The sequence below is a fragment of the Neodiprion fabricii genome, chromosome 1, assembly GCF_021155785.1.
Source record: "Neodiprion fabricii isolate iyNeoFabr1 chromosome 1, iyNeoFabr1.1, whole genome shotgun sequence".
Classification (NCBI taxonomy): Eukaryota; Metazoa; Arthropoda; class Insecta; order Hymenoptera; family Diprionidae; genus Neodiprion; species Neodiprion fabricii.
Window position 1 is genome coordinate 16,181,026 of NC_060239.1, and position 72,089 is coordinate 16,253,114.

The 72,089-nt window shown below is 34.9% G+C and overlaps 3 protein-coding genes and 1 pseudogene across 3 annotated transcripts in view; 2 read left to right on the top strand and 2 right to left on the bottom strand.

The window, feature by feature from the left end:
• Positions 1-5,751, bottom strand: part of LOC124178696 (cytochrome b-like) — a 6,138-nt gene extending 387 nt beyond the window's left edge. The window contains 2 exon segments of the mRNA XM_046562258.1: positions 1-65; positions 5,040-5,751. The exon segment at positions 1-65 is cut by the window's left edge and continues 387 nt beyond it. Of these exon segments, the coding sequence (XP_046418214.1) occupies positions 1-65; positions 5,040-5,735 (761 nt within the window). The 5' untranslated portion in view covers positions 5,736-5,751.
• Positions 5,752-13,285: 7,534 nt separating this feature from the next.
• LOC124178706 lies at positions 13,286-14,822 on the top strand (annotated as a pseudogene).
• Positions 14,823-17,584: 2,762 nt separating this feature from the next.
• On the bottom strand, positions 17,585-19,163 carry LOC124178715 (cytochrome c oxidase subunit 1-like; the record flags this gene model as incomplete). Its single annotated transcript, XM_046562279.1, is given in 1 exon segment — positions 17,585-19,163. A coding segment is annotated over 1 exon segment (867 nt), but the record flags the coding sequence as incomplete, so codon positions are not given.
• A 36,506-nt stretch (positions 19,164-55,669) lies between these two features.
• On the top strand, positions 55,670-56,536 carry LOC124182678. Its single transcript, XM_046570233.1, has one exon. The coding sequence runs from the start codon at positions 55,670-55,672 to the stop codon at positions 56,534-56,536; it is 867 nt and encodes a 288-aa protein (XP_046426189.1).
• Positions 56,537-72,089: the final 15,553 nt, after the last annotated feature.

Here is a 72,089-nt window from a genome sequence, read left to right on the forward strand (position 1 = left end):
TCTGGGTCTCTTAATATATTAGGATTTATTAAAATAATATAAATTAAGATAAAGTATATTAAAATTGTTGGTTTCCGGGTTATGCGTAAGTGAAAAGCACAGTTGAAAAAACAATCTGACTAGTTTAATTTATAGGTAATTGAAGTGTGAAACAGTACAAGGTATATATGTTATGTGTTTACGCGTCAGCGGTCACGACAAGTGTAAAGAGATATTCAAAAATACAAAGGTATCTAGCACGTGAGGCGTGCAATGTATATAGGTTTCAATAGATGTCAGCACGTCATCGATTTGGCTGGAAGATAGAGTGTCGTTCTATTCTCAACACTTCCCCTCAATCGATCGACCAGCTTTCTGAACGATTTGCTTTACCCCATGTTCATAAGCTCACGACATCTTCGATGTTTCACCCCGTTCAGTCCCTTTGTCATGATGTCGGCAGTCATCTCCTCCGTCGGCAGGTACTTCAATTCAATAACTTGGTCCCTGACTGCTCTTCGGACATAGTGTTGTCGAATTTCTATATGTTTACTTCTGGAATGAAATACAGGATTAGCAGCTAAATTTTTAGCTCCCTGATTATCGTTGAAAATAACGGTTGGTGATTTTTGAACTTCATCCAGTTCTCTCAAAAATCCTCTAAGGTACGAGGCTTCCTTTGCTGCTTCAGTGAGCCCCATATACTCTGCCTCAGTAGATGATAAAGCAACAGTTCGCTGCTTTCTCGCCTCCCAGGTGATCGGTCCATTCCCCAGTACAAAAATTATGCCCGTGTATGATCGTCGATCAATCGGACACGACCCCCAATCAGCATCGACGTACCCCTCGAGTGTTCTCTGATCTTTTCGGAAGACAATTCCAAGGTCAGTAGTTCCTCTAAGGTATCGAAGCACCCTTTTTGCTCCTTTCCAGTGTTCTGCTGAGTACCCCGTATTGAACTGGCTAAGCCAGTTTACAGTAAAAGCTATGTCCGGTCTCGTGCTCACGGCCAAGTACATCAGGCAGCCGATCAGCTCTCTATACGGGTACAAGTCTAGCTTCTCTTTTGGGCATTCTTCGATCTTCTCTAATTTGGTGTTAGGTTCCATCGGCGATCCGACTGACTTGCAGTCCTTCATCTTAAACCTTTCCAAAATCTCTTCGCAATATGCTCGTTGAGAAATTTTTATCCTCCCACTCTGATCAGTGAATTGCAAGCCTAGACATTGTCTTACTTCTCCAAGATCCTTGATCTCGAACCTCTTCTTAAGTCCTTGCTTGATGTCCTGCATCCCGTTCAAGTCCTTCGATGCCATCAATATGTCGTCAACATAAACCAGCATGATCATACAGTCCGTTCCTCGCTTTGCAAAGTATACGCAGTTGTCAGCCTGTAAAGACTGCATTCCAAGTTTATTCAAAACTGTGTTAAGTTCTTTATTCCACTGATGACCTGCTTGCTTTAGTCCGTACGGGGCTTTCTCTAGCTTGCAGACCTTTTCTCCACGACTGATTTCCTTGATCATCTTTGTCATGGCATCTTTGTCGTAACTTTTTCCCTGCTTTTTCTCCATTCTTGCAGCTATTTCAGGCAGTGATTCAACAAATAATTTCGGTATTTCCATGAAAACGGTTTCTTCCAATTTTGCGTTCAAGAAGGCAGTAGCGACGTCGAGATGATGAATTTTCATTCCTTTCATCATGGCTGTTGCTACAAGTATTCGTACAGACGACATTCGTGCCACGGGTGCGAAGGTTTCTCTGAAGTCTATTCCAGGGCGTTGATTGTAGCCCTTAGCTACCAATCGAGCTTTCCTTCTCACCGGCAATCCATCGGTTCCATACTTATTGCAGAGTACCAGTCTGCATCCAATGGTGCTTCGATCCTGCGGTCGGTCCACCAGCTTCCAAGTGTTGTTTTCCAGTAATGCCACGAATTCATCAACTATGGCATTTCTCCACTCGTGTGCCTCATTACTAGCTAAAGCGTCTTTGATAGATACTTCGGCCAGGCTTGCTTGTGGGTCGTCTGCTTGATCCTTTTCGGTTTGTGTCTGCGTCGGAATCATGTTATATATCTTCTTTCTTCTTCCCCTAGAGCCAGTGCTCACTAGTTTTGGCCTACCAGGTCCTCTTCTAAGTTCTTCCGGCTGTGGTTCCTCGAAAAATCGGTCCTCTCTTGTCAGGTTGTCTTGTAGGTTGGACTGGTCTCCCAGTGCGTCGATACTTTCTTCGAATACACTGTCTCCAGATGAACTATTATTTTCTGAAGAGTCAGTACTGTCATCGACAATTGCTTCAGCTTCCTCATAATCACTTTTCTCCGATGTTGGTCGGTTTTCAGTTGAAGTTGTGCTTGCAGGTGTCAGTTCAAACTTTATAACCCCTCTTTCATATGTACCTCCTTCTGAGGGCCTACTGGTATCTTGTTCTAGAGGTATTTTTCGTGCAGCAGCTTTCATGTTTTTCATTGACAAACTGGACGATTCCAGAAATTTCACGTCTCGAGTTGATATAATCTTCCTTTCATTCAACATCCAAACTCTGTAAGCCTTACATTCTTTCGAATATCCTATGAAGATACATTCCTTTCCACGAGGGTCAAACTTACCCTTGCCAGGAGTTTTATCAAGCATAAAGGCTCTGCATCCAAACGTCTTCAGATACGAGAGGTTTGGCTTTCTCCCAGTCCATTTTTCAAAAGGCGTTGCACCTTTCAGTATACTCGAGGGACATCTATTGCGAAGGTAGTTCGCGGTGGCTACTGCTTCCGCCCAGAAAGATCCAGTCAGCTGAGACTCGATGAGCATGCAGCGTGCCATATCGTTGAGTGTACGATTTTTCCGTTCCGCCACCCCATTCTGCTCAGGTGTGTAGGGCACAGTGAGCCTCCTTTCAATCCCGTTTTTCTGTAAATATTCGTCAAAGTCAGTATTACAGTATTCCCTTCCATTGTCTGACTGTAAGCATTTTATCATTCTGCCCGACTGTTTTTCAACTGTGGCTTTATAATTTTTAAAAACTTCGAAAACATCGCTCTTCTTTTTCAAAAAATATACTTCGCACCACCTGGTGCTGTCCTCAATGAACGTTACATAGTACCATGCGCCTCCATGTGATTGTTTACGCATCGGTCCACTTACATCAGAATGCACCAATTCGAGCAATTCTGTTTCTCTTGAGGATTCTTTCGGAAAAGGAGCACGAGTAAATTTACCCTGCATGCAGATTTTGCAAGGAGGTAGCTTCTCATCCTTCCTCATTTCTATTCCCAGGATGTTTCCTTTACTGACCGCCTCGACCAGGTCCTTCTCGTTCAAATGTCCTAGTCTTGTATGCCACTTTTCCAGCATCGACTTTTCCTCACAATCAGTACCATCGGCGCTCCATGCGTTCTGGGACTCTTCTCGCAGATAGTACAGGCCATTCACTCGTTCTGCGATCATCGTAATATTTCCATCCTGATCTCGCACTAGGGCGTCGTGTTTCCTGAAAGTGACTTCGTGATGTTTGTTAGTAATTTTCCCAACAGAGATCAAATTTGTCCTCAGATCAGGGACATATAGGGTCGTTTCCAAGTTGAGCACAGTCTTATTAATTCCATTATCAGCTACAACTTTTACAGTTCCCTCCCCTTTGATTTCTGTACATGAGTTACTTGCAAGATTCAGTGATTTGTGTTCAGACTTACTCATATCGATGAATTTGTCAACATCCCCACACAAGTGTGAGGTGCACCCACTGTCGAGGCACCAAGTACCCTGTGGTTTAATTGGGTCAACCTTTAGTGCGGCTTCCTGCGTTGGAATTGCAATGTAGCTCATTTCAGCGTTGGCGCTCATGGGCTGCGTGTCCTTCCTCCTTCCGCAATCTGCTGCTTTATGTCCAACTTTTCCGCATCTATGACATCTAAATTTAAACGACGACGTACCTTCGGATGTGTCCTCCTTCCCCTTGTTCGCATGTGGTTTCCCTTGCCATTTTTTCTTAAAACGACCGCTTTTGTTCGCCAACATGGCGTTTGGTACAGCTTCCGGCGTTCTTCCCTTTCTCGCGTCGCATTCTTCTAGAATCTTCACCTTCAATATTTCTGGTTCGGGCAAAACGTCTCTCGTTTCGATCGCACAGCGAAAATTCTCAAAAGCTTCCGGTAAACTATACAGTAACATAATCGTCAGTTGATCTTTATTGATTACTACATCCATTTCCTGCAATTTACCTACAATGTCGAAAAATTTTCGCACATGATCACGTACATCGTCACTTTCGGCCATTTTGTGTAGGGTCAGCTGCTTAAGCAGCGCTGCCTTTTTGGCAGGCCCGCTTGACTGGTACACTGATTCTAATTTTGTCCAAACTTCACGTGACGTTTTGCAACCTTTTATTTGTTGTAATTCTGTGGGGCTAATCGCGAGTATAATGTCCGAACGCGCTTTTCTGTCCATATCGTCCCACTCTGCCGCAGCTGTACTCGCTGATACATCTCCCGGTTTCACATCGGGTCGGGCCTTTTCACCGCTCACATATTTCCACGTTTCATTTTTAATTAGGATAGCTTCTGCCTGAATTCTCCACGTATCATAATTATCTCTATGCAGTGGTTCGATACGCACTATATTACCGGCACTCATGGCTGTTTTTCGCGAAATTTCCGATTTCTTCGAAACGCGCTTAGCGGATCGAACACGTGATCGCACAGTCACGATCGCAGATTGTTCTCCTTTTATTTTTACACTGAGCTAAACCCTTTTTCACTTATGTTTTATTTTATAAACAATACTGGGCCCATAACCTGTTGGTTTCCGGGTTATGCGTAAGTGAAAAGCACAGTTGAAAAAACAATCTGACTAGTTTAATTTATAGGTAATTGAAGTGTGAAACAGTACAAGGTATATATGTTATGTGTTTACGCGTCAGCGGTCACGACAAGTGTAAAGAGATATTCAAAAATACAAAGGTATCTAGCACGTGAGGCGTGCAATGTATATAGGTTTCAATAGATGTCAGCACGTCATCGATTTGGCTGGAAGATAGAGTGTCGTTCTATTCTCAACAAAAATAAATCCTACAATGTCTTTGAATAAAAAATAAGGTTGAAATGACATTTTATCAATATCACTATTAGTTCCTAAAGGGTTTCTTGATCCTGTGTTATGTAGAAATATTAAATGAATAATTGTTATTATAATAATAATAAAGGGAATAATAAAATGAAGAGTAAAAAATCGTGTTAGTGTAGCATTATTAATAGAAAATCCTCCTCATAATCATTGTACTAAGAATTCTCCTAAATATGGAATTGCTGAGAGAAGGTTAGTAATTACAGTAGCTCCTCAAAAAGATATTTGTCCTCAAGGTAATACGTATCCTAAAAATGCGGCTGCTATAGTTAATAATAATATTGTTGTTCCTGTAATTCAAGTTGGTTTAAGGTTGAATGATCCAAAAAATATTCCTCGTCCAATATGTAAGTATATACAGATAAAAAATATTGAAGCACCATTTGCATGTAAATTTTTGATTATTCAACCATTATTAATATTTCGGTAAATATGGATAATTCTATCAAATGCTATTTGAATATTAGGTGTGTAATGTATAGCTAAAAAAATACCTGTAATTAGTTGGGTTATTAAACATAATCCTAATAATGAACCAAAATTTCATATTGTTGTAATATTTGATGGTGTTGGTAAATCTACTAATGATCCATTTATAATTTTTAATAAACTATTTTTTAAACGTAAAGGTAGCATTATAAAGTTTTCCGTAAAGATCCTAAATTGATATTAGAAATTTTTACAACAATAATTAATGTAATAAATAAATAATTTATTATTATGAATGAAATAATATAATTTGGTTTATTAAATAATTTGTTTAATGATATTTTAGTTAATATATTTCTATTTAATTCAATATAAGATAATTTTATTGTATCTTCAAACGTAAAATTTCTTTTATTATAATTAATTTTTTTTTTTTTTTTTTTTTTTTTTTTTTTTTTTTTTTTTCCGAGGAGTTGCGGAATCCAAGTTACGGATTCACGCCAGTCATACGGGCTAGCGCGGATGTGGGACTCCAGGGTGGCCTACCCACTAAACCGCCACCTCCTGTGCAACGCTCCCAGCCAGGAACTATGGTGATATTACTTCTAGCTGGGAGCTCTGTCGGTGTGTGTCTCGTCAGTCTGTCCGTCCGTCCGTCCCGTGTCGGCAGTCCGTCAGTTGCGTTACGTCAGGCAGCCGTCCGCGTTCTTACGTCGTAGGATTGTCTCTGTGTAGGTGGCAACAAGTTGCCACCTTTCTGTACTATGGAGCATCACCCCGACAACGTTGTCGGGAGTGATGCCTCCCACGACCGTCTCCAGTCTATGTCTCAGTTCTGTCCAGCGGTCACATTCAAAGAACGTGTGTTCCGCGTCGTCTCGTTCGTGTCCGCAGTACGTACAGTTGGGCGTCCGTACTCGGTTCAAGTTGTATAAGTACCGTCTGAAATAACCGTGGCCCGTCAGAAGCTGGGTGACGTAAAAATTCACATCCCCAAACCCCCTCTGGATCCACGGTCGCAGGTCCTTAATAAGTCGTCTCGTCCAGTTTCCCGTTGTTTCTTCCGTCCACCGTTCCTGCCACGTCTGTATCGTCGCGTCTCTTTCCGTCGTTGCCGCGTCCCGTCGGGTCACGTCCGCGTCTCTTCCGTAGACCCTCTTGCGCTCAAACGCGAGAAGGTCTATGGGAATCACGCCTGCCACCACCAGAACGGCCTGTGCTGAGACCGTCCGATAGGAACAAGCGATCCTCAACGCGCTTCGTCTCTGTACCGTCGTCATTGCGTGACAGTATTTCTCAGTCTTCAGGGAGTCTGCCCAGATCTCCGCACCGTAGAGGAGGATCGAGTTCACCGTCGACATCAGTAGTCTCCGTTTCCCTGGTCTCGGTCCGTTCGTGTTTGCCATCAGGCGGCTTAGGGATGCTATCCTTTCAGCCGCCTTCTGAGCCGTTCGTCGTATGTGAGGCCAGAAGGTCATCTTCGTATCCAGGGTCACCCCCAGGTACTTGACTTCCCCTCTGGTCTCGATCTCGTCCGTCCCGACCGTCATGCGTAATATCGTCGGTATTCGTCTCCTGGTGAGAAGCACCAGTTCTGTCTTTTCCGTCGCGAGTTGCAGTCCGTGGTCAGTCATCCACCGTCCGACTCGTCTCATCGTCTGGTTCAGTGCGTATTGTGCCAGATCTGGAGTTCGCTCGACTATCACTGCCGCCACGTCGTCAGCGTAAGCGACCAGGCGAACGCCGAGTGGGAGCTCCAGTCTGAGCAGGCCGTCGTACATCCCGTTCCAAAAGTCGGGTCCTAGTATGGAACCTTGAGCGACCCCCGCGGTAATCTGTCGTGTCACTTGGCCTTCGGTCGTTTCGTACGTCAGTCGTCTGTTCCGAAGGTAGTCTTCAACAACTCGGAGCAAGTAAGGCGGGACCCCGAAGTCGCCTCTCAGCGACCCTAGGATATCCACCCACCTGGCCGAGTTGAAGGCGTTCTTAACGTCCAGTGTCACCAGCAGCGCGACGGGTCGCACAGCGTGGCAATGTCTGTCTGTCGACCGGAAGGAGTCAACCACCTCTTGGATCGCTCCAATCGTTGATCGACCCCTCCGGAAGCCGAACTGCTGGTCAGAGAGGCCTCCGCCGTCCCGTATCGCGTCCGTAAGTCGTGGTCGCAGAAGCTGTTCGTACAGTTTCCCTGTCGTGTCCAGTAAGCTCAGCGGCCGGTAGGCCGACGGCGTGCTGGGGTCACCCTTACCCTTTGGGATAAGGACTAACCTCGCCACCTTCCACCGGTCGCTGAATGTCCCTGTCGTAAGGCACGTATTGTAGAGGTCGAGAAGTATCTCCGGCCTCAGGCTCGCCATCAGCCGAAGAACCTCCGCCGGTACCCCGTCCGGTCCTGGGGCCTTACCCCTCTTCATCGCTTTGGTCGCTCCGACGAGCTCCTCGGCGGTGAAGACGGGGGGCGCCGCCGTCTCGTCGTCGTTCGTCGCGTCCGTACGCGTCGGGTGCGTCGGGAACAGTCCGTCGACGATCCGTCGTGCGGTTTCAGCATCCTTGAGTTCTGGCGGGATCCGGTCCCCCAGCCTACCGGTCACAATCTTGTAACCGGCACCCCAGGGGTCGCGGTCCACCTCCTCGCAGAGCTTCTTCCAGCATCGCGTCTTGCTGTCTCTGATGGCGTACGTCAGTCGTTTTCGTTCAGTCTTGTACTCGGCCTGAAGGGTTTCCCTTTCGGGTCTCCCTCCAGCCCTCGTAACCCGTCGTCGTTTTGCCAGGCAACTCTTCCGCAGCTCGGCTATCTCGTCCGTCCACCAGTATTGTGGTGGTCTGTTACGTCCGTACCGTCGTTTTGGCATTGTGCTATCGCACAGCCGCGTCGTCAGTTTGGCCGTCTCGTCCGCTAGTCTTTCCGCCCTTTGCCGGCCAGTCAGCTCCGGGGGGACGTCGGTAGTTGGGGCCGGCGCTGCCGCCAGCTCCGCCGAGAACTTCAGTATGTCGAGTTTGTCTACGTTCCACCGCGGGGGGTGCCGGGTCCTCGTCCGTGTCGTCCTTGTCTCTCCTGCCACTTCGAAGGCGATGTACTGATGATCGCTGGCCGTGTAGCCCTCGAGCACCCGCCACCGCCCTATCCGTGGCAGAGTTCTGTCCGTCGTCATCGTTACGTCCGGGATGGAGTCTCCAAATCCCGGCCGTCTGTACGTTGGTACGTCTCCTGTATTTGCCACCACTAGGTCCAGCCTTGCGGCCATCTCCAGCAGCAGCCGTCCGCGTCTGTTCGTTGCCGTCATGCCCCACTCGACCGCCCTCGCGTTGAGGTCCCCCGCGACCACGAGGTCCCCGGGCAGGTCCCTGAGTCCGTCTTCGAGGAGCGCAACCTTCGCCCGGAACTCCGCCGCAGCGCAGTTTGGGGTCAGGTAGACGCTGACGTAAGTGACAGCGCCCACCCTAGCCCAGACGTAGTCGTCCCCGACGCCACGAGCGGTTATCCGGGCTCGGGCAGCGCCCCTCACCCAGATAGCCGCTGTCTTGGTCTCGTTCGTAATCCAATCCTGTGTTTGTCGCACCCTGTACGGCTCGCACAGGATCAGAATGTCGGCGTCGTGTTCGTCTGCTATCTGTGGTAGTAGCATGTCTGCTGTCCTACTACGGTTCAGGTTGCCCTGAACTATCCTGTCCGTCTTCCGGCCTGCTTCTTGCACTCCTCCAGCGCAACCCGGTACACCGCGCACCTCCCGGAGCCCGCGACATGCGCCGCATCGCCGTGTCCCGCCTCGGCGCACAGTGGGCAGGCCGGTCTGTTTTTGCAGTCCGTGGCGTAATGTCCTGTCTCGCCACATTTCCTGCAGCACTTCGTCCGGTCTGTATTTTTGCATTTTGCCTTCGTGTGCCCGTATCCCAGGCACTTGTGGCATTTCGTCACCGTCAGTCGTGGTCGGACGCGGCAAGCTACCCATCCAATCCCGATCCGTCCCCGGCCGAGCAGCGCTCTGGCTTCTTGCGACTCTAGGTCGCATACGGCCATAAACTGCTCCGCCCGGTTCGGACCGAAGATATGGACCCCAAAGTCCGCGTCTCGTCCCGTCTCTCGTCGCAGTGCCTGTATCACGTCGTGTCTAGTCGTGACACAGTCAAGATCCATGATCTCCAGTTGAACCCTGGAGGTCCCGGTCCTGACGTTGCCTGCGTCGCCGACCGCGTCCTGCAGGACGCGTCGGAAGTCGTCTCGTCCGTTGGCGTCAGTCTTTATCTTCAGGAGACACAGACCATTCTTCGTCTTCCTGAGAGTCGTCACTTTAACGTGACTCTTCGCAGGGTCGACCGTGGTCCGTATCTTCCTGACAATGTCAGAGTACGTCGTGTCGTTCCCGGGTTTGACGAGCACCGCCGTCCCCCAGTGTTTGGGAGCCGCTCTGCGCCCCTCAGCCCCGGCCGTCGTGTCCGTTGTCGCGTTCGTCTCGTCCGTCCGCGTCTTCCGTTTCTTTTTTTCCTTGTTTTTCCTTGTGACTGTCTGCCAGTCAGCGACCGGTTCCACAACCGTTGCCCTCTTCTGAGAGGATTCCGGAGTGGTTCCAGTCGCCTCCCGTTTCCGTTTCGTCCGCGGAGTGTTTTGTGTCCGTTGGTCAGTCTCAACGTCCGTCTCCGTCGTCTCGTTGTCCGTCTTGTGGTCTTTCGGGGCTGCTTTAGCGCGCCTGTTAAGCGCAACGTCGGCAGCCTCGAGAATGGTCTTTATGCCCAGTTTGACGGACATACTCATGTTTTTTTGGATGGCCGCTGCCTCGGCCATCCTTGTCGCCGTACTGTGGATCAGTGACAATAAGTCCGTCAGGTCCATATCGTCCGTGATCCGTGTTTTCGTGCCGATCGTGGATACAGCGGAGGCGCAACTCGCTCCGCTGCCCGTGCTCGACACGCTGTCCGTCCTGTCTCGTCGTTGGTGTCCCAGTATCGTTCTGTCCGCTGTTCCAGTTTTCGTGTCCGCTGTCTTTGTTGCCGTCTTTGTCACCTGGTCTTTGCACAATTTGCGGCCCTCAGAATCCATGCCGCTGCCATGAGCCACCGGGGCTTTCACCCGATCGGAACTCAGGGTGGATTTCCCCTGTGCTGGGGCTACCACCTGAGGTATATCCTTGTTTCCCTTGTGCATCTCCATAAAGTTCCTACGTGCTACGGGTCTCTCGGGGGCGCGACTCCCCGTACCGCGCCGGAACATAGCACGGCCCCTGAGGTCGCCTCGGGGGCCTTCCGTCGGACTTGTGCCGACTTCCGTCCCCTCCGACTTACTAGAAAACCCCGGGGTCGTCACTTCCCGAGCGGACCAGGTTTTTACGCCCAATCCGCCTCCTGAGGCCGCCTCGGGGGCCATCCATTGGGCCTGTGCCAACTTCAGTCCCCCTTGACTTACTCGATGTACGCGGGGTCGTCACCTCCCGAACGAGGGGTTTAACCCCCTCGCCACCTGCGGTATTATTATAATTAATTACTAATATTAATATTAAAATAATTATGATAATGTTTATTATTATTCATTTATTAAAAAGAAATTTTACGTTTGAGATTAATCTTGATACATAAATAAAAATAATTAATAATCTTCCTAAAAAAATTAAAAAAATTATATATGAGTATCAAAATCTTATATTTAATATTCCTGATGTTACAGAAATTGAAGATGTTTGGATTAGTAAAATTAATCCTATTGTAAATGGGGTTTTTGTTAAATATATTATTATAGTATTAATTAATATAAGTAGTATGAAAATTTTTATAATTAATCAATTAAAATAAATTTATATTAATTAGTTTTAAAAAAAAATTTTTTCTTTGATTTACAAAATCAATATTTTAAATAAACTATTAAAACTTATATTTAATATTAAAATTCCAAAAAATAGTTTGATAAAATATTAATTTTGGAGATTATTGATAGGAAAGTTTCTCTTTTTTTTTGAAATTATATATATAAATATATATATATATATATATATATATATATATATATAGTTTATTATTTTAATAGATTTTTATTATTTTGTTTATTTTATATTTTTAATTAGATTTTTAAGTTTAAGATTAAATCGTTTTCATTTATTGATAGTTTTATTAAGAATTGAATTTATTATTTTAATGTTATATTTAATATTAATTTTATTTTTAAATATATATATTAGAGATGTATTTTATTATAATTTTTTTAATTTTTAGAGTTTGTGAAGGGGTTTTGGGTTTATCTGTTTTGATTTATATAATTCGTTTACATGGTAATGATTATTTTCAAGTTTTAAATATTTTTTAATGATAAAGTTTTATTTTTATTTATTGTTTTTAATTATAGTTTCTAAAAATAATTTTTGATTTTTTCAGTTTAATTTATTTTCTTTAAGATTTCTTTTTATATTTTCTGGAAATTATAGATTTGAATTTAAGAGTATAAATATTTTTTTGGGGTGTGATAATTTATCTTTTGGTTTAGTTTTATTAACTTTATGAATTGGAGCATTAATAATTATATCAAGATATTTTATTTATGAATTAAAAATTTTTTTAAATTATTTTATTTTATTGATATTTTTTTTAATTTTATTTTTATTTTTGACGTTTACTGTAAATAATTTATTTTTATTTTATCTTTTTTTTGAATGTAGATTAATCCCTACTTTTTGTTTAATTTTAGGTTGAGGTAATCAATTGGATCGGGTTCAAGCAGGCATTCATTTATTATTTTATACTTTATTTGCTTCTTTACCTTTATTATTAAGAATTATTTATTTATTTTTTGAATTTAAAAATTTAAATTATATTTTGTCTGTAGAAAATTTATTTCAAGTTTATTCTTTTTATTTATTTGTATTTTTGATTTTTGCTTTTTTAGTAAAGTTACCAATTTTTTTTATACATTTATGATTTCCTAAAGCTCATGTTTGCCCCTGTTTGTGGGTCAATAATTTTAGCTGCTATTATATTGAAGTTAGGGGGATATGGTTTATTACGAGTTTATATATATTTAATTAATATAGGTATTTTTTTAAATGTTTATTTGATTGTTTTGAGAATAATAGGAGGAATTTATATTAGTTTAATTAGAATATTTCAAGTTGATTTAAAATCTTTAATTGCTTATTCTTCAATTGCTCATATAATAATAATATTATCTGGTTTATTAACTTTAATAAGATGGGGAATTTATGGTTCTTATTTGTTAATAATTTCTCATGGTTTATGTTCTTCAGGTTTATTTTGTGTAGTAAATATTATTTATGAACGTTTAAGAAGTCGGAGATTATTTATTAATAAAGGTTTAATAAATTATATGCCTAGAATATGTTTATGATGATTTTTATTATGTTCTTCAAATATAGCAGCTCCTCCTTCTTTAAATTTAATAGGTGAAATTATATTAATCAATAGATTAATTATATGAAGTAAAATAATTTTTTTATTAATCATTTTTTTATCTTTTTTTAGAGCTTGTTACACACTATATTTATATTCTTTTACTCAACATGGTAAAATAAATTATTTTTTTTATTCATTTTCTCAAGGTAATGTTCGTGAGTATATTTTATTAATATTACATTGAATTCCTTTAAATTTAATTATTTTAAATAGAGAATTTTTTATTGTTTGAATATAAATTAATTTTAATAGTTTATTTAAAATATTGATTTGTGGTATCAAAGAAAATTAAATTTAGTTTTTAAATTATTTTTGTATTAAATATTTGTTTATTTAGCTTTATTAAAATTTTTTTTATTAGATTATTTTTATTTATATTAAGTATTTATTTTTTATTATATGATTTAGTTTATTTTGTTGAGTATAATTTAATTGAAATTAATTCTTCTTGTGTAGTAATAACATTTTTATTTGATTGGATATCATTAATCTTTATAAGAACAGTTTTATTTATTTTTTCTTTGGTAATTTTATATAGAAATTCTTATATAATAAATGATTTAAATTTGAATCGATTTATTATATTGGTAATTTTATTTGTTGTATCAATGATATTAATAATTGTTAGTCCAAATTTAATTAGTATTTTATTAGGTTGAGATGGGTTAGGTTTGATTTCTTATTGTTTAGTAATCTATTATCAAAATTTTAAGTCTTTTAATGCTGGGATATTAACTGTTATTTCTAATCGTATTGGTGATATTTTTTTATTATTATCAATTTCTTGAATAATAAATTTTGGGGGTTGAAATTTTTATTTTTATATAGATGTTTTAAAATATAATTCTTTTATAATAGTAATTACTTTAATAATTTTGATTGCTTCATTTACTAAAAGTGCTCAAATTCCTTTTTCTTCTTGACTCCCTGCAGCAATAGCCGCTCCTACTCCTGTATCTTCATTAGTTCATTCTTCTACCTTAGTAACGGCTGGGGTTTATTTATTAATTCGATTTGAAAATTTATTTAATAGAGAGAATTTTATTATTATATTTTTATTATTATCTAGATTAACTATATTTATATCTGGATTAAACGCAAATTTTGAATTTGATTTAAAAAAAATTATTGCTTTATCAACTTCAAGTCAATTAGGTTTAATAATAAGAATTTTATTTTTAGGATTTAAGTTTTTAGCTTTTTTCCATCTTTTAATACATGCATTTTTTAAAGCAGTATTATTTATATGTTCAGGAGTTTTTATTCATGGATTGAATAATTTTCAAGATATCCGTTTATTAGGTTCAATATTTAATCAAATACCCTTTACTTCTATTTGTTTTCATTTTTCTAATTTATCTTTATGTGGATTTCCTTTTTTAGCTGGATTTTATTCTAAGGATATAATTTTAGAAATAGTTTTAATATTAAATTATAACATATTTATTATATTTATTTCTTTTATTTCAACTTTTTTAACTGTTTCTTATACTTTTCGTTTGATTTATTTTTCTATATTAGGTTGATATAATATAATTAGATTAAATTATTTAAATGATTATGATGTTTATATAAATAATTCAATATATTTTATGATATTGATAGTAATTTTAGGGGGTTCTATATTTAGTTGATTAATTTTTCCTTATAGATATGTCATTATTTTGCCTTTTTATATAAAAATTTTACCAATTTTAATTATTTTTTTAGGTATATTATTTGGATTTTTTGTTTATTATTTAAATGTTAAAATGTTTAAGTTAAAGTTTTATTTTTTAAAGTTATTTTTTAGAATAATATGGTTTTTACCTGTTATTTCTACTTATGGTTTAATTAAAAATATTATATTTATAAACAAAGAATTAACATTAAATTTTAATTAAAATTGATTAGAATTTTATGAAAGAAGAATAATTATAATTTTTATAAATAATTTTTATATATTTATAGATTTATTAATTTTTTATTTTAATAATGTTTTAAATTTATTTTTATTATTTGCTTTTTTATTTTTTTATTATTTCTTTATATTATAAATGTTTAAATAGCTTAAAATTTAAAGTATATTATTGAAGATAATATGATGATTTATTTAAATCTTTAAACATTTAATTTATAAAATTAAATAATTTATTTTTACAATGAAAATGTAATGTTTTTATAAACTATATAAATTGGAAATATCAATGAATTTTAATCATTTAATGAAAAGTTAGAAGCTTTTTTATTTTATATTTCTATTTAATTGGAATTTTTATTCATTTTTATTATTAACAATAATAAGCCTCTTTTTGGCTTCAATTAATTTAATATAAATTATTTAAGGTAAATTAATTGACATTAATAATTTTTCAATGCAGATCAAATGTTATATTTAACTATTGCCCTATAAAGTAGAGTTATTAATAAATAACTATAATTTCAGGCCGAAACTGAATATAAATTTTATTTCAACTTTGTAGGTTTAAATTCAGTTTAGTGCTCCAAATTTTCATTCATAATATAATCCTAATAATAAAATTAAAATAAAGTATGACACTATAAGTAGTCAAATTTTTATATTTGAAATTGTTAATGTTATAATTATTGGTAATATTAATGTTACTTCTACATCGAAAATTAAAAAAATAACTGCAATTAAAAAAAAACGAGTAGAAAATGATATACGTGGGTATCCTTTTGGATCAAATCCACACTCAAATGGTGAATTTTTTTCTAATTCGTAAAATGTTTTTTTTGATAAGATTATTGAAATAGTTAATATAATAATAGTAATTATTATGATTATTATTAAGGTATTAAATATTAATTTAATTATTTATACTAAATTTTGTTAGACTTATTGATTGGAAATCAATTATACTTAAGTTACATTATATAAATATATTAGTATGTTCTTCACCAGTAAATAGAAATATAAAGGAAAAGTCAAATTACATCTACAAAATGTCAGTATCATGCTGCTGCTTCAAACCCAAAGTGATGAAAATTAGAATAATGATTTAAATATATTCGAAAAAAGTTAATTATAATAAATGTTGTGCCAATTAATACATGAATTCCATGGAATCCTGTAGCAATAAAGAAAGTTGATCCATAAACTGAATCTGCTATTGTGAATGGTGCTTCTAAATATTCATATCATTGTAATATTGAGAAAGTAATGCCTAGAATGATTGTTAATAATATTCTTTTTAGTGTTTCTTTTTTTATATTATTTATTAGTCTATGGTGGGCTCGTGTAATTGTAACTCCTGAAGAAACTAAAATAATTGTATTTAATAAAGGAATATCATAAGGGTTAAATGGTGTAATATTTTTAGGAGGTCATATTCTCTCAATTTCAATTGAAGGTGATAGAGATCTATGAAAAAAAGCTCAAAAAAAAGATAAAAAGAAAAATATTTCTGAAACAATGAATAAAATTATTCCTAATTTTATTCCTATTATTACATTTGATGTATGTAATCCTTGATAGGTTCTTTCTCGAATGATGTCTCGTCATCATTGAATTATAATTAAAATGGTGATTAGAATTCCTAACATTAATATATTTTTTAATTTTAAATTGAATCATTTAATAGAACCTAAAAGTATAATTATTACAGCTAATGATCCTAATAAAGGTCATGGCCGGTAGTTAACCAAATGAAATGGGTGTTGAGGAAAAGGTATATTTTTATTTGACATTATTAGTTTACTTCTCTAGAGTATAGAGTGATTAGTACTATAAAAACATAAGCTTGAATAATTGAAACAGCGAATTCTAAAATTAGTAAATAAATTTGTCTAACTACTAAAAGAGATGATGATAATATATTAATTTTTGTTCCGATTCTTCTTAATAAGGTTATTAGTAAATGGCCTGCAATAATATTTGCCGTTAATCGTACCGCAAGTGTTAATGGACGAATTAAATTTCTGATTGATTCAATTAATACTATAAAAGGTATTAATGCATTTGGTGTGTTTTGAGGAACAAGATGAGTAAATATATGATTTATATTTTTAAATCATCCAAATAGTATGAGTCTTAATCATAAAGATAATGATAATGTAATTCTATTTGATAAATGTCTAGTTCTAGTAAAAATATAAGGAAAAAGACCTATAAAATTATTAAATAAAATAAATAAAAATAAAGATGAAAAAATTAATGTTCTGTTAATTTTAAAATTACCTAATAAAATTTTTACTTCTGCATGAATTATATATATTAATTTTCATCATAAAATATTTTTTCGTGATACAATTAGTCAAAAAGTTGTTGATGGAAATAGGAAGGTTCCAATTAATGTTCTTGATCAATTTAAGTTTAGGTTAGGAAAAAATGTTGAAGTTGGATCGAAAATTGAAAATAAATTTATTATCATTTTCAGAAACCAAATTTTTTTTTCTTAAAAAATTTATCGAATTTTTTTTTAAAAAAATTCTTTTTTCTAAAATATGCTATAATAATAATTGTAGTAAAAAGAATAGTAAAAATTGTAAATAAAAATAATCAATTTATAGGATATATCTGTGGAATAAAAGAATATTAGAATTTTCTAATATTTATAGTTTGACTAACTATTATTTTAATAAATTAATTCTTTTCATTAAGAATATTTGCTAATATATGATAAAATGATTTAAGAGATCATTGCTTGCTTTTCAGCCACTTAATGAATTAAAATGAATTAATTCATTTTAAAAAATAGTTTATTGGAATTCTTTCTATAACAATTGGTATAAATCTATGATTGGCTCCACAAATTTCTGAGCATTGTCCAAATATTAATCCTGGTCGTTTAATTAATAATCTAATTTGATTTAATCGTCCTGGAATTGCATCAATTTTTTCCCCTAGTCTAGGGATTGTTCAAGAGTGAATTACATCATTTGATCTAATAATTATACGAATTTGTGTATTTAAGGGAATAATTGTGTTATTATCTACATCTAATAAACGGAAAGAATTTTTATCAATTGATTTATTTATATAAGAGTCAAATTCAATATTTTTGAAGTCTGAGTATTCATATCTTCAGTATCATTGATGTCCAATTGTTTTAATTGTAATTAGGGGTTTATTAATTTCATCTGTTAAGTATAGTAGATGAATTGATGGTAAAGCAATAAAGATTAATAATATTGAAGGAGTTATTGTTCAAATAATTTCAATATTTTGTTTATTTAAAAGGTTTTTATTAGTAAATTTATTTAATATTATAGTTAATATTAAGTATAAAATTGATACTGTAATTAAGATTAAGATAATTATAGTATAATCATGAAAAAAGATTAATTGTTCTATAATAGGTGAATTAGCATTTTGAAAATTTATTCTTGATCAGGTTATCATTTTCTAAAAAAAGTTTAAAACTTTATTTATGGGGTTTAAATCCAATGCATTTTTCTGCCATAATAAAATTTTTTTGTTATTTTTGGAACTTCTTCATATCTATGATCTGAAGGGGGAAATTTTTGTTTTCATTCAATAGATGAATTTGTAATTTCTATAAATATAATTTGTCGTTGTGTTGATATTCTTTCTCAAATAATAAAAATTAGGTATGGTACTCTAATAAAAGAAATAATTGATCCAATTGTTGAAATAATATTTCATATTGTAAATGCATCTGGGTAATCAGAGTATCGGCGTGGTATTCCATTTAGTCCTAAAAAATGTTGAGGGAAAAAGGTTATATTTACTCCTAAAAATATAATAGTAAATTGAATTTTTAATCATTTTATATTTAATGTTATTCCAGTAAATAATGGGTATCAGTAAATAAATCCTGCTATAATTCCAAACACTGCTCCTATAGATAAAACATAATGAAAATGTGCTACAACATAATATGTATCATGTAGAATAATATCGATTGAAGAGTTAGAAAGTATAATTCCTGTTAATCCTCCTATTGTGAATAGAAAAATAAATCCTAATGTTCATAGTATTGATGATCTAAAATTTATTTTAGATCCATATAGAGTTGCTAATCATCTAAAAATTTTAATACCAGTAGGGATTGCAATAATTATTGTAGCAGCGGTAAAGTAAGCCCGTGTATCAACATCTATACCTACAGTAAATATATGATGTGCTCAAACTACAAATCCTAATAATCCAATTGTTATTATTGCATAGATTATTCCAAGAGTTCGAAATGTTTCTTTTTTTCCTGATTTTTGTGAAATAATATGAGAAATTATTCCGAAGGCTGGTAAAATTAAAATATAAACTTCTGGGTGTCCAAAAAATCAAAATAAGTGTTCGTATAAGATTGGGTCTCCTCCTCCTGAAGGGTCAAAAAAAGTTGTATTTATATTTCGATCTGTTAATAATATTGTAATTGCTCCTGCTAGAACTGGAAGAGATAATAAAAGTAGAATAGCTGTTAGTTTTACTGCTCGGACGAATAAAGGTATTTGTTCAAATCTTATTCCTTTTGGTCGTATATTAATTATTGTAGAAATAAAATTAATTGCTCCAAGAATTAATGAAATTCCTGCTATATGTAAAGAAAAAATTGTATAATCAACAGAGGGTCCTGAGTGTCCAAGATTACTTGATAATGGGGGGTAAATTGTTCAACCTGTACCTGTTCCTGAATCTACTAATCTTCTTGAAATTAATAAAATTAATGATGGTGGTAATAGTCAAAATCTTATATTATTTATTCGGGGAAAAGCTATATCAGGTGCTCCTAGTATTAGAGGAATTAGTCAATTTCCAAATCCTCCAATTATAATGGGTATAACTATAAAAAAAATTATTAAGAATGCATGAGATGTTACAATTATGTTATAAATTTGGTCATCACCAATAAATGATGAAGGTGTTCCTAGTTCTATACGAATGATTATTCTAGAAGATAGTCCTAATATTCCTGATCAGATTCCAAATATAAAATATAATGTGCCAATGTTTTTGTGATTAGATGAAAATGGTCATTTATTCAATATTTGATGAAATGGCTGAATTTAGGCAATAAATTGTAAATTTATTTATGAAATTAAAATTTCTTTTATTAAAATTTTTTATAAATTATAATTTATATAAATTGAAAATTAAATTTATTTATTAATTATGTGTGTATATATACAGGGTGACCACGATAAGGTGGCCACCCCCCTCCAAAATCTAGCCGTGTGATAATTTGAGAAATTTTTTGCGTGATTTTTGAAGGATTTGCAACGATCTCTCCGATAGTGAAGTCGAAATTTTTTTAGAAACAGCCGTTTTTGCGCGCGAAAAAAAATTTTTCGATTTCGAGAACAAAAATAGGGTTTAATTTTTTTTTCTGAAAATACGCAAAATCCTGAGCGCGGATATCAAAAATTTTCCGGGATTCGTCAAACCAATCACCCAGAAATAAATCTCAAAATTCGAACTTTTTGTCGAAAATTCGGTACTAACTGGCGGAACAGGTGGAATTGAAATATCTGGCAAAATCGACCAGCGCCAACTTCACCCGAGTCCAGGTAGCGGTATACGATATGTCATTGACGATTCTGCGCGATGAGTTCCGTTGGACTGACTTTCTCTGTTTGCAGCTAGGCGAGCAGCAAGATTAGTAGTTTGAAAATATCTGCATTGAGAGAAGCGTGACAAAAACGTCCGCATTTAAAATTATCAATGATAATTACACGAAAGCAGCATAACGGGAGGTTAACAAGCATTTTGTTATCATCGGTTGCCAGTGACAACCGTTGTAGCACGGAGGTTAGCGAACGCTCGCGCGTGGCCGATCCGGCCGATCAAGATCCCGCTATTACCGTTTGCCGACGCGGCGACGTCGAGATGATGTAGCGCAAAAATTGAAATTCTTTCGAAAATGATCATCGAATCATCCCGATTCCGTCAAAGTGCAGCATTATTGACAAAGGCTTATCACTCTTATTTTACACAAAAATGATTTCGTGAAACGAACAGAATCCACCCGAAAAAGTGTATTGCTTGTTCGTCGCAAAATTTTAGGTCAGTTTATTTGTATTCTGGAGAACGATGCGCGAAAATTGGTTAATTCTGACACCGTGTATTTACTTTCGTACGTCGAATATTTCCGCGGCAACAAAGCACATGGGTGGCCGACTTTTCTGTGATTCTAGTAGTAACAATGAGCGCAATATTGCCACGACCCAGCGTTATTTTCACGCAATGATCAAACCGGGGTCAGTAAACCACGGTTCGAAATTATTTTCGATGAAAATATGCCGTTGCATTCTGGAATTTCGTTAATTGTCCGACAAATTGATACGTAATGCGTAAGAACGAAATGACTCGCATTTGTTCAGAACGAAACCCTTGCATTGCTCTTTACTTCAATACGAAAATCGTACTATTCTTATCCAGATGACATAAGTATGTACGAAGCACGACAGGCTGAGGTATCGTTAAAGTACGGCGAAAGTATGGCCGATGTTATGACAGAAGTAGAAGCATGAAGGAATAATCGTCAGGTTATGATTCATCTACCTTTTACCTGTGATTTTTCCATTTCGTGGGCGACAAAGACAGTATTTTTTCGTAAATGCGATCGCTACGCTTCACTTTCAATTTCAATTCAATGACAGTTCGTCAATGACAATAATTAGCAAACTAATATTGAGTTTGTAAACCGACGCAGAGATTTGATACTTAATTCTATACAATTCCTTACAGATATGGTAATACAAATGTTTGATTGGTTTTTACATGTGCAATGAAATATTTTGTTTCATTCAAAATATGTACAATGCATAAATTCGGGAATCCGTTATTTTTTCGGATCGCGCATAGTATTGCACAACAGAATTATGCACCTTCGATACTCCTCTTATGTTAATCCGTCCTCCTCGCTGAAAATTTTTTCAACGAATGCTGAAATTTACAGGGACGCGGGCATAATATTTGCAATGTTGCCCGCTACATTTCTATACATTGAATAATGCGTAATTACTTTTCACTGCGTAATAAATATTCTCCGGCATTGCTTCGTGTTTGCCTTTCCCGGTTGGACTCATCTCTGTCAAACTATCGTTGTCTAAGATAATTTTGAAGAGTGCTCGGTTCGTTTCTTTCCGACTCTTGTACATAATCTCTGTGACGGCGGCCATTTGCACATTGTCAACCCACACGTCGTACCCTATGCTTAACCGTACTTGATGACAGTTTAAAAATGATAATTATCTTATCAAAATTGGTGACCATTTAGTGTAAAAGTATTACCAACAGATCGTTTTCCGCTACTCGGTGCTGTTACTTTCAGGACAATTTGAAAAGTGTTCCGTGAATTCGTTTGATTAACGCATTTGTTCGTTTCTTTGTTTTAATTGCGACTGTAGTCGCAGTTTCATAATGTAGCTACACAACATTTTGTTGAAGACATTGAATTGAAGCATTATTTACTGAAAATTTAATGCATTATGAAACGGACGCAGCATTATTGTAAATGGTGTATTTTTTCACAGATCACGAGTGCACCACCTCGACATACAAGTTTAAATTTCTGAATCGACGTGATCTGAGATACTGTATTCGTGCGTGTACATATAATTATTTATAATTATTTAATTTATTTATTTATTTATTTATTTATTCATTCATTCATTCATTCATTTAATTATTCATCGATTCATTCATTCATTCATTGATTTAATTATTCATTGATTCATTCATTTATTCATTCATTAATTCATTCATTGATTCATTCATTTATTTATTCATTCATTTACTTATTTCTTCATTTTTTTTTTTTTTTTTTTTTTTTTCTTTGCGTATGGCCAAATCGGTGGGGAAATCCTTTATGGACCACCCTAGGTAGGGTACCGTCACTCCCAGGAGTGTGGGACTCGCCTTACAGAATACCCACTAAAACCACCACCAAAAACCGTTCCTTGCTGTCGTCCACATCCCACGGAACTGTCGTCGTACCTGTTTTTGAGAATCAAATATCACGATTAGAACAATACGAGGCAAATATTTTGATGAAATTAAATCTAACAAACGGATGTGAACTAGACTTTTCACCATTTTCGTGACACCATTCTCGCGTTACAGAAACGCTGAAACTCAGGCTTATTTGCAATAAGATTCATTAGAGTTCAGTAGTATTCAATACGAGCCTGTAGTAAAAAGAAACTTGTCTTGTATTTCATTTCTGGTCTCGTTCTGTGTTATCGTCCGCCAAAAGCCATTCCTAGCTGTCGTCCACACCACACGGAATTGTCGTCGCATCTGTTTTTGAGAATCAAATATGAGGATTAGAAAAATACGAGGCACATATTTTGATAAAATTTGATTCGACATTTTTGAAACTACAGATGCAGTTTAACGTGCATCAAAAACAAGCGAATGTACACTCGACTTTTTACGATTTTCGTGACACTATTCTCGCATTACAGAAACGCTGAAGCTCAAATTTCTTTGCAATAAGAATCAATCATTAGAGTTTTGTAGTGTTTAATACGAGCGTTTAATAGAAAAAAACTTGTCTTGCATTTCATTTCTCGTCTCGTTCTGTGTTATCGTCCGCCAAAAGCCATTCCTAGCTGTCGTTCACACCACACGGAACTGTCGTCGCATCTGTTTTTGAGAATCAAATATCAGGATTAGAAAAATACGAGGCACATATTTTGATAAAATTAGATTTGACATTTTTGAAACTACAGATGCAGTTTAACGTGCATCAAAAACAAACGAATGTGCACTCGACTTTTTACGATTTTCGTGACACCATTCTCGCATTACAGAAACGCTGAAGCTCAAATTTCTTCGCAATAAGAATCAATCATTAGAGTTTTGTAGTGTTTAATACGAGCGTTTAATAAAAAGATACTTGTCTTGCGTTTCACGTCTGATTTTGCCAGCTCTTCGTGTCCGCCGATAGCCGTACCTTGCTTATCCTCGAGATCCCACGGGACTATCGTCTAACCTATTTTCAACATTAAACAGCACAATAAGAAAAATACGAGGTGCCTTTTTGATGATAACGATTCCTATGTTATTCAAACATCATATACAGTTTTGTCTGCGGTAGCAAACAAAGAGAGTATTGACGTCCCACCACTTCTGTTATATTATTTTCACACATCTGAGGATTTTTTTTTAACCCTCTAAATAACAATAATAATAATTCATGACAGTTTCGCGTTGTCAATCATTGAAGATTTGTAAAAAGATTCATATCTCACATTTCATTCCTGGTTCCGTTGCCTGAGGAGATGCTCGATGTGCCCTCCGTTCTGCTGGACAGTGAGTGCGAGCCGTTTCCGGATCGACCCTCGCACCCGTTGCATCTCCCTAACAGGAATAGCGGCACACGCTTCGGCGATGCGGTGGCGCATGTTGTGTTTTGTTGTGGGGGCCCGTTCGTAGACGATTTCCTTGACTCTACTCCAGAACCAGAAATCACAGACGGTGAGATCTGGTGAGCGCGCTGGCCACCTAACCGGACCTCTCGTACCGATCCAGCGCTCCGGGAACATGGCGTCCAGGATTGCCTTGTTCGCGTTACTGTTGTGGGCAGGGGCCCCGTCCTGCTGCCACCAAACCTGGTCCATACGGATGGGGTTTCCGTCCATCAGGCGGGGGAGTTCCTCGGTGAGTACGGTCGTGTACTTGGCTGACGTGAGATTTCCGTCGAGGAAAATGGGCCCGAGGATCCTGTCCTGTAATACTCCAACCCAGACGTGGAGCTTCCAACGGTGCTGGTTGTCCTGTTCGACGATCCAGTGTGGGTTTTCCGGAGCCCACCAACGACAGTTCTGCTTGTTGACGAGTTCGAGGTTCGTGAACAGCGCTTCGTCCGTGAAGCACACCTTCCTGAAGAAATCGGGATCCTCCTGCAGACGCTCCAGTCCCCAGCGACAGTACGTCAGTCTTCGTTCGGCATCACCTGGGCACAGCTTTTGCACCGGCTGGTACTTGAACGGACGGTTCAGCTCGCGTGCGATTTTTCTCACAGATTCTCGAGGAACCTCTGTAGGGAATTAATTACTCCTTTTAGAAAGCACGAAGAGACAATTATCGCATTGACCCCTAAATATACGTTGAATTTGTGTCCAGGATTATCTCGTCTCTAATAAATCTCACCCAACAGAACGAGGTATGACTTGGTAATAAAATTTCGCATCAAACCGACGGGGAAATATCTCGCCGAACTGACGAGTCAATGGATTTTCGGCTTAATTACAATTCACCTGGATGAATGTAAAATAACTTGATTAATGAGAATTAACTGAATCACTGAATATAACTGAAATGTTGAGAATTAACTGAGACACAACTGAATTACGGAAAATTAAATCAAGTATATGGGCTATTCCGCGTCAACCGGATCAGTCATCTCTCAGATATTTTTTTAATTTGGCATGTGGATTGTGTGGGAGAAGTTGGATTCTTGTGCCAAAGCGCGAATCTCATAATGCAAAATTCGATTTTTTATTAACAATAACAAATTAGACTCCCATTTTTTTCAAAAATTCATAACTTTGGCAAAGAATTAGATACAATATATTTTTTTCTAAATCACGCGGAAAGCTCCATATAATTAAAAAAAAATACGAAACGGTAAAAAAAAGTTGTTATCAATTGTTTATTTAACAATTAATTTTTCAAAGATTTTTAAAACAGTGACTGACACGATCAAAAAATTTTTTTTAAATTTCGACATGTTCCTTGAACTGTACTACAACCGGTGAATTAATTCCAGAGAGGTTTTTTTTTTCGTTTCCGAGTTAAAAATCATTAAAGGTGTCGATGCGCGTGAAATTGCGGCGCGCCGAGTCTCTATGTAATGGCGGGCGGCCGGTTGCCGTCCACCGCTACACCGCGGTGGCGTCGCAGCGTTATTTCAGTCATTTTCACGATGTAGGACACGATTGGAGAATCTGAAAAAAATACTGTACCTTCACAAGGCCTGCTCAAAGCGATAAGTGAAGTTTCAAGAATGTGTTTTTATTTTAAAATAAGTAGCAAGTTATGTAATTATTATCATTTATGTGCACTCTCATGGTGTGTAACCGTTATTTTGAATCTCTGTAATAAAAAAACGGTGAAAAACACATTCCTGAAACTTCACTTATCGCTTTGAGCAGGCCTTGTGAAGCTACAGTATTTTTTTCAGATTCTTCAATCATGTCCTACATTGTGAAAATGACTTTAAAATAACGCTACGAGGCCACCGCGGGGTAGCGGTGGACGGCAACCGGCCGCCCGCCAATACGTAGAGACTCGGCGCGCCGCAATTTCACGTGCATCGACACCTTTAATGATTTTTTACTCGAAAACGAAGAAAAACACCCCTCTGGAATTAATTCACAGGTTGTAGTACAGTTCAAGGAACATGTCAGAATTATAAAGAAATTTTTTGATCGTGTCAGTCACTGTTTTAAAAATCTTTGAAAAATTAATTGTCAAATAAACAATTGATAACAACTTTTTTTTACCGTTTCGAATTTTTTTTTAAATTCTATGGAGCTTGCCGCGTGATTTGAAAAAAAAATATATTGTATCTAATTTTTTGCCAAAGTTATGAATTTTTGAAAAAAATGGGAGTCTAATTTGTTATTGTTAATAAAAAATCGAATTTTGCATTATGAGATTCGCGCTTTGGCACAAAAATCTGAATCCTCCCACATAATCCACATGTCAAATTAAAAAAATATCTGAGACATGACTGATTCGGTTGACGCGGAATAGCCCATATTCAAATAACTTTGGGTTCATGCCAGAATTATATGTTTACAGAGAGTAGAAATTAAATAAAAATGTGAAATGAAGTAGAGTTAAGAAAAATAATTTGAATTAATTGGAAATGCTATAGAACGAATTCAAAACTTTTCAACCTCACTTGAATTAGCGTGAATTATCAAGAATTGAAATTTATGAATTGAAACGAATCAAGTTGAATCATATGAATCTACCTCACTTAAAAGAATTGATTTCAAATAAGAAAATTAAGTTAAACAACATTAATTTATTCAGATTAATTCAACTCAAACAATTACCGTGTTACTCAAATCTCGAATTATTTCCCCCTCGCATGAAACGAACAGTTCAGGTTGCCCGCGCACCATTGATTTTAATGTGAATAACTAAAATACGGTTAATTCTGGTCAGTTGGAAATTTCTGGAAACGCCGGAAGCAATATTTAAAAAATCATCTAATCACGGGGTCGATCTGAAATTGATGAAAACACGAAATTGAATTTTTTAGCGTTCTCACAGATCCTGGAAAAGGTTTGGATATTCTTCACCCCGAAGCGGGTACACGGAAAAATGTTGCACGGCAATCGGTAGTTTTATAGACACTATTGCGTCAAAAAAATTCAAGAAAACCAATAATAGAGAGTGTTGAAATTAGCGAATTTGGCACGGAATGCCCCATACGTACATCTCAGAATAAATTAAATTGAGAAAAAATATAACGAAGAAAAAAGAAACGTACGCAGTGTCCTCGCGAGGCGTCTGAGGCTCTGTCTTCCGTTTTCCTGGATGGCGTGTTCCACCGCTGCTCGGAGTGGGCCATCCCGCACCGGCTTGATGCGCTGCTCTCGTGCCCGCTTCAGCACGCCGTGCTCCTGCTCCGTTGCCGCCAGCCTAGAGATGAAGTTTCGCATACTCGAATCATACATTGTTGCAAAGTTTCACAAGCATCGGCTTCTTGCAGGAAAAACATTGACGTAGCCGACAGTTATGTCGCATAAATGTTTAAAATATATTATTCAGGGCAATGCGCGCAAGCTGCATAGAGTTCTAGTGCAAATTAACACGATTATGCAATTCTGAAAATTATTTCATTGCGAACATCGTACCTTCGAAAAGACTGCCTCGACGGTGGCTGCCCGTCCTCCGGGAATCGCTCTCGGTACACCCTCGCCGATCCTGTGAAGTTGTTCCCGGTCTCCGCCAGTATCCGATGCATCCTGGTCGTCCGCACGTCCCTGTCCATCTTAATCTCTAATTTTCTAGTACAATTATTCTAACAATACAGCTACAGTAAATCAACGTTGGTAAGATTATTGGTAAAATAAAAATATTCCTTAACAGCTAACTACGCTACAGTTAAACGTGTAAAATTAACAATTCTCACAACACTTCACGGTAACTTAACGATTATAAACGTAATGAGAATATTTAAACGATTAAAACTACGGGTAATGCAACGAATAAACGTGGCGATAATCTCGATTTTTTGTAAGTTTTGGGTGAAACTGTGCTTTTGTTGTTGATGCTTCGAGTGAATCTTAGCGTCTGTTTGCTGAAATTAGCTCGAAACAATGCCAGATCTTCGATTGTCATTTACTACGCCTGACGCGCCGAGCTGCGTCTGTTGGTTATTTCACGAACTGTCGGACAGCAGCGTGTAATAACAAATGAATACATTCGGGATCGTACGATATCCTAATTATTGTAACCAACGGACGCAGCTCGACGCGTCAGGCGTATTAAATGACAATCGAAGATCTGGCATTGTTTCGCGCTAATTTCAGCAAACAGACGCTAAGATTCGCTCGAAGCATCACCAACCGAAATCATAGTTTTACCCAAAACTTTCACAAAATCAAGATTATTGCCACGTTCATTCGTAGCATTACCCGTAGTTTTAATCGTTTAAATACAGGATGTCCCTAAATTGGTGGACACGGACCAGCCAGCGTGATACCTGACTCAAATCCAACCGAGAATTTCTTTGCCGCAAGCTCGTCCGACGCATAGTTTTTTAATTATAAACGATAGCGTTAGGCTAATCAGAGTGCACCATTTCATCTGGATTTGCCGCCACGGAAATTGCTGTTTTCTTCGTCTGGGTGAATTATTATTATTCGGTTACAAAGTAAATATCGGCACCCCCCCTCTCTCCCTGTTGTACCCCTTCTCGAGCGCTGACCTCGGTATTGTTGCCGCGGCACACGCTGCCGGCCGCACACCCACGGACGCACACTCGTGTGTGTGAAACATAAGCGAATGCCCAGCTACACAATACTACGAAAAACACATCTACGAGTGAAAATAAAAATAAATCTCCAAATAAATCAGCGGATTTAAGATTTAATGTTACAAAACACTTCCAATCATCGATGTATGCATAAAACTAGAGATTTTAGACGGTTGATATGCCGTTAGGGTTCATAATTAGTCATTCTGAATCTGAATTATGCTTTCCGAACATTTTTTGTGTCTTTGCAACATAATTTTTCCACTAGTTTGAAATTCATCATTGACATCCGATTTTTCAATAATGCGAGGGAAAAATAACTCGCTGAATTGACGTGTCAATAGGTTTGGAAATCAATTACGATTCACCTGAGTTGACACAAAATAACTGAATAAATGAGAATTCACTGAATCACTAAAAATGATAACCGAAATCATGAGAATTATTTGAGATATAACTGAATTAGGAAGAGTTGTAATAAGTCAAGTTACTTTGAATAACTTTAGATTCGTGCCAAAATTTTATGTTTATAGAGAAAAATAATTAAATTCAAATAAAAAAGTAATTTTAAATCAGGAAGAAGAAAATTTCCAAATACCTGAATTCAAATGAAGCAATTTGAATTTGATAAATCTATCCGAATTTGAGGAAAAATAATAATTATTATTTGGAATAGAAAAATGAAGTCGAATTACATGAATAAATTCAATTAATTCAACTCAAAAAAATATGGTGTCATTCAAATTCCCAGTTATTTCCTCGTCGATTCATTGTGGGTCTGGAGTGGTAAGTAACGTTGAAACTGTTGAGATCAATGCTAGTGATGGCCACTTATCTGAGAATAATCGATGTATCGATTAATCGATTTAAACAAAATAATCGGACACGGTTCCATTGAATTCGTAAAAATTAATCAATTTGGTACATTTCTGCGTGCAGTCTTAATATCAGAAGAGATACACTCAGCAAAAGAATTAAAGGAACAGTAGGATTTCTAACTTTTTTGAGTGATTTTTGAAGAGCTGTAACTTGGTGAAAAATAGTCGAATCGTAAAAAACCAAGAAGCATTTCGAAGCTTGAAACGTCTAGTTTGAAATCCTCATCAGTTATTTTTCTCTTAAACATCACGCTAAGTGTGACCCTCAGAAATAGCGCAAGGCGAACTTCCTCACAATTTCTGTCTTTTTCAAAAGCGTGCACGAGCTCAAAAAAAATTTTCACCGCTTTGTCAATATTGGATTCATCTAGCCTGATTTTTCAGCTTCAAAACGATCGGTTTCGAACCTCTGTACGACCATTTGTCGTTGAGATATTGGCGTTTGAACAAAAAAGGAGCTCTTTTCGTTGATCATCAATATCTCATGAACTAATTATCCCACAGCAAGCTGACCCTGAGTTCCGTAAACGGTAAGAAACGCTCTCAAAGTACGTTCGATAACTTAGTGCAAGATATTTTTTTTTCTAATCTCATTGTTCATCTGAAAAGGTACAAACAAATGGGTTTCTTCTTGAGTTTGGAAAATCCACGTCAACTTTACAAATATTGCGAAAATGACTCACGTTTCCAGGTTTTTTTTTAGTTCAATACATGCCTAAAACCCCTCGAAATTCAAAATTGATCGGCTGAACCGTAATTGTGGACCAAACCGTCAAAGTTTTATTAAAAATTAAAGGAACATTTTTGTTGTTTCTTAAATGGCAAATAATAATGATTAAAGTGGAAAAATGACTATTCCGTTATTTTTCTTCACAATTTCCCAACAAGTACGCTTGAAATCTTGGACAAAGAGAGAAATTTGAAATTTTATTTTTCTTTAGTTTTTCAAAATTCTAAATCTTTTTTTTTTCAGATTTCAACAAAAATTGTGTTCTTTTGCTTCCAATTATTCACGAACGATGTTTCAAATACTCGAACTTTTTTTAAATTGTCAAGAAAATCGTTTTCACGCAATTTTTCACCGCCAGCATTAGCATTACCCAAAGCGTGCCGCGTGGAGGTTGCATGGTCGGATTTACGCTTCTCGTTCGTCTGTCTGTTCGAAAACGCGTATGTCCACCACGGCCCTGCATTACGGCGTTCAATCTGTCCGTCATATTGATGCATCTTCTTAACACCGCTTGAGGAATAGTCCTCCAAATTCGGACAGATGGACAGGCATAAAGACATACAGACGTACAGACGGATAGAGGGATAGACAAACGAGAAGCGTAAATCCGACCACGCAACCTCCACGCGGCACGCTTTGGATAATGCTAATGCTGGCGGTGAAAAATTGCGTGAAAACGATTTTCTTGACAATTTAAAAAAAGTTCGAGTATTTGAAACATCGTTCGTGAATAATTGGAAGCAAAAGAACACAATTTTTGTTGAAATCTGAAAAAAAAAGATTTAGAATTTTGAAAAACTAAAGAAAAATAAAATTTCAAATTTCTCTCTTTGTCCAAGATTTCAAGCGTACTTGTTGGGAAATTGTGAAGAAAAATAACGGAATAGTCATTTTTCCACTTTAATCATCATTACTTGCCATTTAAGAAACAACAAAAATGTTCCTTTAATTTTTAATAAAACTTTGACGGTTCGGTCCACAATTACGGTTCAGCCGATCAATTTTAAATTTCGAGGGGTTTTTAGGCATGTATTGAACTAAAAAAAAACCTGGAAACATGAGTCATTTTCGCAATATTTGTAAAGTTGACGTGGATTTTCCAAACTCAAGAAGAAACCGATTTGTTTGTACCTTTTCAGATGAACAATGAGATTAGAAAAAAAAATATCTTGCACTAAGTTATCGAACGTACTTTGAGAGCGTTTCTTACCGTTTACGGAACTCAGGGTCAACTTGCTGTGGGATAATTAGTTCATGAGATATTGATGATCAACGAAAAGAGCTCCTTTTTTGTTCAAACGCCAATATCTCAACGACAAATGGTCGTACAGAGGTTCGAAACCGATCGTTTTGAAGCTGAAAAATCAGGCTAGATGAATCCAATATTGACAAAGCGGTGAAAATTTTTTTTGAGCTCGTGCACGCTTTTGAAAAAGACAGAAATTGTGAGGAAGTTCGCCTTGCGCTATTTCTGAGGGTCACACTTAGCGTGATGTTTAAGAGAAAAATAACTGATAAGGATTTCAAACTAGACGTTTCAAGCTTCGAAATGCTTCTTGGTTTCTTACGATTCGACTATTTTTCACCAAGTTACAGCTCTTCAAAAATCACTCAAAAAAGTTAGAAATCCTACTGTTCCTTTAATTCTTTTGCTGAGTGTATCTCTTCTGATATTAAGACTGCACGCAGAAATGTACCAAATTGATTAATTTTTACGAATTCAATGGAACCGTGTCCGATTATTTTGTTTAAATCGATTAATCGATACATCGATTATTCTCAGATAAGTGGCCATCACTAGCATTGATCTCAACAGTTTCAACGTTACTTACCACTCCAGACCCACAATGAATCGACGAGGAAATAACTGGGAATTTGAATGACACCATATTTTTTTGAGTTGAATTAATTGAATTTATTCATGTAATTCGACTTCATTTTTCTATTCCAAATAATAATTATTATTTTTCCTCAAATTCGGATAGATTTATCAAATTCAAATTGCTTCATTTGAATTCAGGTATTTGGAAATTTTCTTCTTCCTGATTTAAAATTACTTTTTTATTTGAATTTAATTATTTTTCTCTATAAACATAAAATTTTGGCACGAATCTAAAGTTATTCAAAGTAACTTGACTTATTACAACTCTTCCTAATTCAGTTATATCTCAAATAATTCTCATGATTTCGGTTATCATTTTTAGTGATTCAGTGAATTCTCATTTATTCAGTTATTTTGTGTCAACTCAGGTGAATCGTAATTGATTTCCAAACCTATTGACACGTCAATTCAGCGAGTTATTTTTCCCTCGCATTATTGAAAAATCGGATGTCAATGATGAATTTCAAACTAGTGGAAAAATTATGTTGCAAAGACACAAAAAATGTTCGGAAAGCATAATTCAGATTCAGAATGACTAATTATGAACCCTAACGGCATATCAACCGTCTAAAATCTCTAGTTTTATGCATACATCGATGATTGGAAGTGTTTTGTAACATTAAATCTTAAATCCGCTGATTTATTTGGAGATTTATTTTTATTTTCACTCGTAGATGTGTTTTTCGTAGTATTGTGTAGCTGGGCATTCGCTTATGTTTCACACACACGAGTGTGCGTCCGTGGGTGTGCGGCCGGCAGCGTGTGCCGCGGCAACAATACCGAGGTCAGCGCTCGAGAAGGGGTACAACAGGGAGAGAGGGGGGGTGCCGATATTTACTTTGTAACCGAATAATAATAATTCACCCAGACGAAGAAAACAGCAATTTCCGTGGCGGCAAATCCAGATGAAATGGTGCACTCTGATTAGCCTAACGCTATCGTTTATAATTAAAAAACTATGCGTCGGACGAGCTTGCGGCAAAGAAATTCTCGGTTGGATTTGAGTCAGGTATCACGCTGGCTGGTCCGTGTCCACCAATTTAGGGACATCCTGTATTTAAACGATTAAAACTACGGGTAATGCTACGAATGAACGTGGCAATAATCTTGATTTTGTGAAAGTTTTGGGTAAAACTATGATTTCGGTTGGTGATGCTTCGAGCGAATCTTAGCGTCTGTTTGCTGAAATTAGCGCGAAACAATGCCAGATCTTCGATTGTCATTTAATACGCCTGACGCGTCGAGCTGCGTCCGTTGGTTACAATAATTAGGATATCGTACGATCCCGAATGTATTCATTTGTTATTACACGCTGCTGTCCGACAGTTCGTGAAATAACCAACAGACGCAGCTCGGCGCGTCAGGCGTAGTAAATGACAATCGAAGATCTGGCATTGTTTCGAGCTAATTTCAGCAAACAGACGCTAAGATTCACTCGAAGCATCAACAACAAAAGCACAGTTTCACCCAAAACTTACAAAAAATCGAGATTATCGCCACGTTTATTCGTTGCATTACCCGTAGTTTTAATCGTTTAAATATTCTCATTACGTTTATAATCGTTAAGTTACCGTGAAGTGTTGTGAGAATTGTTAATTTTACACGTTTAACTGTAGCGTAGTTAGCTGTTAAGGAATATTTTTATTTTACCAATAATCTTACCAACGTTGATTTACTGTAGCTGTATTGTTAGAATAATTGTACTAGAAAATTAGAGATTAAGATGGACAGGGACGTGCGGACGACCAGGATGCATCGGATACTGGCGGAGACCGGGAACAACTTCACAGGATCGGCGAGGGTGTACCGAGAGCGATTCCCGGAGGACGGGCAGCCACCGTCGAGGCAGTCTTTTCGAAGGTACGATGTTCGCAATGAAATAATTTTCAGAATTGCATAATCGTGTTAATTTGCACTAGAACTCTATGCAGCTTGCGCGCATTGCCCTGAATAATATATTTTAAACATTTATGCGACATAACTGTCGGCTACGTCAATGTTTTTCCTGCAAGAAGCCGATGCTTGTGAAACTTTGCAACAATGTATGATTCGAGTATGCGAAACTTCATCTCTAGGCTGGCGGCAACGGAGCAGGAGCACGGCGTGCTGAAGCGGGCACGAGAGCAGCGCATCAAGCCGGTGCGGGATGGCCCACTCCGAGCAGCGGTGGAACACGCCATCCAGGAAAACGGAAGACAGAGCCTCAGACGCCTCGCGAGGACACTGCGTACGTTTCTTTTTTCTTCGTTATATTTTTTCTCAATTTAATTTATTCTGAGATGTACGTATGGGGCATTCCGTGCCAAATTCGCTAATTTCAACACTCTCTATTATTGGTTTTCTTGAATTTTTTTGACGCAATAGTGTCTATAAAACTACCGATTGCCGTGCAACATTTTTCCGTGTACCCGCTTCGGGGTGAAGAATATCCAAACCTTTTCCAGGATCTGTGAGAACGCTAAAAAATTCAATTTCGTGTTTTCATCAATTTCAGATCGACCCCGTGATTAGATGATTTTTTAAATATTGCTTCCGGCGTTTCCAGAAATTTCCAACTGACCAGAATTAACCGTATTTTAGTTATTCACATTAAAATCAATGGTGCGCGGGCAACCTGAACTGTTCGTTTCATGCGAGGGGGAAATAATTCGAGATTTGAGTAACACGGTAATTGTTTGAGTTGAATTAATCTGAATAAATTAATGTTGTTTAACTTAATTTTCTTATTTGAAATCAATTCTTTTAAGTGAGGTAGATTCATATGATTCAACTTGATTCGTTTCAATTCATAAATTTCAATTCTTGATAATTCACGCTAATTCAAGTGAGGTTGAAAAGTTTTGAATTCGTTCTATAGCATTTCCAATTAATTCAAATTATTTTTCTTAACTCTACTTCATTTCACATTTTTATTTAATTTCTACTCTCTGTAAACATATAATTCTGGCATGAACCCAAAGTTATTTGAATATGGGCTATTCCGCGTCAACCGAATCAGTCATGTCTCAGATATTTTTTTAATTTGACATGTGGATTATGTGGGAGGATTCAGATTTTTGTGCCAAAGCGCGAATCTCATAATGCAAAATTCGATTTTTTATTAACAATAACAAATTAGACTCCCATTTTTTTCAAAAATTCATAACTTTGGCAAAAAATTAGATACAATATATTTTTTTTTCAAATCACGCGGCAAGCTCCATAGAATTTAAAAAAAAATTCGAAACGGTAAAAAAAAGTTGTTATCAATTGTTTATTTGACAATTAATTTTTCAAAGATTTTTAAAACAGTGACTGACACGATCAAAAAATTTCTTTATAATTCTGACATGTTCCTTGAACTGTACTACAACCTGTGAATTAATTCCAGAGGGGTGTTTTTCTTCGTTTTCGAGTAAAAAATCATTAAAGGTGTCGATGCACGTGAAATTGCGGCGCGCCGAGTCTCTACGTATTGGCGGGCGGCCGGTTGCCGTCCACCGCTACCCCGCGGTGGCCTCGTAGCGTTATTTTAAAGTCATTTTCACAATGTAGGACATGATTGAAGAATCTGAAAAAAATACTGTAGCTTCACAAGGCCTGCTCAAAGCGATAAGTGAAGTTTCAGGAATGTGTTTTTCACCGTTTTTTTATTACAGAGATTCAAAATAACGGTTACACACCATGAGAGTGCACATAAATGATAATAATTACATAACTTGCTACTTATTTTAAAATAAAAACACATTCTTGAAACTTCACTTATCGCTTTGAGCAGGCCTTGTGAAGGTACAGTATTTTTTTCAGATTCTCCAATCGTGTCCTACATCGTGAAAATGACTGAAATAACGCTGCGACGCCACCGCGGTGTAGCGGTGGACGGCAACCGGCCGCCCGCCATTACATAGAGACTCGGCGCGCCGCAATTTCACGCGCATCGACACCTTTAATGATTTTTAACTCGGAAACGAAAAAAAAAACCTCTCTGGAATTAATTCACCGGTTGTAGTACAGTTCAAGGAACATGTCGAAATTTAAAAAAAATTTTTTGATCGTGTCAGTCACTGTTTTAAAAATCTTTGAAAAATTAATTGTTAAATAAACAATTGATAACAACTTTTTTTTACCGTTTCGTATTTTTTTTTAATTATATGGAGCTTTCCGCGTGATTTAGAAAAAAATATATTGTATCTAATTCTTTGCCAAAGTTATGAATTTTTGAAAAAAATGGGAGTCTAATTTGTTATTGTTAATAAAAAATCGAATTTTGCATTATGAGATTCGCGCTTTGGCACAAGAATCCAACTTCTCCCACACAATCCACATGCCAAATTAAAAAAATATCTGAGAGATGACTGATCCGGTTGACGCGGAATAGCCCATATACTTGATTTAATTTTCCGTAATTCAGTTGTGTCTCAGTTAATTCTCAACATTTCAGTTATATTCAGTGATTCAGTTAATTCTCATTAATCAAGTTATTTTACATTCATCCAGGTGAATTGTAATTAAGCCGAAAATCCATTGACTCGTCAGTTCGGCGAGATATTTCCCCGTCGGTTTGATGCGAAATTTTATTACCAAGTCATACCTCGTTCTGTTGGGTGAGATTTATTAGAGACGAGATAATCCTGGACACAAATTCAACGTATATTTAGGGGTCAATGCGATAATTGTCTCTTCGTGCTTTCTAAAAGGAGTAATTAATTCCCTACAGAGGTTCCTCGAGAATCTGTGAGAAAAATCGCACGCGAGCTGAACCGTCCGTTCAAGTACCAGCCGGTGCAAAAGCTGTGCCCAGGTGATGCCGAACGAAGACTGACGTACTGTCGCTGGGGACTGGAGCGTCTGCAGGAGGATCCCGATTTCTTCAGGAAGGTGTGCTTCACGGACGAAGCGCTGTTCACGAACCTCGAACTCGTCAACAAGCAGAACTGTCGTTGGTGGGCTCCGGAAAACCCACACTGGATCGTCGAACAGGACAACCAGCACCGTTGGAAGCTCCACGTCTGGGTTGGAGTATTACAGGACAGGATCCTCGGGCCCATTTTCCTCGACGGAAATCTCACGTCAGCCAAGTACACGACCGTACTCACCGAGGAACTCCCCCGCCTGATGGACGGAAACCCCATCCGTATGGACCAGGTTTGGTGGCAGCAGGACGGGGCCCCTGCCCACAACAGTAACGCGAACAAGGCAATCCTGGACGCCATGTTCCCGGAGCGCTGGATCGGTACGAGAGGTCCGGTTAGGTGGCCAGCGCGCTCACCAGATCTCACCGTCTGTGATTTCTGGTTCTGGAGTAGAGTCAAGGAAATCGTCTACGAACGGGCCCCCACAACAAAACACAACATGCGCCACCGCATCGCCGAAGCGTGTGCCGCTATTCCTGTTAGGGAGATGCAACGGGTGCGAGGGTCGATCCGGAAACGGCTCGCACTCACTGTCCAGCAGAACGGAGGGCACATCGAGCATCTCCTCAGGCAACGGAACCAGGAATGAAATGTGAGATATGAATCTTTTTACAAATCTTCAATGATTGACAACGCGAAACTGTCATGAATTATTATTATTGTTATTTAGAGGGTTAAAAAAAAATCCTCAGATGTGTGAAAATAATATAACAGAAGTGGTGGGACGTCAATACTCTCTTTGTTTGCTACCGCAGACAAAACTGTATATGATGTTTGAATAACATAGGAATCGTTATCATCAAAAAGGCACCTCGTATTTTTCTTATTGTGCTGTTTAATGTTGAAAATAGGTTAGACGATAGTCCCGTGGGATCTCGAGGATAAGCAAGGTACGGCTATCGGCGGACACGAAGAGCTGGCAAAATCAGACGTGAAACGCAAGACAAGTATCTTTTTATTAAACGCTCGTATTAAACACTACAAAACTCTAATGATTGATTCTTATTGCGAAGAAATTTGAGCTTCAGCGTTTCTGTAATGCGAGAATGGTGTCACGAAAATCGTAAAAAGTCGAGTGCACATTCGTTTGTTTTTGATGCACGTTAAACTGCATCTGTAGTTTCAAAAATGTCAAATCTAATTTTATCAAAATATGTGCCTCGTATTTTTCTAATCCTGATATTTGATTCTCAAAAACAGATGCGACGACAGTTCCGTGTGGTGTGAACGACAGCTAGGAATGGCTTTTGGCGGACGATAACACAGAACGAGACGAGAAATGAAATGCAAGACAAGTTTTTTTCTATTAAACGCTCGTATTAAACACTACAAAACTCTAATGATTGATTCTTATTGCAAAGAAATTTGAGCTTCAGCGTTTCTGTAATGCGAGAATAGTGTCACGAAAATCGTAAAAAGTCGAGTGTACATTCGCTTGTTTTTGATGCACGTTAAACTGCATCTGTAGTTTCAAAAATGTCGAATCAAATTTTATCAAAATATGTGCCTCGTATTTTTCTAATCCTCATATTTGATTCTCAAAAACAGATGCGACGACAATTCCGTGTGGTGTGGACGACAGCTAGGAATGGCTTTTGGCGGACGATAACACAGAACGAGACCAGAAATGAAATACAAGACAAGTTTCTTTTTACTACAGGCTCGTATTGAATACTACTGAACTCTAATGAATCTTATTGCAAATAAGCCTGAGTTTCAGCGTTTCTGTAACGCGAGAATGGTGTCACGAAAATGGTGAAAAGTCTAGTTCACATCCGTTTGTTAGATTTAATTTCATCAAAATATTTGCCTCGTATTGTTCTAATCGTGATATTTGATTCTCAAAAACAGGTACGACGACAGTTCCGTGGGATGTGGACGACAGCAAGGAACGGTTTTTGGTGGTGGTTTTAGTGGGTATTCTGTAAGGCGAGTCCCACACTCCTGGGAGTGACGGTACCCTACCTAGGGTGGTCCATAAAGGATTTCCCCACCGATTTGGCCATACGCAAAGAAAAAAAAAAAAAAAAAAAAAAAAAATGAAGAAATAAGTAAATGAATGAATAAATAAATGAATGAATCAATGAATGAATTAATGAATGAATAAATGAATGAATCAATGAATAATTAAATCAATGAATGAATGAATGAATCGATGAATAATTAAATGAATGAATGAATGAATGAATAAATAAATAAATAAATAAATAAATTAAATAATTATAAATAATTATATGTACACGCACGAATACAGTATCTCAGATCACGTCGATTCAGAAATTTAAACTTGTATGTCGAGGTGGTGCACTCGTGATCTGTGAAAAAATACACCATTTACAATAATGCTGCGTCCGTTTCATAATGCATTAAATTTTCAGTAAATAATGCTTCAATTCAATGTCTTCAACAAAATGTTGTGTAGCTACATTATGAAACTGCGACTACAGTCGCAATTAAAACAAAGAAACGAATAAATGCGTTAATCAAACGAATTCACGGAACACTTTTCAAATTGTCCTGAAAGTAACAGCACCGAGTAGCGGAAAACGATCTGTTGGTAATACTTTTACACTAAATGGTCACTAATTTTGATAAGATAATTATCATTTTTAAACTGTCATCAAGTACGGTTAAGCATAGGGTACGACGTGTGGGTTGACAATGTGCAAATGGCCGCCGTCACAGAGATTATGTACAAGAGTCGGAAAGAAACGAACCGAGCACTCTTCAAAATTATCTTAGACAACGATAGTTTGACAGAGATGAGTCCAACCGGGAAAGGCAAACACGAAGCAATGCCGGAGAATATTTATTACGCAGTGAAAAGTAATTACGCATTATTCAATGTATAGAAATGTAGCGGGCAACATTGCAAATATTATGCCCGCGTCCCTGTAAATTTCAGCATTCGTTGAAAAAATTTTCAGCGAGGAGGACGGATTAACATAAGAGGAGTATCGAAGGTGCATAATTCTGTTGTGCAATACTATGCGCGATCCGAAAAAATAACGGATTCCCGAATTTATGCATTGTACATATTTTGAATGAAACAAAATATTTCATTGCACATGTAAAAACCAATCAAACATTTGTATTACCATATCTGTAAGGAATTGTATAGAATTAAGTATCAAATCTCTGCGTCGGTTTACAAACTCAATATTAGTTTGCTAATTATTGTCATTGACGAACTGTCATTGAATTGAAATTGAAAGTGAAGCGTAGCGATCGCATTTACGAAAAAATACTGTCTTTGTCGCCCACGAAATGGAAAAATCACAGGTAAAAGGTAGATGAATCATAACCTGACGATTATTCCTTCATGCTTCTACTTCTGTCATAACATCGGCCATACTTTCGCCGTACTTTAACGATACCTCAGCCTGTCGTGCTTCGTACATACTTATGTCATCTGGATAAGAATAGTACGATTTTCGTATTGAAGTAAAGAGCAATGCAAGGGTTTCGTTCTGAACAAATGCGAGTCATTTCGTTCTTACGCATTACGTATCAATTTGTCGGACAATTAACGAAATTCCAGAATGCAACGGCATATTTTCATCGAAAATAATTTCGAACCGTGGTTTACTGACCCCGGTTTGATCATTGCGTGAAAATAACGCTGGGTCGTGGCAATATTGCGCTCATTGTTACTACTAGAATCACAGAAAAGTCGGCCACCCATGTGCTTTGTTGCCGCGGAAATATTCGACGTACGACAGTAAATACACGGTGTCAGAATTAACCAATTTTCGCGCATCGTTCTCCAGAATACAAATAAACTGACCTAAAATTTTGCGACGAACAAGCAATACACTTTTTCGGGTGGATTCTGTTCGTTTCACGAAATCATTTTTGTGTAAAATAAGAGTGATAAGCCTTTGTCAATAATGCTGCACTTTGACGGAATCGGGATGATTCGATGATCATTTTCGAAAGAATTTCAATTTTTGCGCTACATCATCTCGACGTCGCCGCGTCGGCAAACGGTAATAGCGGGATCTTGATCGGCCGGATCGGCCACGCGCGAGCGTTCGCTAACCTCCGTGCTACAACGGTTGTCACTGGCAACCGATGATAACAAAATGCTTGTTAACCTCCCGTTATGCTGCTTTCGTGTAATTATCATTGATAATTTTAAATGCGGACGTTTTTGTCACGCTTCTCTCAATGCAGATATTTTCAAACTACTAATCTTGCTGCTCGCCTAGCTGCAAACAGAGAAAGTCAGTCCAACGGAACTCATCGCGCAGAATCGTCAATGACATATCGTATACCGCTACCTGGACTCGGGTGAAGTTGGCGCTGGTCGATTTTGCCAGATATTTCAATTCCACCTGTTCCGCCAGTTAGTACCGAATTTTCGACAAAAAGTTCGAATTTTGAGATTTATTTCTGGGTGATTGGTTTGACGAATCCCGGAAAATTTTTGATATCCGCGCTCAGGATTTTGCGTATTTTCAGAAAAAAAAATTAAACCCTATTTTTGTTCTCGAAATCGAAAAATTTTTTTTCGCGCGCAAAAACGGCTGTTTCTAAAAAAATTTCGACTTCACTATCGGAGAGATCGTTGCAAATCCTTCAAAAATCATGCAAAAAATTTCTCAAATTATCACACGGCTAGATTTTGGAGGGGGGTGGCCACCTTATCGTGGTCACCCTGTATATATATATATATATATATTATAATTTTTAATTTACTCTTAAAAAAAGAGAAATTATAAAAAATATTTTTTTTTTTACATTAATTAAATTCTGCAAAATTATATATAATTATTAGAAAAATCCTATATATTTTTTAATTATTTGCTCACATATTAATTATGATAAAAATATTATTCATTGAGAAAATGCCATTTAATTTACTTAATGAATTGTAGTTTGGAACATTTATACAATGGATTAGAACTTATTATGAACTTTTAAGAAAACATACAGATAGATAAATGATTATTTATTTAATTTCATATTTTTAATTTTTAAAAATTAATTATTCTTTAATTTAAGAAAAATAATTTATTTAAATAAATCATTTTTTATTTTATTAAATTATTTAACTTGATTACCTCCATTTATATTCTATCATATTAATGTATATATATATATATAAGTATATATGTATATATATATATACATACTTATACATATATATATATATATATATATATATATATATATATATATATATATATGTATATATATACATACAAGTGTGTATATATATATATATATTATAATTTTTAATTTACTCTTAAAAAAAGAGAAATTTAAAAAAAAAATTTAAAAATAATTGATTCGAATAAATTATTCTCCCTAACAGATATTATTTATATTCAATTATTATGTGAGCAAATAATTTCAAAATACGTAGGATTTTTTGAATAATTATATCAATTTCTAATAAATTTATCCATCGTGAAAAAATTTTTTCTTTACGAATTTCTTTTTTTCTGGAAGTAAATTGAAAATCATAATATATATTGTTACGCCCCGACGTACTGCCTTGGCGTACCTTTTTCAAAATTCCATTTCATTTCATTTCTTTAATTATTTCATTACAATCTCATATTCTAATAAGGTCACGTACAGTCCTCGGCATCCGCTGACATTGTATCTTATTTGCTGACACCAGGAATTGCGCTATAAAATTACTGACCTAGTAACAGTGGCACTCAGCCCGGGAATATCTCTCTTTTTAAGTCAAAATTATCATCAATAATTAGGATAAACCACTACCTTTGGAACCACCAAATTAAAATAGATTATTTGTTAAGATGTGTGGATGAATGCGTGAGAATTATCTTAAGATACCTTCTGTTAACATCTTGTACGTATAAGTGACGAGATTGAGAATCGTTGGAACACCGTCGAATGGCGCGAACTAACGCTGACCGTGTAGATTTGGACACCGGGAGGTCGCCCCCGCACTTAATTGGCTAATTACTGTTGCAACTTGTTGCAACTGCAGATTTTTCCCTATTAATACCCTCTGGCCCAAGCAGCCATGTCTTACGTCTGTCAAGTCGCGAAGTGCGTGGACGTAAACCCGGATTAGCCCTCTCGAGCAATAGTAGCGTTCGGAAAATCTTAGTTGTGACCGGCCTAAAGTCTCGCGCTAATTCGTCAAATTCGAACATTCAGTTATTCTGTTAGCTGCAAGAGACTCACTTTCTCCTACATTTCCATCTTTTCTGTTCTTTACTAAATCTCATCTTTTCTGTGAATAGACATTTTTATGATATTCCATTCTCCATAATTAAATTGAGTTCGGCCCTGATTCAATCGAATCAGGTAATCTTAAATATAATTCCAAATCTAAAAGACTAAGTGACCGACGTTCAACACCGTTCGATTGATCAACTCTTCCAAACTTGAGGTGAGGCTCCTGGTCCAGCATTCTACCGACGCAGACCGACACGATCCGACGGCTCTCAATCTCGTCGACCGATTCACCTAAAGCTAAGTCAACCCGAGTGTTAATCTTCGAAATTAAACGAATTCTTGTTTCACCTTTATAATCAAAATCTACTTCAGTAATTTTCATTCAAAATCAAGTCTAGAATTGGTGGCTAGCTTCACTACCCCCAATTAAATCGTATTTATTGTTTCTAAGAATTAACGAATAAGACTTAACCATAATATATATATATAATTGATTCAAGATAATCTAAAAAGAGAGATACAATCCAATAATCACGACCAGCTAGTTAACCATCGTTCAGAGTAGATGTTCCTGGTACCAAATAATAATATCTTTTAGAATATTATAACACACGATTTGTATGAACTTGAACACTTTATAAATTGTTATTTTCGGCTCATATATCATTATCACCATTGATTGTTACCAGACATTTTAATAACCAAATCGAAACAGAATATACTTCATCTTTTACTAGTTAAATCATATTAAACATTTATTTTGAACGACCTTCTTCCCACTTTCTTCATTGTAAAATTGCCTCAACAATTTAAACAAACCTCACAGACCTGTACAGGACTATAGCAACACGATCCTACAAATTACCGGCTTATCGAAAGGTAGGTCTTCTCTTAGTTTTAATAATTATTCATTGTCGTTACGTGGGAGCTTGATTATTCAGTTAATCATTAACTACCACCGCTCAGTACACCCTCGCCCCCACGGAACAATATCTATCTATATTTGTATATTATACAATAATATAATTGAATATAAATACATTTATTTGTATATATATTATACATTCATATAATTGAATATAAATGGATGTAATTATGTCAATTAATTTGATAAAAAAAGGACACAATCGATTGAATCAATTATTTTTCTAATGAATGATGTTTTCAAATTCAATTCGTATGTGAGCAAATGATTAAAAAATAAGTGGGATTTTTTGAATAATTATATCAATTATTAATGAATTTATCCATTGTGAAAAATTTTTTCTTTTTGAATTTCTCTTTTTCTGAAAGTGAATTGAAAATCACAATATATATCCATATGTATTTGTATATTATACAATAATATAATTGAATATGAATACATTTATTTGTATATATATTATACAGTCATATAATTCAATATAAATGGAAGTAATTATGTCCAATGATTTGATAAAAAAAGGACATAATTGATTGAATAAATTATTTTTCTAATAAATAATGTTTTCAAATTTGATTCATATGTGAGCAAATAATCAAAAAATGAGTAGGATTTTTTGAATAATTATATTTATTTTTAATGAATTCAATTGACCAAAAAAAATTTTTTTTCAAAAATTTCTTTTTTTTTCAGGAGTAAATTCATAATTAAAATGTATATGTATATATATACATATATATATGTATATATATGTATATATGTATATATGTACATTCATATGTATATATATGTATACATATTAGGGTGCTTTTTTTTTGGACTATATTTTTTTTTTTCGGTCCCATCGTGAAATTTTGTTGGAAATACAACAAAAAAAATTCCCTGAAAGATTGAGCCCTTAATATTAATATTAAGTGCTCGCCCAAGGCATGTCAAGATTTCCCGCTTAAAATACACGCATACTTCAATTTTTTTCTTTAAAACATCTACAGTTCAGAGGCATTCTACGGTGTAGTCTAGGACGTCAGTAGGTTTTCTTCGGAATGAAATGCTCTAGAAAAGTGCTCACACCGGCGAAGTCGTACGGGCCACCCAAACCCAATTTTTTCATAAAATTCTTGTCTTTTTGCCCGTATCTCGTGAATAACAGGAGCTACAACAAAAAAATATTCAACAAATTTGTAGGAAATTTTTGTAGAGCATTTCACTCCGAAGAAAAACTACTGACGTCCTAGACTACACCATAGAATGCCTCTGAAATGTAGATGTTTTAAAGAAAAAAATTGAAGTTTACGTGTATTTTAAGCGGGAAATCTTCACATGCCTTGGGCGAGCACTTAATATTGATATTAAGGGCTCAATCTTTCAAGGAATTTTTTTTGTTGTATTTCCAACAAAATTTCACGATGGGACCGAAAAAAAAAAATATAATCAAAAAAAAAAGCACCCAAATATATATGTAAATTATTATATAAAAACGTTTGTATATACATAAATATTATTCAATAATTCAATTGGATATAAATGGAGGTAATTAAGTTAAATGATTCAATAAAATAAGCAAATAATTGATTTGAATAAATTATTTTCCCCAACAGATATGATTTATATTCAATTATTATGTGAGCAAATAATGAAGAAATACGTAAGATTTTTTAAATAATTATATCAATTTTTAATAAATTCATCCATTGTGAGAAAATTTTTTCTTTTCGAATTTCTCTTTTTCTGAAAATAAATTAAAAATCATAATATATATCCATATACATTTGTATATTATACAATAATATAATTAAATATAAACACATTCATTTGTATATACATTATACATTCATATAATTAAATATAAACGGAGGTATTTATGTTAAATAATTTGATAAAAAAAGGACATAATTGATTGAATAAATTATTTTTCTAATGAATAATGTTTTCGAATTCGTTTCATATACGAGCAAATAATTAAAAAATAAGTAGGATTTTTTGAATAATTATATTTATTTTTAATGAATTCAATTAACCAAAAAAAAATTTTTTTTCAAAAATTTCTTTTTTTTTCAGGAGTAAATTTGAAATTAAAATATATACGTATATATATATATGTAAACAAATATGACGAGGCCTATATTCACCTCATCATATTTCTTCCTCACGCCCAAATTTGAAATTTCACCGCACAACAATAAGCGCCTTTGGCAGTTTCACCGTCAATAGTACATACGTGTGAATATGAGCGAATAGAAACAATAGAATGCCGAGGGCATTATGACAGATTAGTACATAAGCTATTATCAGCCGAATCGCACGTGGAAACGTCAGAACGAGAGGAAAATAAGCTGTAAATGTCGTTTCTCCATTTACAGGTAATATTATTTTTATCAAACATAGAATATAAGTACGAAATGTAAAGAAAAGTAATGTAATGTAATAGTATACCAAACAATAAACTCCATTTACAGAGAAACTCATCGAAGCTTCGACAGTGTTAAAAAAGGAACATTATAAAACGACATTTTTGCTTAAAAAAAAAAAAAAAAAAAAAAAAAAAAAATACAGAATGGAAAAACTGAAATTTGAATTTACGGTCAAGTCTTCGACGGAAGATCCGAAAACAAACATAATCGCCATAACCTCAATAACCACACCCGACGATCGCTGTTTTATACTCCCGGACCAGCTTCAACCGATGAGACATCATGCGAAACTTACAACTACGGCGGGTTATCAGAAAATAAAAGCTACACTACAAAAAAGAGGACAAGCGAGAAAAGTATGGATTAGTTTGGCCGGAGATATACTACAACAGTATAAGGATGAAGATGGGAACATAATATGCAACGACTACTTACTTGAAGAAATGTCAACAGCGCAAGACACTACATCCACAGCAAACATCACAGAAGAGACATTATCAAGAATTTTGGAAAAATTTACCGAAAAGAAAACTGAAGATAAGCCCCAAGATTATGGAATCCGTAACTTAAGAAAGGTATCTGAAAAATTTGTAATAGAGAAATTGACAGGCAAAAATTCAAATGTGCCCCAGTGGATGGATATTTTTGAAAATGAATGTTTTCGATTAGGTGTAGAAAGAGATATCGAAAAAATCGAGATCTTTAGACTTTTTCTAGAAGATTCATGCATCGACTGGTATGGGTCAATGCTGATAAAATATACATTAGATTCAGAGTGGAGAACATGGAAACAAAATTTCTGTGAAACTTACGCCAATAAAGGGTGGACTGGGATTAGATATGCAATATCTTACAAATACATAAAGGGTTCGCTATTAGAATATGCTTTAAAGAAAGAAAGACTTCTATTAGAAACAAACAAGTCAATAGATACGCCCACCTTAATTGATCTTATTGCTGTAGGGTTACCAAATTTTGTATCCGATAGAATAGATAGAGAAAAGTTAAATCAGACTGAAGATATATTCAAGATCAGAGGACTAGAGCACCTGGTGAATAAAAAAAATTCAGAAAAAAAGAGTACTACAACTACTACTCATATTGAAAACAAAAGTGAAGCGAAAAATAGTGACCATAAACCATGTTCGATTTGCGAGGAAAAAAATAAGAGCAATCGCTACCACCCAGAATCTTTATGCTGGTTCAGGAACAAAGCCGACGATCAACAAAACAAGGAATACATAAGGCATGTAAATAACTCTGGGTTAGAAATAGAATTAAATACCAAAGATCCAAAAAACTTATAGTGCCACCATTAATCAAAATCAAAGTATTGCTAAATAATGCGTTACAAATCCAAGGAATTTACGATTCCGGCTCGAACGTTTCTTTAATTAATTCAAAGCTGTTACATTTAAAACAAAAGAAACTTCATAACTCACATAACGCACATTCAAAAACGATTAGTGGTGTAAGAAAAGCAAACGGCATGATAACTCTAAAAGCTAAAATTTTTGATATCGAAAAAGAAATTGATGTTTTCATGATAGATAACGAACATTTTGAACACGATTTTTTAATCGGACTAGACTGTATAAAAAATTTCCAATTAAGACAAAACGAAAATTTAGAAATTACACAAAAAATCCAGGCCATTCCTGAAAATAGACTTAAAAACAAACCTAACATACAAAATACAAATAAAGAATATATTGAAAACAAAACAAAAAATTACCAATTGAATTTCAATGAACATTTAAATACGTCAGAATTTAACATAGTAATAAACCACTTGGAAATGCAACAACAATCCGAAATTGACAAACTAATCGATAAATATAAATCGATTTTTGCCAGAGATAAATACGACATAGGCACTGTAACGGATTATGAAGCTCGTATTGATTTATTAGTTGATAAATATTGTTACAAAAGACCGTACAGAGGCACTATGGAGGATAAAAAAGAAATAGAACACCAAATAACAAAATTATTAGAAAAAAATTTAATTGAAGAATCTTATAGCCCATTCGCTGCACCAGTGACATTAGCTTATAAAAAAGATGAAGGAAAGAAAGCTAGACTATGCATAGATTTCCGGGAATTAAACAAGATAGTCATTCCTCAGGCGCAGCCTTTTCCATTAATTGAAGATCTGATAGTTAAGACACGAGATTGTAAATATTTTTCGTCCTTAGATATAAATTCAGCTTTCTGGTCAATTCCCCTAAAAATTGAAGACAGACGAAAAACCGCATTCGTAACTCAAGAAGGCCATTTCCAATGGACCTGCCTACCCTTTGGTTTAAAAACATCACCAGCGATTTTCCAGAGAATATTAAGTGATATAATAAGAAAGCACAAGTTCTCGAACTTCAGCGTAAATTATATAGATGACAATCTAGTATTTTCAAAAACTTTTGATGAACATATTGACCACTTATCACAGCTATTAGAGTCAATTATGAAAGAAGGATTCAGACTAAAACTTTCAAAATGTACCTTCGCATCAGACTCAGTTAAATATTTAGGCCACGAAATAAGATACAACTCGATTAGTCCACTCAATGACAATCTAATCTCAATAAAAAAATTTCCAACGCCAAAAACAAAAAAAAAATGTTCGACAATTTCTAGGAAAAGTGAAGTTTTACGGAAAATATATACCAAACGTTTCGATTACCTTAGATCCGCTACATAACTTACTAAGAAAAGGGCAAAACTTTATTTGGTCCGAACAATGCCAAAAAGCTTTCGAAAGCATGAAATCTCTACTTTGCTCTGAACCGATTTTAACAATTTTCGATCCAAATCTGCCAATATATATCCACACGGACGCAAGCTTACAAGGCATTGGGGCTGTACTAAAACAAACACAATTAAACAAAGAAGATAAACCAGTCGCATTTTTTTCAAAAAAATTAAATGTGTCCCAAAAAAGAAAGAAAGCTATCTATATAGAATGTTTAGCAATAAAAGAGGCAATAAAATTCTGGCAGCACTGGCTTATAGGAGAATCATTTACGGTTTTCTCGGATCATAAACCTTTAGAAAATATGAATATTAGGTCCAGGACAGATGAGGAATTAGGTGACTTAATGCATTATCTATCTCAATACGATTTCAAAATAAAATACACTCCAGGAAAGGACAATTTAGAAGCAGACTGCCTCAGCAGAAACCCAGTACTAGAACCTAATGATAATGAAGAAGAAATTTTAAAAACCGTTAATTTCATGAAAATAGAAGACATTCAGAACGATCAGGAAAACAATAAAGACATCCAAAACGGTAAAGACAAGTTACTATACAAGAATAACACGTATTATAAACGAATAGGAACAAGTGAAAAAATTCTACTCTCAGAAGATTTCAGTAAAGAACTTATACAAAAGGTACACCTCTTCTATTGTCATTTAGGAATGAAACAAATACAAAATAAGATAAAACCATTTTACATAGCAAAAAATCTGAACCAAAATATTAAAACAATTTGCGAAAACTGTGAAGTTTGCATCAAAAATAAATCAAGAGGAAAGCACAAAATTGGATTAATGTCCCAATTAGGTCCTGCGACTTACCCCTATGAAATAGTGTCTATAGATACAATTGGCGGATTCGGAGGTTCACGGTCAACAAAAAAGTATTTACGCTTGCTCGTTGATCATTTCACAAGATATGCTACTATTTTGACCTCAAAAACTCTGAATGCAACTGATTTTATAAAATTGATACAGACAGTCTTGCCAAATAATAAAATAAATATGATCCTGTCCGATCAATATCCAGGGATAAATTCCAAAGAGTTCAAAGAATTTTTGAATAAGGAAGATATAACCTTGACTTTTACAGCAGTAAACGCACCGTTTTCAAACGGACTCAATGAAAGAATAAACCAAACGCTAGTTAATAAAATTAGATGTAAGATAAACCAGAAAAAATCAAAAACTGCGTGGACAACTGTAGCACATGAGTGCATAAAAAAGTACAATGATACAGAACATACTGTAACAGGATTCTCTCCTAGATACTTAATGGAAGGAAAAAGCAGTACAATCTTACCAGAAGAGCTAAAACAAGAAAAAACAGAAAACGATTTGCATGAAGATAGAAAACGTGCTCTAGAGAATACAAAGAAATCACATGAATATAATGAAAAGCAATTCGACAAAAACAGAAAATATCATGAATTTAATATTGGAGACCTAGTTTACGTTGAAAATAGCCATAGACTAAAAAGGAAAAAATTAGATGAACTAAAAATCGGACCATACAAAATTATAGAAAAAATTTCAAACTCAATTTATAAAATACATACAGATCGAAATAAGTAAGAGTCATTATTTCACATTACAAAACTTGTACCGGTCCCAAAGGTTGTTCAAGAAGACCAGTGTCTCCTCACTGGTTTCTTTTCTTCGGGGGGGGAGATGTGAACAAATATGACGAGGCCTATATTCACCTCATCATATTTCTTCCTCACGCCCAAATTTGAAATTTCACCGCACAACAATGAGCGCCTTTGGCAGTTTCACGGTCAATAGTACATACGTGTAAGTATGAGGGAATAGAAACAATAGAATGCCGAGGGCATTATGACAGATTAGTACATAAGCTATTATCAGCCGAATCGCACGTGGAAACGTCAAAACGAGAGGAAAATAAGCTGTGAATGTTGTTTCTCCATTCACAGGTAATATTATTTTTATTGAACATAGAATATAAGTACGTAATGTAAAGAAAAGTAATGTAATGTATTAGTATACGAAACAATGAACTCCATTTACAGAGAAACTCATCGCAGCTTCGACAGTGTTGTAAAAGGAACATTATATATATATATATATATATATATATATATATATATATATATGTATATTTGTATATGTATATATATATATGTATATATGTATATATATGTATATATATGTATATATATATGTATATTTTATTATATATGTACGTATGTATATATATGTATATTATTCATTAATTTAATTGGATACGAATAGAGGTAATTAAGTTAAATAATTCAATAAAATAAGCAAATAATTGATTCGAATAAATTATTTTCCCTAACTGATATCATTTATATTCAATTATTATGTGAGCAAATAATTTAAAAATACGTAGGATTTCTTGAATAATTATATCAATTTTTAATAAATTTATCCATAGTGAAAAAATTTTTTCTTTTCGGATTTCCCTTTTCCTGAAAATAAATTGAAAATCATAAGATATACCCATACACATTTGTATATTATACAATAATATAATTAAATATAAATACATTCATTTATGTATATATTATACATTCATATAATTGAATATAAATGGAGGTATTTATGTCAAATAATTTTATAAAAAAAGGACATAATTGATTGAATAAATTATTTTTCCAATGATTAATGTTTTCAAATTCGATTTATATGTGAGCAAATGATTAAAAAATAAGTAGGATTTTTTGAATAATTATATTTATTTTTAATGAATTTAATTGACCAAAAAAAAATTTTTGTTTCAAAAATTTCTTTTTATTTTTTGAATTCAATTCAAAATTGAAATATATATGTACATATGTATATATATATATATGTATATACATGTATATATATATGTATATATATGTATATATATGTATATATATATGTATATGTATATTCCTATATTTGTACGTGTGTATATATATGTATATCATTCATTAATTCAATTGGATATGAATGGAGGTAATTAAGTTAAATAATTCAATAAAAGAAGCAAATAATTGATTTAAATAAATTATTTTCCTTAACAGATATTAATTATATTCAATTATTACGTGAGCAAATAATTTAAAAATACGTAGGATTTTTTTAATAATTATATCAATTTTCAATAAATTTATCCATTGTGAAAAATTTTTTCTTTTTGAATTTCTCTTTTTCTGAAAGTGAATTGAAAATCACAATATATATCCATATGTATTTGTATATTATACAATGATATAATTGAATATGAATACATTTATTTGTATATATATTATACAGTCATATAATTCAATATAAATGGAGGTAATTGTGTCCAATGATTTGATAAAAAAAGGACATAATTGATTGAATAAATTATTTTTCTAATAAATAATGTTTTCAAATTTGATTCATATGTGAGCAAATAATCAAAAAATGAGTGGGATTTTTTGAATAATTATATTTATTTTTAATGAATTCAATTGACCAAAAAAAATTTTTTTCAAAAATTTCTTTTTTTTTTAGAAGTAAATTCATAATCAAAATGTATGTGTATATATATACATATATATATGTATATATATGTATATATGTATATATGTACATTCATATGTATATATATGTATATATTGGGGTGCTTTTTTTTGGACTATATTTTTTTTTTTCGGTCCCATCGTGAAATTTTGTTGGAAATACAACAAAAAAAATTCCCTGAAAGATTGAGCCCTTAATATCAATATTAAGTGCTCGCCCAAGGCATGTCAAGATTTCCCGCTTAAAATACACGCATACTTCAATTTTTTTCTTCAAAACATCTACAGTTCAGAGGCATTCTACGGTGTAGTCTAGGACGTCAGTAGGTTTTCTTCGGAATGAAATGCTCTAGAAAAGGGCTCACACCGGCGAAGTCGTACGGGCCACCCAAACCCAATTTTTTCATAAAATTCTTGTCTTTTTGCCCGTATCTCGTAAATAACAGGAGCTACAACAAAAAAATATTCAACAAATTTGTAGGAAATTTTTGTATAGCATTTCACTCCGAAGAAAAACTACTGGCGTCCTAGACTACACCATAGAATGCCTCTGAAATGTAGATGTTTTGAAGAAAAAAATTGAAGTTTACGTGTATTTTAAGCGGGAAATCTTTACATGCCTTGGGCGAGCACTTAATATTGATATTAAGGGCTCAATCTTCCAAGGAATTTTTTTTGTTGTATTTCCAACAAAATTTCACGATGGGACCGTGAAAAAAAAATGTAATCCAAAAAAAAGCACCCTAATATATATGTAAATTATTATATAAAAACGTATGTATATATATAAATATTATTCAATAATTTAATTGGATATAAATGGAGGTAATTAAGTTAAATGATTCAATAAAATAAGCAAATAATGAAGAAATACGTAAGATTTTTTAAATAATTATATCAATTTTTAATAAATTTATCCATTGTGAGAAAATTTTTTCTTTTCGAATTTCTCTTTTTCTGAAAATAAATTAAAAATCATAATATATATCTATATACATTTGTATATTATACAATAATATAATTGAATATAAATACATTCATTTGTATATATATCATACATTCATATAATTAAATATAAATGAAGGTATTTATGTTAAATAATTTGATGAAAAAAGGACATAATTGATTGAATAAATTATTTTTCTAATGATTAATGTTTTCAAATTCGATTCATATGTGAGCAAATGATTAAAAAATAAGTAGGATTTTTTGAATAATTATATTTATTTTTAATGAATTTAATTGACCAAAAAAAAATTTTTTTTTCAAAAATTTTTTTTTTTTTTTGAAGTCAATTCAAAATTGAAATATATATGTACATATGTATATATATATATATGTATATACATGTATATATATATGTATATATATGTATATATATATGTATATGTATATTCCTATATTTGTACGTGTGTATATATATGTATATCATTCATTAATTCAATTGGATATAAATGGAGGTAATTAAGTTAAATAATTCAATAAAAGAAGCAAATAATTGATTTGAATGAATTATTTTCCCTAACAGATATTATTTATATTCAATTATTATGTGAGCAAATAATTCAAAAATACGTAGGATTTCTTGAATAATTATATCAATTTTTAATAAATTTATCCATAGTGAAAAAATTTTTTCTTTTCGGATTTCCCTTTTCCTGAAAATAAATTAAAAATCATAAGATATACCCATACACATTTGTATATTATACAATAATATAATTAAATATAAATACATTCATTTGTATATACATTAAACATTTATATAATTAAATATAAATGGAGGTAATTATGTCAAATAATTCGATAAAAAAAGGACATAATTGATTTAATAAATTATTTTTGTAAAGAATAATGTTTTCAAATTTGATTCGTATGTGAGCAAATAATTGAGAAATGTGTAGCATTTTTTAGATAAGCATATTTATTTTTGATGAATTTAATTAACCAAAAATAATTTTTTCTTTCAAAAATCCCTTTTTTTTCAGAAGTAGATTCAAAATTAAGATAGGTATGTGTATATATATACACATGTATATATGTGGCGCCTGCCACATACACGCACTCGGTCTAGTATTAGAGCGAGGCAATGCTCGGCGTTTATCGCCCAATTTCGGAATTAATCCTCAGCGCGCTTTCCTCACTCCAGCGGGCAAAAACGAGAGCGAAGATCCTTCGCATCACCTCGCAGATAGTCAAAATCAACACACGCTAGAGAACCGTTATTGTAACCGCGCTATAACCGTATCTCCGTAATCACGCACCTGTAAAACTTAATAAACATCCTTTTATATTTCAACCATCGCACGCTTTAATACGTAGGATCCCAGTAATCCAGATCCCACATTGGTGACCCCGACGTGATATAGAAACGTTTTGCACTGGCGTGAATATTTCTGCCGGTTTCTCGCGATTCTTTTCCCGCGCCCGCGCGCCACGCCGAGTGTGCACTTAGCGCGCTGAGAAATCGACTCCAAAACTTTTCGCCGCGCTTATTATTCGCTCCCACCGCAAAGGCGGAGACTCCAAGTGGTAGCGCGCGCATAAAATTTATTGCTGCTTTTCACGAGTGTCCGCGTGTTTTCCTCACCGCTCGCGCAAGGCTGAGCACCCAGAGACGTTGTGCTGCGTGAGTGAATTCATAGACACCTTGAGTGCTTAATCAGTGAGTGAAACCCCTCTCGTGCTGCAGTGCGAAGCACACGCGAATGATATACCAGGACGATCTGGAAGACTCAGGAACAGGACCGGGAGAAGACCAAGAACCGAGCCAAGGAGAGTCAACGCTAAACGAAATGCAGGGTGATCAACCGCCGGCCCTGACGCCGAACCCCGTAAGACTCAGGGTGCCGCCATTTTGCCCAGAACGACCAGCGCTCTGGTTCGCGCAACAGGAAGCGCAATTTCGAACGCAGGGTATTGTAACGGAAATCGGCCGATACTACCACACGATATCGAACATACCAACGCGTTACGCCGCGGAGGTAGAAAATCTTATCGTCACGCCCCCGGTAACCCTTCCGTACCAAGCGCTAAAAATAGCATTGATCGCGCGTTTTTCTCAATCGAGAGAAGCAAAAATTTTACAGCTCCTCGACCGCAAAAGCCTTGGTGATCGCACACCATCAGCGCATTTACGCCATCTGCGTAGCCTCGTCCCTGACATAGACGAGGAAATTCTTAAAGCACGCTGGCTATCACATCTCCCCGAAAATATTAGAATTTGCCTCGTGGCACAAAACAAATTAACGCTCACCGAGCTAAGCGAGACAGCCGATCGCGTACACGAGCAAGTAAACAAAGGCAATAATGTTTCGGCGGTATCAAGCCTCGAAGCTCAAATAGCCGCACTCACACGTCAAGTCGAACAGCTATCAAACCAAGGCCGCCGCAATCAAAACAAAACGAGCAAGAAAAAAGAACGCTCGCGTAGCCGTTCACGCAGCAAGTCGAGTACACGCGGACTCTCACCAACATCGAACATATGTTGGTACCACAAGAAATTCGGCAATTCCGCGAAGAAGTGCTTCCCAGCGGGATGTAAATTTCCGGGAAACGCCAGCGGGAGTCGTTAATGGCTGAAACCGATTCCCTCGCGCAACCCAGCCGCCTTTTCGTAAAAGACAGACCCACTGGAACGCAATTTTTGGTGGACACGGGATCTGATCTCTCGGTAATCCCCCCCGGAGGAGCCCCCGCGCGGAAAGCAAGGACAGGTTATCAATTACGCGCCGCAAACGGCTCGCCTATTGACACCTTCGGCTGGACCACAATGACACTCGACCTCAGTTTACGCAGAGACCTGTCATGGCGTTTCGTCGTGGCAGACGTCACGCGTCCCTTAATCGGCGCAGATTTCCTGAGCCACTTCGGGATTGCGGTAGATTTAAAAGGCCGCCGCCTCATCGACACCACGACAACGCTCACATCGCTAGGCTCGATCGCGCACATCGATCACGCCTCGGTCAAGGTCATCTCTTGCGACAACTCGCCGCAATTCGAAAAAATAATCGCCGAGTTCCCCGATATCGTTAAACCAGACGGAGCCGTCCGTGACGTTAAACACAACACGTATCATTACATAAAAACGACGGACGGACCTCCAGTCTCGAGTAAAGCACGTCGTCTCGCGTCGGATCGTTTGAAAATCGCAAAAGAGGAGTTCGAGAGATTAATTAAGCTGGGCATCGCGCGCCGCTCCGACAGCCCCTGGTCGTCTCCTTTCCACCTCGTGCCCAAGAAATCCGGCGAATGGCGCCCGTGCGGTGACTACCGTCGTCTCAACGCTCGCACGACGCCCGATAGCTACCCCGTACGTTATCTGGAAGATTTTTGCGCGAACTGTCACGGTTGCCAAATATTTTCCGTCATCGATCTCGTGCGCGCATTCAACCAAATACCCGTCGCGCCCGAAGACGTCCCGAAGACCGCGATCATCATTCCGTTTGGTCTCTTCGAATTCCCGTTCATGACATTCGGACTTCGAAACGCCGCGCAAACCTTCCAACGGTTCATGGACGACGTCACCCGCGATCTCCCATTCGTGTTCGTGTACATCGACGACATTTTCGTCGCCTCGCGAGACGCGCAACAACACCGAGAACATCTCCGCATCGTGTTCGAACGCCTCCGACGGTACGGACTCGTCATAAACGCCGCGAAATCGTGTCTCGGTCAAACAGAAGTAAAATTCCTCGGTCACGCAGTCAACGCGCAAGGCATTAAACCGCTACCTGAACGCGTCGACGCGATCACCAACCTCAAGAAGCCTGAAAACATTAAGGGCCTGCGCAATTTTCTCGGTACGATAAATTTCTACCGAAAATTCATCAAACACGCGGCGGAAACACTCGCGCCTCTCAACCGCCTCCGGGAAGGATCCGAGGTCAAGGGCAAGACAAAAATCGCGTGGAACGCCGAGCTCGAAGACGCGTTCGAAAAATCGAAACGAGCCCTCGCCGACGCAACACTCCTCGTGCATCCAGACACGAACGCCGAGTGGGCAATCTTCGCAGATGCATCGGAACGAGCCATCGGAGCCGCCCTCCAACAGCACCGCCAAGGTCAATGGGAGCCGCTCGCGTTCTTCAGCAAGAAACTATCACCCTCCGCGCAAAAGATGTCGACGTACGATCGCGAACTCGAGGCAATCTACGAAGCCGTCAGACGCTTCCGACACCTTTTCGAAGGTCGGCACATCGCCATCTACACGGACCACAAGCCGCTAACTCACGCGTTCAACCAACGTCCCGAGCGCGCAACTCCGTGGCAATTTAGGCGACTCTACCTCGTCGGCCAATTCACCTCCGACATCCGACACGTATCCGGCTCAGAAAACGTCGTAGCAGACATGCTGTCGCGCGTCGACGCGATCGCAGCAGCAGTTTCGCCACAGGAGCTCGCGCAGTCTCAACGCGAAGACGACGAGCTACGCCAACTGCTAGAAAACAACAACCACGCGCTCGACCTCAGACGCCTCCGTTACCAGGACCCAGATGTGACTCTGTACTGTGATACTTCGTCAGGTACAGTGCGCCCGTACGTGCCCGCTCCCCTCAGGAAGCGAGTGTTCCATTCCTTACACTCAGCGGCACACCCCGGACAACGCGCGTCTCGACGCCTCATTGCTCAACGCTACGTATGGCCGTCGATCAACAAAGATTGCAACGAGTGGGCTCGATGCTGCGTGCCTTGCCAACGCAGCAAGATATCGCGACACACAGTCTCGCCCATCGCCAATTTCGAACCACCGTCTCGACGCTTCGAACACATCCACATCGATCTGGTCACGCTGCCGCCGTCGAAAGGCCGCACAAAATGCCTCACGATCGTGGACCGTTTCACGCGCTATCCAGCAGCCGTGCCGCTCGAAGACGGCTCAACAGAAAAAGTCGCTCACGCGCTAATGTTATCGTGGATTGCACACTTCGGCATTCCCTTGCGCATTACTTCAGACCTGGGAGGACAATTTGAGTCAAACTTATTCAAAAAACTCTCGGAACTCCTAGGCTTCAAACACAAACGCACAACGGCTTACCACCCGCAAGCTAACGGACTCGTAGAACGCCTCCACCGTCAGCTAAAAGCAGCGCTACTCTGTCACGAGGACACGTGGTACGACGCGCTTCCCGCCGTGCTACTCGGACTCCGAGCCGCGTACAAAGAGGACATCGAAGCGACTCCCGCTGAACTCGTCCTCGGCGAACCGATACGACTGCCAGGCGAATTCCTTGCGCCCTCAAGGCAAGACACGACCGCCCCCGAACTGGTACGGATGCTGAGGAAGAACTTCCAAGATCTGGCACCAGAACCCGCATCGCGCCACACACACCAGCGCATCTTTGTGCACCAAGACCTCGCAAACGCGTCACACGTCTTTATCCGAAACGACCAAGTGCGACCGTCATTCTCCGCCCCGCACGACGGCCCATACCCAGTCGTCGACAAGCACGAGAAATACTTCACCGTCAAACTACGTGGAAGAAACACGCCAGTTTCGATCGACAGATTGAAACCCGCGTATCTGCTGCTCGACGAACTCCAAAGCCAACACGACACGGCCGGACCGTCAGCATTGAGCGTACACCAGCCCGTCGCAAACAACGACGCCCCAACGACCGCGACTTCAAAAAAGAAAAAACAAGTCCGACTCGCGCTGTAATTTCGTCTTACGCTTCATCCACGCACTCAACAATCCTGCACGCAAAAGACAAAGAAATGAGAAATAACCCAAATTTTTATCTTGCCAGTTTTTTTTTTCTTTTTCTGTTTCCAGCTTGAAATACTACACAGTATTTCTCCAAGAAGGGGAGACTTGTGGCGCCTGCCACATACACGCACTCGGTCTAGTATTAGAGCGAGGCAATGCTCGGCGTTTATCGCCCAATTTCGGAAATAATCTTCAGCGCGCTTTCCTCACTCCAGCGGGCAGAAACGAGAGCGAAGATCCTTCGCATCACCTCGCAGATAGTCAAAATCAACACACGCTAGAGAACCGTTATTGTAACCGCGCTATAACCGTATCTCCGTAATCACGCACCTGTAAAACTTAATAAACATCCTTTTATATTTCAACCATCGCACGCTTTAATACGTAGGATCCCAGTAATCCAGATCCCACATATATACATATATATCCATATATATATATATATGTACATATATATATATATACATGTATATGAATATTTATGTGTATATTATGATTTTTAATTTACTTTTAAAAAAAGGCAAATTAAAAAAAAAAAATTTTTCCGAAACATTCCAATTTTTTGAAATTATGTATAATATTGTTTAGATATATATAAATATATATCTATATATATATATATATTGTAACGTTAAGTCTTTTCTGCCCCTCGTCGAGCGCTAATTTGTAACGCTTGATTTTGTTATTTTCGGACGAGGACTCACCGTTGACACTTTGGCGCGATTCTCTACTCATCCGCAATATTAAAACACAACAAAATAATTAAGTTGGGCGCCAGACGCATTAGCGTCGATTCTCAAATAATAATATAAATCAATAAAATTAACACAAGATAGTACAAAAGGGATAAGTAGAGAACCCGTTGTATGGCTGGCTAGGCACAGGTACGATCGCGTACATCCCGGTAGAGTGGCGGAGGTCAAGGCAGCTAGCAGTAATTCCAGAATTAAAGAAGATAACCAAATAAAGAATAAACTCCAGTTAAAAGGAAAATGAATAAGTCAGTCGATCATGTATTCTCGAGAAGGTTACATAAGTGAGATGTTATCGGTAGCGGTAGTAAATAAAACAGGTAATCGTCGTTTATAAAAATATCGGTAGAAAAGCAGTAAACGGTAGCTTTAACACGAGAGACGGTAGTTAACAGAGAAAAATAGACGTAGGCCGAGAGATGCGATATAATGCAAGAGTTGACTTAGAACTACACGTCACTGGGCGACGTGATCTTACCCAAGTTGCAAATGACACTACGAAAGATATTATTCTGTTAATTAGAACGAGAGAATTTTACTGCGATCGGTAGAAAACAACGAAACGGTAGTTCGGTAGAAGTACGATAAATTTACCATAAATCATAACCAAGATGAGAGATTGACAGTTAGTAACAATTTACTGAGTTGGCAAACGATCGACTCGGTAGCCTTCGGTAGAGTTATTCCTACGGTAGATTCGATAACTTACAATCATTACATAATTGAGGAATTAAATAGTGAATTCCTAAATATAACTTTTGAGAGAATACCAAAATATAAAGTTATGAGATTGAGAGAATTTCGGAGAATTTACAAAATAGAGAAATATACAAAAATACACCGCAATACAAAAGAATAAGTCACAGAACTTAATTTAACAAAATACAGGCAAATAAATAACAGGCAAAAATAATATAAAATGGTCAATAGTAACAAAGAAAAATGCGGTAATATCTAAAGGTGATTCTACGCTCGCTTGTACTCCAAGGAACTCGATTTACGATACAATAGGCACAAATATAAATGAAAATATAATAAGCAATAACGGAAATAAAATATAAAGCACACTACTATTACAAGGAGAATATAGAATAAAATATGAAGCCAATAGGGCTCAAAATACGATAGAGACTACAGAAGCAAGATAATAGAGATTTACAAATAATCAGAAAAGTCATAGATACAAGAGATAATTATTTGGCAGTTACGAGGTCGCTCGGATACGAAAATAATGAATTACTGAAGTCATGCAGTCGCACGGAAGTCGTGGACCATGATTCACACAAAATGGCATCACACGATGCAATCAAGAAACAATGAATATAATATTAATGACCGGAATCATGCAGCCACACGGCGGCTTACAGAAACTTTAACCATGGACCATGATTCACGCAAAATCGATAAATATTACGAGGAAGAATGGAAATTGCGAGCAACTTCGTAACAGTACAATTCAAAGGCAAAAGCCTTACCTTAACGGTCGATCTCAGGCACACAAACTGACTCTAATTTAAATTATACTATAGGATAACAAAACTGGGGAGGAAAGGAAAAGAGAAGGAAAAGAATTTAGAAAGATAAAGGTACTCGGTATGATAGACGGTAGAACGAAAGCGGTAGAATAGACGGTGGAACGGTAGCTTAAAACGGTAGAGAGGTCGGGAGAGCAATTGGAAAATTGAAGCGGTTCCTCAACAGGTCGAGCGTAGAATAGCAGGTCGTAGTTCAGCTCGCCGATCTCGCGGTTGTCGTGAGGTGATTCTTCTTCTTTGATTGGTCGCTTGACCCCCACCGCAAATAGGCCATCCCCCTGTGGCGAATATCGGTTACTGCGTGGTCGTACGTTTTCCAAAAATTACCGCTAGATGTTGTGCAATGTGCTGCTCGCGATTTCGTCGTTGACACCAACTCGTACGGTTTCATAGTCGCTCCAGTTTGCAGTCTAGGCTGCCTATCCTCGGGGACTTCTTTGACAGAGGCACGCACAGGGTGCCTCTCGGTCAAAGTTAGCGGGTGGAGAGTGACGCCTCATTGTTCACCTCCACCGGCTTTTGTACAGGCAGTAGCTAGCTGCCTGTACCTGAGGTCGTGCAGTCAGACGGTTGGCCAAACCGTGGACCACGACCCACACAATCGGTCCTCGTCGATAGGGAGGCGGCTAGTTCCTCTTTGAAGAACGATGCCCCCGGCCGCCGGGAGGATTTTTATCTCCCTGTTCACCGGCAGTCGAGGCGATACGGAAGGTTCGGATGGATGCTACCCCAGGTGTATATAAAGGTGCACCAAGGTAGCCAGTGTAGCCTGGTGAGACCGTCAGTAGGCGAAGTCGTCGAGAGCTGCAAACGGTAGATAGTGATCCCTTGTTGATCGGGATCGTAGTCGTCCAAGTACCTTGTTAGCTTGCGCCGAAGCGCGAAATAAAGAATTTATAGAAAAGAATTAGTTAAAAGTAGATATTGCCTATTTTGTATCGAGTTCGTTTGGAGTACCCTGCTGAGGACGCGTAGATTAAAAATAATAGCGGTTGTGTGCCTTTGTGACAGGCGATTCTGAAACGCCACGTTACAATATATATATGTATATATATATATATATATATATATATATATATATATATATATATATATATATATATATATATACATATATAAACATATAAAAATAGATATATATATATATATATATATATATATGAATATGTTTATGTATATTATAATTTTCAATTTACTTCTGAAAAAAGGGTGATTAAAAAATAAATTTTTTTCCACAACATTCCAATTTTTTAAAGTTATGTATAATCATCCGAAAATCCCTAATATTCTTATATATTCGCTTATTTTTTATTTTATTTTTTTTTTATAATTTTTCCATTACAATTATTTTTTATTTTATCACATTATTTACCTCGATTACCCTTATTTATATTCCATTATATCAATGTATAATATGGATATATGTAAATATATATATACATATATATCTATATATACATATATATGAATATTTATGTGTATATTATGATTTTTAATTTACTTTTAAAAAAAGGCAAATTGAAAAAAAACAATTTTTTCCACAACATTCCAATTTTTTGAAATTATGTATAATATAGTAAAGATATATATAAATATATATATATACATATATATCTATATATACATATATATGAATATTTATGTGTATATTACAATTCTCAATTTACTTTTAAACAATGGGAAATTAAAAAAAAATTTCTTCCACGACATTCCAATTTTTGAAAATTATGCATAATCGTCAGAAAAATCCTAAATATTTTTATTTATTCGTTAATTTTTTATTTTGTTTTTTTTTCATGATTTTTCCATTCACAATTATTTTTCATTTTATCACATTATTGACCTCAATTGCCTCCATTTATATTCCATTAGGTAAATGTATAATATAGATATATATAAATATATATATATACACATATAGCTCTATATATATATATATATATGGGAACATATAAAAAAATGTATATATATATATATGAATATATATATGTATATTATGATTTTCAATTTACTTTTAAAAAAAGGGAGATTAAAAAAAAAATTTTTTTCCACAAAATTCCAATTTTTTAAAATTATGTATAATTATCAGAAATATCCCGAATATTTTTATTCATTCACTAATTTTTTATTTTATTTTTTTTTCAAGATTTTTCCATTCACAATTATTTTTTATTTTATCACATTATTTACCTCAATTACCCTTATTCATATTCCATTATATCAATGTATAGTATAGATATATATAAATATATATATATACATATATATCTATATATATATACATGTGTGTGTATATATATATGTGTATATATATATATATATATATATATATATATATATATATATATATATATATATATATATATATATATATATATATATATATATATATATATATATATATACATATATAAACATATAAAAATATATATATATATATATATATATATATATATGAATATGTATATGTATATTATAATTTTCAATTTACTTCTGAAAAAAGGGTAATTGGAAAAAAAAATTTTTTCCACAACTTTCCAATTTCTCAAAATTATGTGAAATCATCCGAAAATCCCTAATATTTTTATTTATTCGCTTATTTTTTATTTTATTTTTTTCCAATGATTTTTCCATCCACAATTATTTTTTATTTTATCACAGTATTTACCTCAATTACCCTTATTCATATTCCATTATATCGATGTATAATATAGATATGTATAGATATATATAAACATATATATCTATATATATATATATGTGTATATATATATATAAATATATATATATACATATATATCTATATATATATATATATGTGTATATATATATATATATATATGAATATATATATGTATAGTATAATTTTCAATTTACTTTTAAAAAGAGGGAAATTGAAAAAAGAAATTTTTTCCACAACATTCCAATTTTTCACAAATATGTAAAATTATCAGAAAAATCCCAAATATTTTTATTTATTCGCTTATTTTTTATTTTATGTTTTTTTCATGATTTTTCCATTTACAAATATTTTTCATCTCATCACATTATTTACCTCAATCACCTTCATTTATATTCCATTATATGAATGTATAATATAAATATGTATAAATATATATATATATATATATATATATATATATATATATATATATATATATATATATATATATATATATATATATATATATATATATATATATGTATATATATGTATTTTTAAACATATAAAAATGTATATATATATATATGAATATATATATGTATATTATAATTTTCAATTTACTTTTAAAAAAAGGGAAATTGAAAAAAGAAATTTTTTCCACAACATTTCAATTTTTCAGAATCATGTAAAATTATCAGAAAAATCCCAAATAGTTTTATTTATTCACTTATTTTTCATTTAATTTTTTTTTTTTAAGATTTTCCATTTAAAATTATTTTTCATTTTATCACATTATTTACCTCAATTGCCTTTATTTATGATCCATTATATAAATGTATAATGTAGATATATATAAATATATATATATACATATGTATTTATATGTATATACATATATGTATGTGTGTATGTATATATACACATAAATATATATATATATTTATATATATATATATATAGATATATATATATAAATATATATATATATATATGCATATATATATATATGAATATATGTATGTATATTATAATTTTCAATTTACTTTTAGAAGTGGGGAAATTGAAAAAAAAATTTTTTTCCGCAACATTACAATTTTTCAATATTATGTATGATCATCAGAAAAATCCCAAATATTTTTATTTATTCGCTCATTTTTCGTTTTATTTTTTTTTTATGATTTTTCCATTCACAATTATTTTTTATTTTATTACATTATTTACCTCAATTACCTCCATTTATATTCCATTAGATGAATGTATAATATAGATATATATAAATATATATATACATATATATATATATATATATTATTTAGATTTCATCCGAAAATCCCTAATATTTTTATTTATTTGCTTATCTCTTATTTTATTTTTCTTTCAAGATTTTTCCATTCACAATTATTTTTTATTTTATCACATTATTTACCCTAATCACCTCCATTAATATTCCATTAGATAGATGTAAAATATAGATATATATCAATATATATACATGTATATCTATATATATATATATACACACATATATATATATATATATATACACATATATATACATATATATAAATATTTATCTGTCTATTATAATTTTCAATATACTTTTAAAAAAAAGGAAATTGAAAAAAAAAATTTTTTCCACAACATTCCAATTTTTTAAAATTATGTTTGATATAGTATGGATATATATCTATATATATGTATATACATATAAATGAATATATATATGTATATATATACATATAAAAATATATATATATATATATATAAACATATAAAAATATATATATGTATGTATATGAATATATATATGTCTATTATAATTTTCAATTTACTTTAAAAAAAGGGAAATTGAAAAAAAATTTTTTTCCACATTATTCCGATCTTCTAAAATTATCTATAATTATCAGAAAAATCCTAAATATTTTTATTTATTCGCTTATATTTTATTTTATTTTTTCTTATGATTTTTCCATTCACAATTATTTTTTATTTTATCACATTATTTACCTCAATTACCTCTATTTATGTTCTATTAGATAAATGTATCATATAGATATATATAAATATATGTATATACATATACATCTTTATATATATATATATGTATATATTTATATATATATATATATATATATATATATATATGTATATATGTATATATATATATATATAAACACATGAAAATATATATATTTATATATGAATATATATATGTATATTACAATTTCCAATTTACTTTGAAAAAAAGGGAAATCGCATAAAGAAATTTTTGCCACGACATTCCAATTTTTCAAAATTATGTATAATATAGTATGGATATATATAAACATATATATATATATATCTATGTATATATACATATAAATAAATATATATATAGATATGTACATATGTATATATATATACAAACATTTTAAAATATGTATATATGTACGTATATATATATACATATAAAAAAAAAATATATATATATACATATATATATATATATATATATATATATATATATATATATATATATATATATATATATATATATATATATATATATATATATATATAAACATATAAAAATATATTTATATATATATATATGAATATATATATGTATATTATTATTTTCGATTCTATTTTGAAAAAAGGGAAATTGAACAAAAAAACTTTTCTCTACAACATTCCAATTTTTTCAAATTATGTATAATATAGTATAGATATATATAAATATATACATATATATACATATATATCTATATTTATATATGTATGTATATTTATATATATATATATAAACATATAAAAAAATATTTATATATATATATATATATGAATATGTATATGTTGTAACGCGGCGTTTCAGAATCGCCCGTCACAAGGGCACACAACCGCTATTATTTTTAATTCACGCGTCCTCAGCAGGGTACTCCAAACGAACTCGATACAAAATAGGCAATATCTACTTTTAACCAATTCTTCTCTGTAAATTCTTTATTTCGCGCTTCGGCGCAAGCTAACAAGGTACTTGGACGACTACGATCCCGATCAACAAGGGATCACTATCTACCGTTTGCAGCTCTCGACGACTTCGCCTACTGACGGTCTCACCAGACTACACTGGCTACCTTGGTGCACCTTTATATACACCTGGGGTAGCATCCATCCGAACCTTCCGTATCGCCTCGACTGCCGGTGAACAGGGAGATAAAAATCCTCCCGGCGGCCGGGGGCATCGTTCTTCAAAGAGGAACTAGCCGCCTCCCTATCGACGAGGACCGATTGTGTGGGTCGTGGTCCACGGTTTGGCCAACCGTCTGACTGCACGGCCTCAGGTACAGGCAGCTAGCTACTGCCTGTACAAAAGCCGGTGGAGGTGAACAATGAGGCGTCACTCTCCACCCGCTAACTTTGACCGAGAGGCACCCTGTGTGTGCCTCTGTCGAAGAAGTCCCCGAGGATAGGCAGCCTGGACTGCAAACTGGAGCGACTATGAAACCGTACGAGTTGGTGTCAACGACAAAATCGCGAGCAGCACATTGCACAACATCTAGCGGTAATTTTTGGAAAACCTACGACCACGCAGTAACCGATATTCGCCACATGGGGATGGCCTATTTGCGGTGGGGGTCAAGCGACCAATTAAAGAAGAAGAATCACCTCACGACAACCGCGAGATCGGCGAGCTGAACTACGACCTGCTATTCTACGCTCGACCTGTTGAGGAACAGCTTCGTTTTCGATTCTTCTCCCGACCATTACTACCGATTTAAGCTGCCGACACCTTTTCCTTCATTTGCTACCGACCTATCGTTTATTCTACCGCTATCGTTTACCCTCCTAAACTCTTTGCATCCTTTTTCCTTTCCTTATCAGTTTTGCTTTTAAGAAGTATAGTTTATATTGAAATCAGTTTGTGTGCCTGAGATCGACCGTTAAGGTGAGGCTTCTGCCTTTGAATTGTACTGTTACGAAGTTGCTCACAATTTCTATTCTTTCTCGTAATATTTATCGATTTTGCGTGAATCATGGTCCACGGTTAAAGTTGCCGTAAGCCGCCGTGTGGCTGCATGATTCCGGTCATTAATATTATATTTATTGTTTCTTGATTGCATCGTGTGATGCCATTTTGTGTGAATCATGGTCCACGACTTCCGTGCGACTGCATGACTTCAGTAATTCATTATTTTCGTATCCGAGCGACCTCGTAACTGCCAAATAATTATCTCTTGTATCTATGACTTTTCTGATTATTTGTAAATCTCTATTATCTTGCTTCTGTAGTCTCTATCGTATTTTGAGCCCTATTGGCTTCATATTTTATTCCATACTCTCCTAGTAATAGTAGTGGGTTTTATATTTTATTTCTGTTATCGCTTATTATATTTTTATTTATTTTTGTGCCTATTGTATCGTATATCGAGTTCCATGGAGTACAAGCGAGCGTAGAATCACCCTTATAGATTACCGCATTTTTCCTCATTATTATTGACAATTTTATACTATCTCTGCCTGTTATTTATTTGCCTGTATTTTGTTAAATTAAGTTCTGTGACTTATTCTTTTGCATTGCGGTGTATTTTTGTATATTTCTCTATTTAGTAAATTCTCCGAAATTCTTTCACTCTCATAACTTTGTATTGTGGTATTCTCTCAAAAGTTATGTTTAGGAATTCACTATTTAATTCCTCAATTATGTAATGATTATAAGTTATCGAATCTACCGTATGAATAACTCTACCAAAGGCTACCAAGTCGATCGTTTGCCAACCTAGTGAATTGTTACTAACTGTCAACCTCTCATCTTGGTTATAATTTATGGTAAATTTGTCGTACCTCTACCGAACTACCGTTTCGTTGTTTTCTACCGATCGCAGTAAAATCCTCTCGTTCTAATTATCAGAATAATAATTTTCGTAGTGTCATTTGCAACTTGGGTAAGATCACGTCGCCCAGTGACGTGTAGTTCTAAGTCAACTCTTGCATTATATCGCATCTCTCGGCCTACGTCTATTTTTCTCTGTTAACCACCGTCTCTCGTGTTAAAGCTACCGTTTACTGCTATTCCACCGATATTTTTTTATGAACAACGACTATTTATTTTATTAACTACCGCTATCGATACCATCTCATTTGCCTGTCTCACCTATGTAACCTTTTCGACAATACATGATCGATTTAATTATTCATTTTCCTTTTAACTGGAGTTTATTCTTTATTTTTGTCATTTTCTTCAATTCTGGAATTACTGCTAGCTGCCTTGAACTCCGCCACTCTACCGGGATGTACGCGATCGTACCTGTGCCTAGCCAGCCATACAACGGGTTCTCCATTTATCCCTTTTGCACGGTCTTGTGTTAATTTTATTGATTTATATTATTCTTTGAGAATCGACGCTACGCGTCTGGCGCCCAACTTGATTATTTTGTTGTAGTTTAATGTTGCGGATAAGTGGAAAATCGCGCCAAAGTGTCAACGGTAAGTCCTCATCCGAAAGTAACAACATTTAGCGTTACAAATTAACGCTCGACGAGGGGCAGAAAAGACTTAACGTTACAATGTATATTATAATTTTCAATTTACTTCTGAAGAAAGGGTGATTAAAAAAAAAATTTTTTCCACAACATTCCAATTTTTTGAAATTATGTATAATTATCAGAAATATCCCGAATATTTTTATTCATTCACTAATTTTTTATTTTATTTTTTTTTCAAGATTTTTCCATTCACAATTATTTTTTATTTTATCACATTATTTACCTCAATTACCCTTATTCATATTCCATTATATCAATGTATAGTATAGATATATATAAATATATATATATACATATATATCTATATATATATACATGTGTGTGTATATATATATATGTGTATATATATATATATATACATATATAAACATATAAAAATATATATATATATATATATATATATATATATATATATATGGATATGTATATGTATATTATAATTTTCAATTTACTTCTGAAAAAAGGGTAATTGGAAAAAAAAATTTTTTCCACAACTTTCCAATTTCTTAAAATTATGTGAAATCATCCGAAAATCCCTAATATTTTTATTTATTCGCTTATTTTTTATTTTATTTTTTTCCAATGATTTTTCCATCCACAATTATTTTTTATTTTATCACAGTATTTACCTCAATTACCCTTATTCATATTCCATTATATCAATGTATAATATAGATATGTATAGATATATATAAACATATATATCTATATATATATATATGTGTATATATATATATAAATATATATATATACATATATATCTATATATATATATATATGTGTATATATATATATATATGAATATATATATGTATAGTATAATTTTCAATTTACTTTTAAAAAGAGGGAAATTGAAAAAAGAAATTTTTTCCACAACATTCCAATTTTTCACAAATATGTAAAATTATCAGAAAAATCCCAAATATTTTCATTTATTCGCTTATTTTTTATTTTATGTTTTTTTCATGATTTTTCCATTTACAAATATTTTTCATCTCATCACATTATTTACCTCAATCACCTTCATTTATATTCCATTATATGAATGTATAATATAAATATATATAAATATATATATATATATATATATATATATATATATATACATATATATATATATATATATATATATATATATATATATATATATATATATATATATATATTTATATATATATATGTATATATATGTATTTTTGAACATATAAAAATGTATATATATATATATGAATATATATATGTATATTATAATTTTCAATTTACTTTTAAAAAAAGGGAAATTGAAAAAAGAAATTTTTTCCACAACATTTCAATTTTTCAGAATCATGTAAAATTATCAGAAAAATCCCAAATAGTTTTATTTATTCACTTATTTTTCATTTAATTTTTTTTTTTTAAGATTTTTCCATTTAAAATTATTTTTTATTTTATCACATTATTTACCTCAATTGCCTTTATTTATGATACATTATATAAATGTATAATGTAGATATATATAAATATATATATATACATATGTATCTATATGTATATACATATATGTATGTGTATATGTATATATACACATAAATATATATATATATTTATATATATATATATATAGATATATATATATAAATATATATATATACATGCATATATATATATATGAATATATGTATGTATATTATAATTTTCAATTTACTTTTAGAAGTGGGGAAATTGAAAAAAAAATTTTTTTCCGCAACATTACAATTTTTCAATATTATGTATGATCATCAGAAAAATCCCAAATATTTTTATTTATTCGCTCATTTTTCGTTTTATTTTTTTTTTATGATTTTTCCATTCACAATTATTTTTTATTTTATCACATTATTTACCTCAATTACCTCCATTTATATTCCATTAGATGAATGTATAATATAGATATATATAAATATATATATATACATATATA

What these genes read in the sequence shown, in the direction of transcription:
- LOC124182678 (XM_046570233.1), top strand. Translation starts at nt 55,670, where the DNA reads ATGATATACCAGGACGATCTGGAAGACTCAGGAACAGGACCGGGAGAA.